Source organism: Berghia stephanieae, chromosome 1, assembly GCF_034508935.2.
Source record: "Berghia stephanieae isolate SIO BIC M18660-M18661 chromosome 1, UCSD_Bste_1.3, whole genome shotgun sequence".
NCBI classification, from domain to species: Eukaryota; Metazoa; Mollusca; class Gastropoda; order Nudibranchia; family Aeolidiidae; genus Berghia; species Berghia stephanieae.
Window position 1 is genome coordinate 124,570,135 of NC_088360.1, and position 72,089 is coordinate 124,642,223.

The 72,089-nt window shown below is 34.8% G+C and overlaps 4 protein-coding genes across 10 annotated transcripts in view; 2 read left to right on the forward strand and 2 right to left on the reverse strand.

The window, feature by feature from the left end:
* LOC144963016 (uncharacterized) overlaps positions 1 to 11,093 on the forward strand; it is a 34,034-nt gene extending 22,941 nt beyond the window's left edge. Inside the window, exons 10-15 of the mRNA XM_078896579.1 lie at positions 311 to 647; positions 2,524 to 2,670; positions 4,308 to 4,469; positions 5,586 to 5,679; positions 8,192 to 8,288; positions 10,229 to 11,093. Of these exons, the coding sequence (XP_078752705.1) occupies positions 311 to 647; positions 2,524 to 2,670; positions 4,308 to 4,469; positions 5,586 to 5,679; positions 8,192 to 8,288; positions 10,229 to 10,660 (1,269 nt within the window). The 3' untranslated portion in view covers positions 10,661 to 11,093. The remainder of the gene's footprint in view (positions 1 to 310; positions 648 to 2,523; positions 2,671 to 4,307; positions 4,470 to 5,585; positions 5,680 to 8,191; positions 8,289 to 10,228) is intronic.
* Positions 11,094 to 24,817: 13,724 nt separating this feature from the next.
* LOC144963018 (methylthioribose-1-phosphate isomerase-like) lies at positions 24,818 to 39,846 on the reverse strand. Its single transcript, XM_078896582.1, has 6 exons — positions 39,712 to 39,846; positions 36,874 to 37,016; positions 32,041 to 32,276; positions 29,881 to 30,050; positions 28,866 to 29,267; positions 24,818 to 28,307 (listed from the first exon to the last, which is right to left on the reverse strand). The coding sequence occupies exons 2-6, from the start codon at positions 37,003 to 37,005 to the stop codon at positions 28,162 to 28,164; spliced, it is 1,086 nt and encodes a 361-aa protein (XP_078752708.1). The 5' UTR covers positions 37,006 to 37,016; positions 39,712 to 39,846; the 3' UTR covers positions 24,818 to 28,161.
* Positions 39,847 to 40,323: 477 nt separating this feature from the next.
* On the forward strand, positions 40,324 to 52,507 carry LOC144963022 (all-trans retinoic acid-induced differentiation factor-like). 2 transcript variants are annotated; one of them, XM_078896591.1, is made up of 7 exons: positions 40,324 to 40,762; positions 44,470 to 44,603; positions 46,511 to 46,588; positions 46,983 to 47,054; positions 48,885 to 49,003; positions 50,102 to 50,199; positions 50,854 to 52,507. In XM_078896591.1, the coding sequence occupies exons 1-7, from the start codon at positions 40,673 to 40,675 to the stop codon at positions 50,968 to 50,970; spliced, it is 708 nt and encodes a 235-aa protein (XP_078752717.1). In that variant the 5' UTR covers positions 40,324 to 40,672; the 3' UTR covers positions 50,971 to 52,507. The 2 variants fall into 2 exon arrangements, with proteins under 2 accessions (XP_078752717.1, XP_078752716.1); XM_078896590.1 differs by lacking the exon at positions 40,324 to 40,762 and adding an exon at positions 42,696 to 42,821.
* A 5,617-nt stretch (positions 52,508 to 58,124) lies between these two features.
* Positions 58,125 to 72,089, reverse strand: part of LOC144963019 (UDP-N-acetylglucosamine transferase subunit ALG14-like) — a 14,789-nt gene continuing 824 nt past the window's right edge. For 5 of the 6 annotated variants that reach the window (XM_078896586.1, XM_078896588.1, XM_078896583.1 and 2 more), the window contains exons 2-6: positions 69,279 to 69,438; positions 67,645 to 67,781; positions 66,814 to 66,936; positions 64,303 to 64,362; positions 58,125 to 58,349 (exon numbers count right to left, since the gene is read on the reverse strand). In XM_078896586.1, coding sequence (XP_078752712.1) covers positions 58,179 to 58,349; positions 64,303 to 64,362; positions 66,814 to 66,936; positions 67,645 to 67,781; positions 69,279 to 69,414 — 627 coding nt within the window. In that variant the 5' untranslated portion in view covers positions 69,415 to 69,438 and the 3' untranslated portion in view covers positions 58,125 to 58,178. Of the gene's footprint in view, positions 58,350 to 64,302; positions 64,363 to 66,813; positions 66,937 to 67,644; positions 67,782 to 69,278; positions 69,439 to 70,835; positions 71,028 to 72,089 lie in introns of those variants that run through there. The other variant, XM_078896587.1, reaches the window with a different exon arrangement.

A 72,089-nucleotide genomic window follows, 5' to 3' on the forward strand; every position in this document is an offset into this window, starting at 1 on the left:
TTTTCAGTCAAATTAAACTGAATATTTGTTTCGATATTTGTTTTGTAGGAAATCACCTCTTTTGGCTGATGGGAAAAATATTTTGTTCGAAAATTTTGTTTTGGTTAAGTAATATACCTCAAAAATATTTGGCATTTCAATAGCTTGTCTATTTGATAAATAGTAAAGAGTTTTTAGTATATAATTATTCTTTTAGAAATATCGTGGCACATAATCTGAAAATGGCCGTATAAAGTTATGATGCCCTTTTATTTGTTATTTAGGATAATTTTTCTTATCTAATTTTCTTTAAACTCATTATAAATTCCAGAAATATCCAGAGAGAATATCCGATGGAAATGATAATCAAAACAGAATTGTGAGCTTAAAGGCGAAAGATTGTGAGATAAAAACTGTATCCGAATCCAGACAGGCTGTATATGGTTTTTATAAAGATTTAAATGACAAGGGATCATCACCCCGTTATCAGAATGTTACTGCCATTCATGTGTTTGCCAAAAAGGATAGTTCATGTCCATCATCCTCTCTCAACAATGATAAAGATGGAGTCTCTATTAAGCAGCAAACCAATGAGTACAAGTTCATGTTTTCAATACAAGGGAGTCACAGATTGTTCCCTTTCAAGTGCTATTATGACAGTAAATTTGGTAAGAATCAAATAGTTGTAATATTTCAGCTGACAAAATTATAAGAGGACATCTGTGTGTTAATGTGTGTGTATGTGTATGATTGTGTGGATGCATTTGTATAACAACTTAGGGACTTTGAGATAATTTTGTATTGAGGTTTTGCATTTATGCTATGTGTGTGGATTGTATACATGTGCATATGTTTATATGCCTGTGTGCAGACACAATGTATTTATGTGTGTGCATTGCATATACAAGTGTTTATGTTTATCCGACTGGGTGGGGTTCCTGACCCCCCATACTGTGTCTTCTATCCCCTTATGTCTGTTTTCCAACATGCTTTCTGTCTTTGTCTTGGAATGAGATTACTTGGTTTTGTCCTGGCTGGGAGGGAGACAGTCAAATGCATAGTTATTGTTTTGGGAGATGATATTTTTTTCCTTGTAAATCATCTCTCCATTATGTATTATTATATTTGTTATTTTTGTATTATGTATAATTTAAGCATTTGAGTGTATTCCTCTTTGTTGGATTTTGTGCTTGTGTCCGGATGAGACTTATAGGTGATCTCAGACTAAGTACATTGGTGGTATGCTCTTGGAATCTACATCTGATCCCTATTTGTTCCCAGTTCCCCTTTGTCTTACTTTCTCTTGTGTGCTTTTATTGTAATTCTAGAACTTTTTACTATCCCATTTTCTTCCTTTTTACTAGTGCTGATATAACCTAAATGTGTTGCAAGCGCTGTAAAACCCTTAAAAACATAAAAATATGTTTATCCGAATGTTTTTTCATGTCACATGTTTGACCAATGTTTATCTCACATGAATGGCCATTTGTTGGATAACAAAGATTATGTAATGTAATAACTAGTTTATACAGCATGTAGAATCCAAAAAGTGCTCTAAGCATTAGATACGCAAAGACAATAAATAACACAAAATGCAAACTATTACTTTTCAAAAGGCTGCCTGAATAGGAATATCTTCAATAGTTTCCTAAAATTTCTGAGCTCGGAGGAGTCTTTGATATCTTTGTCAAATTTTTTCTATACTTTTGGGACCCAGACAAAGAAATATTTTTCAGCTAGGGATAGTTTACATATGCGTTTTTTGATGTTGTTCTGGGTGGGTTCCTAACCTCCCACATTGGGCACATACTGTGTCGTTTATACTCCAATATTTGTTTCCAACAGGCTTTTTGTCATTGTCATGGAATGAGATTACTTGGTTTTGTCTTTTATTTTGTCGGAGTCCTTGGCTGAGAGAGAAACAGTCAAATGTATAGTAAAATTTTGGGAGATGGTATTTTTGTCCTTGGAAATCATCTCTCTGTTATGTATTGATTTATTTGTTGTTTTGAATGTAAAATGTAAGCATTTGAGTCTGCTCCTCTTAGTGGGATTCTGTGCCTGTGGCTGGATGAGACTTTTAGGTGATCTCAAACTATGCACAATGTCAGTATGCTCTTAGAATCTACATCTATTTCCTATTTGTACCATTACCCTTTGTCTTACTTTTTTCGTGTCCTTTTAATTGTAAATCTATCATTTTTTGACTTCCATTTTCATCCTTTTTACTTACACTGAAGTAACCTAAATGTGTCGTAATCACCATGAAACCCTTAAAAACAAAAACAGTATTATTGTTGTTGTTGTTGTTATTATTATTATTATTACTGCTCTACTCTTTCCATCTTGCATTGTAGCATAAGTATTTTTTTTCTCTTCTTGATTTAGGAAAACAGCTTATTTTTATATATGATTTATGTGACGTGATTTGTATTGAAATTGTTAAATTTATGTTTTATCTAATTAATATCTGTAATTCAATGCTGGCAGATTTATTTAAATATGTATGAATGATATTGACATTTTGTTTCCTTTTTTCATCAGATTCTGTCAAATTATACTTCAATCAGTCCAGTCATGGAAATGTTATTAATTTAGCATGGAGGCAAGGTTGCGACTTTAACAGGCCACAGCAGTTCTTAGCAAAAGAATTTCATGTTTACACATCAGAAGACGATACCTGTCCAAATGGTAAGAATTAAAACAAAGGTCAATCTTTCTTTATGCAACGAAATGCTGAATTGTTGATCTTTCTTTTTTTTCAATATTTCAATTGTCACCATTGGATTTAGAAGCACATAAAACAATTGCCCTCACGTAAGAACACACACACAAAAGCATGGTTAAAAAGTTTCAGAGTTCAATATTTTTTCCCATTTTTCTTTTATCAATCCATACATCTGTCCGCATCATTTAACCATTCAATTATTATATAAATGCCATAATTATAATACAACTTCAAATAGGAATCCCAAACATATTCTCATGAAATGAATTGTAAAGTCTATTTCTGAGCCAATTACGAAAATAATAAATTGTATGACGAATTTTTAATTCTCAGTAATACTTAAATAATGATAATGATAATAATAATAATAATAATAATAATAATAATAATATTAATAATAATAATAACTACTTTTTCTTCTTCTTCTACTACTACTACTACTACTACTACTACTACTACTACTACTACTACTACTACTACTACTACTACTACTACCACTGCTACTATTACTATAATAATGCTAATAATAATATATTAATGATGATGATGATGATGATGATGATGATAATATTAATAATAATGGTGATGATAATAATAATAACAATAATAAATCATTTCTACAGCGCATAAGCATGATGATGTTATGTTGAAGAGATCATCAATATCAAATTGTGGTTGTTTGTACACGATTTCAGGAATTACTAATTTCCTTGTCAAATTCCTAAAAATTGACATAAAAATTACTGTTTTCAATTTGGCAGGTCTGATTATGGGAGGAATATATTATATAGCCATATCTTATGGTCCTTATCCTTCTGTTCTCCTGTTTCTTATCTATCTGTTTGTCTATTAATCTATCTATCTATCTAGTTTTCCATCTATTTTCTTTTAGGAGTTTTCCTCATAGACTCATCCGCCATTTTCTTCATTTCTGTAGTCAAGACAATGCTTGTCAAAATCATATAATTGGTATTTTATCCATAGATTGTCTGTATATATTGCATCATTTTTGTTAACCCATATAATACCATGATCCACCACGGTTTGCATGGGTATACATTGATGTGTGTAAAATGGCCATATATATTTCCTTCTTTTTTCCCACTTCCCTACAGTAACAACAATCATTAGTGTACTGAATTACTCTTTAAAGGCAAGACTGAATTTATTTCAAAATTACTACTGCAGACAACCATTTTCACCAAGAAAGCAGTAACAATAATAGGACTCTGGCTGCTATGAAGTCTTGAGTCACATTGCTGTTACTACTTTGCTCATGAAAATGCTAAGATATGACACCAGGTCAGAGTAAATTCAAACCCAGTCTAATTTTTAGTATTCCACATTGAAATGTCTGCATTTTATATTTATGCACATCAAATTTGCTTCATGTGTTCCCCATTTTCTTTCCTTTTTCATTGGTTGAGTTCTTTATTTTTGATAACACCTATATATTCATAGGGCAGTTGGATCTAAGAAATCGGGGACACCTCGCAAATTAGGACAAAGTGCCATAAGATTTTATTTCGTCAAATGTTTAAACACTCGTTTATTAACCTTTGTGTTCTGTGTATGTGTGTGTTTGTATTTTTTCCCCTAGTTGATGGAAACTTCATAAAGGTTGAAAATGGCATAATACACCGTGCAAAATTTAAGGTGAATAAAGCAAGTACATATGTTTGCGTTTCAAGCTTCAAGTCATCCAATGGTACCATTCCTCCATCAAAGGCCAAACTATACAAAATTGAGAGACCAAGGTTTAGTAAGTCTTTTCTTCTGTAAAATAATATTTAAAGCATTTTCATTTGAATCATTACATGATGACAACCAAAGATCATGGCTCAAATTAGTCATGCTCAACTTTACAATGAATATTTATATAACTTTTGCTGTAATTTGTCTTTGAAAGAGTTGGTCAATGAATTGTCACAATTATTAGCAATCAAACTTAGTACTTTCCAAAAATTTCGATCAATTTGATTTGTGTCAATTGATGCAGACTGGTCTCTCTTCTGTAGATATAGGGATAAAAAGATGTCTCAAAATATTGGAACCACTAGTTTATCATTGAACCTTGGCATTGATCTATTCCAAACAAAAGTTAATTTTTTAAAATTCCTGGCATATTTTTTTATTGCCTTTCAACTCTCAAAAAAGATAAAAACAATTTATCTCCCTTGGAGCAATTTAGATGAAGTTAGATGAGTTTCAAACCACTAAATTATGTTTTTAGTAATGTGGAAAATGTTGAAAATAACAATCAGGTGGCCTTTTATAAACCAAGTTTAATAATTTAATAACTCTACTCACCTTTCATTATGACCGTAGAGCATGCACAATTTGTTGATTTGCTTTGTTGTTTTTTTTTTATGGAGTTAGCACAGCTGTCAGCTTTTTGCAATATAATAAATATCAACTGCAGTATATATGACTTGGAATATAATTTAATTTTTTTTAAAGATGTAAAGTCCCGATAGCTCAGTTGGTAGAGTACTCCGGGTGCAGTTGATATATTTTTCTGACCCCCCTGTCCACCCAGCAGTGATTGGGTAGCTGGATCTGTTAGATCTGACAGAAAGTACTTTGCAATAGATTAGCATCCTATCCAAAGGGTAGGAAACAATTGTTAGTGTCCATTTCACTATAGAATCCATGATAAACCCCGGCTCCATGGGCATGTATAATATATGATGCAGTATAAAAACTTACAGGGTCAGACTTCTTGTTTTAACTTTTTGTGTGTCAGGCCTGAGTCTCAGTGACATAGTCTGATAACAATTTTGTCACTTTTGGTTAAATGTCTTGTTTTCCAATTTTTAAAAAACTCGCACTCCCCTCCCCAATTGCCTTACCATTGAATTCTGTGATGAATCAACAGGCAAAACCGATGATGGGTCTCCAATTGGAACTGTTACTAGTACTGTTGTATCAGTATTAGCTGTAATGATACTAATCTCTTGCTGTGTTCTTTTGTAAGTAGTCGTTATCTATTAAAAACTTTTCCTTAAAAATTTATGTCATTTAGCAAAGATTCAATATTCAATACCTGAATGCAAAAATGCCATTATGATTATGGTAGCTTAATTTTGGTTCAGGGAGTGAAAATTATTTTATATATGAAAGCATTTGAATGTCTGACGTGATGCTTAAATTTCATTAGGAGTGTTAGTTACCAATATGTGATGTCGTGCGACGGTTATACCCTGTTTTCACCCATTGAAAGAGAGATCATTTTGACGTTTGTTGACGACTCTTAAGCTTAGCAAAAGGACGCCAATCTGGTAACCTATAACTTTTTCTCCAAGGGGAACTCCATTCCTGCCTTTGCAATGCTATTTTTAGCCCATTGACCCCATCTTGTGTTCAAATTATAACCCCGAAAGAGGGTAGTCAAATCCCAATTATGTAAACAGAAGTAGGCCATTGCATAGTTACCAACGGAAAACCCCTTGAATCCTTCTTTCTCATTGGTCCTCGGGATCACATGGTCATAAGTTATGCAAAATGGCCGCTTACGCTGCACAATTGTTGTTAGAGTTGATGTTGCAAGAAATTCAAAATCTTGCTTCATTATAAACTGATTTTTATGAGATATTTTGTCAAATGAATAATTTAACTTGTTAGATTCGGCCGATAGTTGTATTGAGCTCGTCAGCGGCGAGGAGATTGTGGTGTTGTGGGCGTGAGCGTGCGCTTGCCTCGAATGATTCGCTGAACGAGTGTTGACTGGAGATGGGAGGATGGAATGTGGGGATGAATAAAATAAAGAGCTAGTGGATAGACAGATAGATATAGATGGTTACCAGGACGGGAGAACGAGATAAAATGAAAAGATTGACTATGGAATTAAAGGGATTGTTGGAACAGGGAGGAGGCAGATAGAGAGAGGACGAGCGGTAAAGGAGAAGGAGTGAGAGACAGGGGGGGGGGGGGGAGGAAGACTAACAGAAAATAGTTAATGGACAGACCGATAGAAAGAGATAGCTATAGTGAATAGGACGAGACAAAATGAAGAGAGTGATTATGAAATGAAAAAGAGAATGATGGAACAGGAAGGAGAGAGAGAGAGAGAGAGAGAGAGAGAGAGAGAGAGAGAGAGAGAGAGAGAGAGAGAGAGAGAGAGAGAGAGAGAGAGAGTTATGGGAAAGAAGGGAGGAAGAGGAGAGAGAGGGTGGGGGGGGGGGGGGGCATGCAGGAGGATGTTGAAAATGAAAGAGAAAAAAATCCGAGTGGATGAGGATTTCCTTTCTGAGTGCAAAGAGCTGTTACCACCACCTCCACCCCCCCCCCCCCCCCCCAATCCACGACACCTCCCCCCCGCCAATAGCTCAATCAAATTTGAACACATCGATTGAGTAAGAGAAATTATGGTTGAGTTGACACTATTTTCATTCCTTTGATTCAAGTTTTAAGTGTTCCTTTCGGTTTTCAGTCAATCGACTGTAATGCCTCGGCTACTTTTGCCAGTTAATTTGTGAAGACTTTCCAGAATTGCAGATCTTGTGAAATAGTGCCGATATCATAGCTAACTTTAAATTAGCACTGCACTGTTAAAATGGATAAAAGTATGTGTGCTATTTGTTGGGTTTATTTTTTCACTCGAGGGTCAATTCACAAAAATATCGTCATTACAAAAACGAGTGTTGTGTAAAAGCTGATGGACCAAATGAAATATAATTTTACACACATGTTAGTCACATGCTATATAAAACGCATGCCAAATTTCATTATGATACCTGAAATATAACATGCCGTTGCTATGGTGATGTGTGTAAAATCTTTAAGTGCAAATTTCTCTGAATTTTGGATCTAAGATTAGCAGGAACCTCCCAATATCAATCTTGTATAACTCAGGCAAAAAATATGATACATTAATGAAACAGGTATCAAATTAAAGAGAAAAGAATGATCTATTCAGAAATACCAAAAGGTCAAAATGTCCAAAATGTACCTTCCGGACCAAACCGTCGCGCGACGTCACATATGTATTTGATTTTTCTTTATTTGTTCAAGTTACAAAATATTGTTGTTTTTTAAAAATTGAGTTTTTGACACTAAATGCTGGCTTGCAAATCTCATACATGGATGGCAGAATCAACGCTGTTTAATTTTGTATAATATCAAACTTGTAATGAGTTTGGGCTTTGATTGATAGAAAACTTGACTTTGACATCATGTTTTGAGTAAGTTACTTTACACACGCAACACGCATTACCCTCCTTGATTTGAGTGTGAAAAATATCCACATAGTTAACTTGGACAGTGTGAAATGATAATTTGCCTAAATTTATTGAATTTGAATTGTCTTTGCAGTAATATGTAAATGCTGGTATTTCATACAATTTAAAGTCCAAGTTAAAAGGCAGCTTACAGAATTATATAATTTGTTAAATTAAGGGATTTTAATTTTTTAAATCTTTTTTTTTAAATTGCTAATATTAGAAGGGAGATAGATCTTACATAGGTCTTACATTTTTTTTTCAGGTCGTGTAAAAGAAGGAAGAAGACCAAAGACTATTTTAAAAGATTTCAGCCTGATCAGGATAGAGAGATTGGAAGACAAGAAGAGGATAAAATCACGGTAAATTGAATACAGTTTTTATTCAAACTGAAATTATTATCTTAACAGAACTTAATAAGAGTCTCAAGGGCAATGAATGAGATCAAGATGATACCCTTTTTCTCAGTTTCCCGACCTTGATTACAACTCTTTCTACAAACTTTATTCCATAGTTCAAATGAGACTGGGTACATGGCCAAAAATAACTAGGGGGTTATCAAAGAATTAAACAGAGAAGAAATAAACCCAATAAAAACTCCTTAAATGATCCAATAGTAAATGCTAAATTGTCTGAAGCTGCTGAAAAAGTATGGAATAAAACCTTTTAAAACAGATACCAAAAAAATAATTTTTTTTTTTAAATAAAAGAAAATAAACGATAGTCATGTGCAAAAGTAAGTTCACATTCATTTGAGCCCTCATAATTTTGTCATGTATAAAAACTGTTGCGATTTTATTGTCTCTAATATGTCAGATGACAACCATTTTTTCTTATATGGATGTCTTTTGACCTCTCATGATCCAGCCCAAGCTACCAAAGAGCCACACACCCTGTTTCTAATTTGAATGGTATTGTCTTGCTGAATACAGCCATAATTTTTCCTTTATGTCTATATTAATTTGTAAATAACCTTTCGTAATGTACCAAATCTGCATAAATATTCTGCAATAGACAGCTTGAATTTGCTGGACCATCAAACAGGCACAGTTCTCAACACAGGTCTGATTTTTTTTTCGGGACAGTTTACTTACAGTTTAAGAAAAAAAGACTGATGTTGTTGATATTTTGTTTATCAAATCATGTTGATTTTAATAAGGTTATTGAATATCAAAATTGGTGTAAAAATCCTATAATGTAAATGCCTCTTGTTGCATGCATATTGCTTTCCCTAAAATTCTTACCTTCACACATTTTTGCAAAGTCAAATTCTAAGCATTGTATCTTTTAATTGAATGTATAAAAATAGGAATATAATTACATTCATTGAATAGGTAATTAATCAACCATTAAAATGATATTTAATTCGACATAAAGCTTGGTTTGAGTCAAAAGATATAAAGGAAGAATTAAGAGTGAACTTATTTTGCACATGACAATATATAACAAGAAACAATTCAAACCCTTGTTCTTGTAACAATTATAAAAATGGTAATTCCTTATATGACGTCTGTTGTTGTATGAATGAGAGGTTGATCAGAAGCATTCCTCATGTCATACATTCCATTCTTATATTGTTGATCCATTTTTGTTAAATAAATTTAGGTACTCTGTGCAATGTTCTTTTTTTTAAAGCTGCGTTTACAAAATGAGTTTTCAACAATATCTTTGTTTCTCATAAGTGCCCATTTTATCCCAAGACCCAGAATTTTTCCTATCAAATTCATCAAATTTTGGCTGTATGCCCATTTTTGCAGCACTGATGGGCAGGCATGGTTTTAAAGCGTTAATGACCATTACGATACTACTGTTTTAAATGCATAATTTCTTTTTGACATTTTCACAAGAAATAAAAATGCCAAATGCCAATTGACTCAACTTATACAAAGGTCAGCCTTATGTAAAGTACAGATTATTACCATATATTTTACTGCTTGTATGCCAGTTTTTCATGGTAGGTAACTGATTTCTGGGCACTTTTGTGAAACTACGTTAATTACATCACACAAGGACAAAGTTCACCTATAATGGCCAACTTCTTACTGGGTTTGCAAAACTTCACTTTCCTCTAAGGTAGTAAATTTGTTTCCTCTCATGAAAAGATGCTTTATATATAAGAGGTGCTAATTTGATTTTTTATAGTTATTCCATTTTTCCCCCAACAATATTACAAGCATCTCGTTCATGTGTTGAAATCTATTTGTTAAGATTGTGATATAAATGGACTTGTTACTTACCTTAATCTTCATACTGGCGGAAAATCAATTTAATGATTTAATTCTATGACTTATTTCATCCCTAGAATACATACATCTTTAGTGGGTTGGAAGATGAGGATAGTGGTAAAGGTTCTTCAGATTATACAGAGATAAAATTGAAGAAAACCCAAGTTGAAAGTCCTTTCACACAAGTTGATGGTACATTTAAAATATCTTATCGGCCAAGTGAAGATTTCTCAAAAATTGTGACGGATAGTGGAAATTGCTCAGGTGATACTAAAATTTCCATTGAGAGTGATGATCAGAATAGAGATTTTTCAAATAGTGACAGTGTTTCAACCAATACTTCTCAAAACAATAATTGGACAAATGACTCTAATATTAGTGGTGAGAGTGGAAGTAAAAGCAGTGATGTTGCCGAGGACAATGACGATAATCACAGGCGTGCTCAGCGTTTATTGTCAATAGAAGAAAGATTTCAAGAAATAATGAGGCAACAATTAAACAAAAAATAGTCCTTCAGGGCCATTAGACCCTTGGAGCCGGATTTTTTCCTTGTTTCTATAGCATAAGTGAATAAAAGCAATTACTTGCTTCCCTTTGAGTTGAATGCTAGACTATTTCAAAGTACTTTCCACAAGATCTAAAAGACCCAGCTACACAGTCACTGCTGGATGAACTAAGCGGTCAGAAAAAAATTTCAACATCACCCGGGATCGATCTTGGTTTCTTTGAGTGTGAGATGAGTGTTCTACCAATTGTGCTATCAGTACTTCCGAGGCAAGAATTTTGTTGCAGTTTCTGTTACTCAGTTTCTAATCTTAGTGTCTTTCATAATCTTTTTACTGATTCAAATATTAAATTTTGCCTTAATGAATCGTTAATTTGTAATTACATTGATGAATGAAAAATACAGATTGTGACCCAAAAAAAAAAAAAAAAAAAAAATAGAGAGAGAGAGAGAGAGAGAGAGAGAGAGAGAGAGAGAGTCTTTTCAAAATGCCCTGTTATCTTTGTATATTTTGTATTGAGATATATTGATGTATCAGAATTGGGAAGAAATCATATACTTTTTGAAATGTCACGATGATGTTGTCACCATAGGGACAGACAACTTGCAATGGTTTAGACAATATTAAATATTGCTGGAAAATTTGGTCATGAATCCTAAGTTGTCTAAGAAAATCAATAATAGTCTTTATTTCATTTGGTTTTTAAAAACTTGTGTGTTTTAAATGGTCACTGAGGTTTTCTTTTTGACGTGTGCATAATTCTTTTTTAGGTCGGGTTCACCTAATAAAGGCAATTGTTTCACAATCATTCATATGCAACCTAGAGCCAATGGCACCTATTGGATTTACAGTTAGTGAAGTTAGCCTTATTGTCACTAAATATGCACAATGCCCTTGTAATAAAAGTTGAGATACAACCTCACATTTGCTTTGACTGTTTCGGGTTGTAAATGAAGCAGAAAATGCACTGATTTATATAAAAGCTGCAATGAGAATTGAGCTGTTAATTCACCCACAGCCAACCCCTTTTTGGATGCAAAGCGGTCCGAACCACACATTTTAGGACAATTTCAGGGGCATACCAAAACATATGGGCCATCATTCAGAGAATCAGAAAGAATCAAAATTTGTCAAATATTCCTTTTCAAGATAATAGACCTGTTACATAGCTGCCAACCCGGTAATTCAATTAGAGGGAGATTTGGAACAAAATCAGGGAGTTCTTCAAAAGCCACATGATTACTCCTCGTGATGCACAACAATGAACCAGAATGCAGAGGTATGTCCAATTGTATTTGTTAATTTAACTGCCATGTCTCAATTTAACTCCATTTGATATCCTAACAAATAAAACATTTCCCATCTTTTCAAATAGTCCACACGATAATAGAAATAAAATAATAAAACTCAATCCAGAATAAGAATATATACAGTTGGCAAGACACTATCTACAACTATTTTACAAACACACCAGGGCTTCAGAGATCTACTTTGCGGCTGAGCATCCTTGTCCGCTCAGTGCATTGCATGTGGCCGATTTGCACTTCTTTAGCAAAGCAGAAGACAAAGTCCTGTTGTAGCACTTGCCAAAATGATGTCTCCTAGTGTCTCAGTCTTTAAACTGTTTTTGCGAACAGTGGAAAATAATCTCTCACATGAGGCATTACCATGGGGAATTGACAATATGGTCAACATGACTTTTGGCAAGAATTTAAATCTCAAGTCACCGATTTCATCCTTTAGAGTACTAATCTCTTGCCACTGGTAATCAGCTCTGTCCATCTCAAGAATCTTTGGCAACAAATCATCCACCTGGTACTGCAAGACTTCCCTTTCAAGATCATCCATGCTCGCCCCAGATGGCAAAATTTGAGGAAATCTTTGGAGGAAATACTGAACGCTCTTGAAGGACATAGTTGTGCGCACGCTCACATCTGCAATTTCAGCATTCAAGAGGATGGGGTCTGTCAATTTCAAATTTGCAAGGCAGTACTTGATAGCCACCTTGACAAAGTTTCTTGCACAAACTCTAAATTTCTTTACTTTATCATCAGATAATTTTGATTCTTGTAAGAATGATGTGGCAGCTTCTCCTAGTGAGATGTTCATAGGGTCTTTGAGGTTGTAGTCTTGATCCAGGTCAACATCAGTAACACAGTTGTACAGCATAGCACAAGGCTTCACTATCAAAACCATCAAGTCTTTGATAAACCTGCACAAAATTCTGCACTGCCTGTGGATCAATGGTGTTTCTGCTTGCAACTGACAATTTGTTTTGTCAAAAAGTGGTAACATGAAATTTAAGAAATGCAAAGTCAGTTTTGTAACTCGAGAATCTAGATTTGCAAGAGCATTTCTCTTTCTGTCACTGGTCTTGCTTCCTTCTTTTTTATCAGAGTCACATTCATCTTTGAAAAATTTTCTTAGGGGCTCCCACTGATCCAGCACCCATTTTGTAATTTTCCCCAAAGATAACCACCTGGTTGGAACATGTTTAGGGATAATCGTTTCTGCAGTACCACAGCTATTCTGGCATTCCTGAAACGTTTGGAACCTGTTGGCGCTTTTCTCAACATAGTAATAAATATCTAAAAAGAATGGCTCCGGGTTGAATGAGAGTTCATTTGATGTCCATTCTGCAGCCAGGTGGAGGCGATGACACGGACAACCAGTGGCAAATAATCCTGCATTTTCCTTCAGCAACACACCATACAACCCTTTCCCTTCTCCAATCATGGAACGAGCATTGTCAGTACACAAACTCATGCAGTTGCTAAAAGGGATCCCCACCCTACACAACTCATCCAGAATTAATTTTGCAATATTGGCTCCTGTTGACTTGTCTTTTAGCTCGAGTAAGCTTAACAGCTCATATTTGACTGACTCATCAGCAGAAACAACAATCAAAGGGTAGAGTTTGTCTGTTTTATCATTACTCCCATCAGTGGCAATATTAAAGGGAGAGGTCTTGCACTTCTCAATCAGAAACTGTCTTGCATCCATAGCCAACTCTTTAACAATTGCCGTTGTCTTTGTGCGTGCACAGCTGTATCTTTTAATAATCTCTTCAGGTTGTACACTATCTACCAAAAACATTGCTTTGAAAAGCTTAGAAGCATGGTCAGAGGCTGCTAAAGGAATGTTGTGATCCAATAAAAAAGAAGTAAATAAAGTCTCTGCCCTAATCACAGCTTCATCCACTGGCGTTGATTTGGAATTTGAAGAAAAGAAGGATGTAATTGGTTTGCCACTAGTTGAAGCTTTGGCATTAATCAAATGTTTCTTAGAATTAACATGCCTCTTGACATCGTCACGTCCACCATACATAACACTAAACTCTGAATGACACATTTTGCACATGGCGAATGAGGCGTCTTTTCCTTTAACTATACAGGGAAATTCAACACTATACTCAGCTTTGAATGAAGTTGAATATTTCTTTTTCTTAGCACAACCGTCCTCAGAACTTGAAACAATTTGTCGTTTAGACATTTTAAAAATCAACAAAGTCTTTAGGCAGTATAAAAGGCAAATACAAATTACTCCCAATTAGAAAGAAACCGTCCTCAGCAATTGAAACACGTTGTGGTTAGGAAATTTTGAAAATTGATGAAGACTTAAGGCAGGGCATAAGCAAAAGCAAATTATTCTCAATTGAAAATATCGATACCACAATATATTCTTTTACAATCCTATAGAACAGTATAATTAGGTGCCCCAAACGTAAACAAAGGTCTAGAAGCACATGGCAAACCACATGTTCCTGTCTTGACAGCTCACGTTCCAATGTAAATAATAGAAAAAAATAACCTTTAAAATTTGGCTGTTAGGTGGCAAAAGAAACACATATTCATAAATACTCGATCATGCATCAAATAATGTCTAGATATGGATATTTTATGGAACAAAAGGTAAAATTTATCAAAAGTTACGTCTATCTATTTTTAGACCAGAGCAAATTATTGCGCTGGTGTGAACAAAACGAGAATTGTTCGGAGCCTGATTTTCATAATAATTTAGCCTTATATTATTATTTCTGCAACTGTTAGATTTTATGTAAACATATTTTCAATACTGAAAGTGTATTGCCTACAACTCAAACTACAAAATTGGGAGACCTATATTGTGCGTAAATTATTCCGGTCCCTAACGGAAATCACTAGCAACTTGTTATTGTTTACGTTTGGGGCACCTAATTTTACTGATCTATATAATCTATTGCCACATTACTGGTATCGATTCTGTTGCTTTCATAGCATCGACCAGCCAAAAAAAAAGTTGACAATTGATTGTCTAGAGAACCAGCAACTCATCACACTCAATATTCAAATTGATAAATTTCCGGGAGATTTCTGGAGATACTAAAAAACTGCGGGAGATCGGTGATAAATACGGGAGACGTATTTGCCGGAGGGTTGGCATCTATGCTGTTATGTTCAAGGCTCTTAATAGCCTGATGGCTCTGGATAGCCAACGTGGTGAAATAAAGAATGAAATCTGAAGGCTCTTGTAAGCACTTGTGAACGATGATTTTATTTACATCCTGTTTATATACATGTAGACAAAAAGGGCAAATAACTATAATTGACTAAATAGCGGGATATAAAGATTCAAGGGAAATAATTCTTACTTTACTAATTTACACTAAAATATATACATGGTTACATCCCTTTGTTCATAATTGGCATTCATACATCTTTTATACAGGTTACAATAAATTTCTCATTCAACCCTTAGAATCTCAATCATTACAAGACCGAACACAGTTTGTATTATGAAGATGAAAAAAATATATATATATAAAGAATGATGATATGGCTTAGTTTAACATTTTCGATTACGTTTTTAGGAAAATATTGGACACAATATCCACATTGGAATGACATGTAATTTACGTGACACTTGTAATGTGAAAATTTGTATTTTTAAAGAACGAATAATAATCTTTGAAAACAAAACTAATTTCAAAGTTAGGTCAATATCATGATCGTAATGTATCACAATGAATGAAATCAACAAGTTAATTGACAATAATGTCATAAATGTTGTTTTTTTTTGTACTAGGACCAGTAGCATTTTCTCTTCTTAGGCTCAGAGATGACCTGAAAGTATCAGTTCTTTAAAATCTAACAATCCAGAAGTGTCATGGAAACAGTCAAAAATTTAAGTTTAGATAGATTAGACATAATATATAAATACATATACATATATATATATATATATATATATATATATATATATATATATATATATATATATATATATAGTTTATGTATACACATTTATACACACACATACAGAGAGAGAGAGAGAGAAACAGGTTTATGAATTTTGAGACTCATGTGACTGCTTTGGTTACAAGTTTATATTGAACGCACTATGTTTGTCATTAATTTTAATGACCTCATTCATTGTAAATGCCCATAAATGGATTAATAAAGTTTATGTATACACATTTATACACACACATACAGAGAGAGAGAGAGAGAAACAGGTTTATGAATTTTGAGACTCATGTGACTGCTTTGGTTACAAGTTTATATTGAACGCACTATGTTTGTCATTAATTTTAATGACCTCATTCATTGTAAATGCCCATAAATGGATTAATAAAGTTTATGTATTAATATGCTACTATATTATTTTCAATTCCCTTTTTTTTTTTTGGTGTTCCAGTAGCCCTGTCTAGATGGGGTCTTATACGGGCAGAGAGTCACTGTTGTTGAGTCTTCTATCCCCCTATATCTATATTCACTACCATGTTGCTTTCTGTCTTTGCTGGAATGAGCTTGCTCTGTTTTTAACTAGTCCTGGCGGTTATCCTTAGCTCTGGGTGGGGTTCCCGACCTCCCATAGTGGGCAGGGCGATACTTGCTGTGTCTTCTATCCCCCTGTAACTGTTTTCCAGCATGCTTTCTGTCTTAGTTTTGTCATGACTCTGGACAGGGTCCTTGGCTGGGAGGAAAACAGTCGAATTGATAGTTATAGTTTTCGGAGATGATATTTTTTTTCCTTGTAAATCATCTCTCCGTTATGTACCTACTGTTATTTTTTTTATTTTTAACATATGATTTGTAATTAGTTGAGTATATTCCTCTTAGTGGGCAGGGAGGTACATACTTGTTCCCAGTTCCCCTATGTCTTACTTTTTCTTGGATGCTTTAATTGTAATTCTAGAACTTTTTACTATCCCATTTTTTTCCTTTTTACTGGCGCTGATATGACCTTAATGTGTTGCAAGCGCCGTAAAACCCTTAAAAACAAAAACAAACATACTGTGTCTTCTATCCCCTTATATCTGTTTTCCAACATGCTTTCTGTCTTTGTCTCGGAATGAGATTACTTGGTTTTGTCCTGGCACTGGCCGGAGTCCTAGCAGGGAGGGAAACAGTCAAATGCATAATTATTGTTTTGGGAGATGATATTTTTTTCCTTGTAAATCATCTCTCTGTTATGTATTATTTTTATTTTGAATGTATAATGTAAGCATTTGAGTGTGTTCCTCTTTGTTGAGATTAGTGCTAGTGTCTGGATGAGACTTGAAGGTGATTTCAAAGTACATTGGTGGTATGCTCTTGGAATCTACATCTGATCCCTATTTGTTCTCAGTTCCCCTTTGTCTTACTTTTTCTTGGGTGCTTTAATTGTAATTCTAGAACTTTTCACTATCCCATTTTCTTCCTTTTTACTGGCGCTGATATAACCTAAAAGCGCCGTAAAACCCTTAAAAACAACAAACAAAAAAAACCTCTTAGTGGGATCCTGTGCTGGTGTATGGGTGAGACTTTTGGGTGATCTCCTTTCTTGGGTACTTGTAATTCTAGAACTTTTTACTATTCCATTTTCTTCCTTTTTACTGGCGCTGATATGACCTTAATGTGTTGCAAACGCCATAAAACCCTTAAAAAAAAACAAACACAACAACATTATCCTTAGCTGAGAGGGAAACATTTTTTCCTGTAAATTATCTCTCTGCTATGTATTATTGTTTTTTATTTTTGTTTTTTATTTCGAATAAGTTTCACTTTCTAAGTTCTATATTTAAAAAGTGAGTATGTCTCTTATATTCTTTCAAGATATTTCAATGACTGGTGACGTGGTGAGTGAAAATTCCTTCAAGGCTGGGGAACGTTGGCTACCCCTAGACCAGTAAGACCATTTGGAACAAAAGGGGGACTGACATCAAAATGAGACTTTGATTTTGTTATGCATTTGTCAAATAATTTTAAAGGCACTGGTAGGACTTAAAATTAAAATCTAGTTAAATGTACTGCATGTACTTTCCCCACCCTCATATTTAATAGACCCCTAAAATTATAGTTACAATAATGAAAATAAGAATAAAATTGATATTAATAACAATATGTGGTGAAAATTTTCTCCCAAGATAATTTTTATCAGATTTTCTTCTTTTTTTTTTTTTTTTTTTTTTCTGGATTTTTTTTCTTTTTTTGGATTGGCCAAATTGTACTAAGTACGATTTTATCGTACTGGTTGGCAGCTATGTGTTTGCAATCGATTTTAAATGAGAGACTAAAACCCACAATAATGTTCATTTATCATTGAAATAGTTGATCCCGACTAGCTCCATTATAATATGATCTTTTTGGTGTTTGAAAATAAAAAATTATTTCAAAGCATCTATTTCTACCACATTTCACATTATCTTATTTTTGAACATGATCAATTACAGAGAAAAATTTCATTGCGACATTTAGACCACGCAATGTAATGAAGTGCTTGCATCAATTATATAATAACATGGGAGAAGAAACAAAAATTACCTGCGTGTAATGAATATTTTGGGATATTGAGATAACTCAAATCTTTTGATGGACCCATCTTATTCTTGGAGCTAATCTTCACAGAGACAGGTGTGTCAGGAATGTTCCGTAAAATGAGAAATGTCTTATTGGTGTAATATTTCAAAGCAATCCTCTTCCCTTTGTACTCATAAGTTACATTAACTTCATAAGTAATGTTTCCTCCTCTCAAGTCGTGGGGAATTGGCTGTAAAGAAGAAGTGAAACTGATGACTTGGATAATGATATAATTGGTTTTGGTTTTAAGGGTTTTACGGCACTTGCAACACATTAAGGTCATATCAGCGCCAGTAAAAAGGAAGAAAATTGGATAGTAAAAAGTTCTAGAATTACAATTAAAGCACCCAAGAAAGGGTAAATCAAAGGGGATTAGGTTCAAATAGGAAACATGTAGATTCCAAGAGCACACCATCAAAGTCCTTTGTTTGAGATCACCTAAAGTCTCATCCAGACATAAGCACAAATCACCACTAAGAGGAACACACTCAAATGTTTACAAACCATATGGAATATGTTAACCAAACGTAATACAGTGGATAACAGAAATGATTTACAAGAAAAAATTATATCATCTCCCAAATATCCTATATATATATTATCAATAGTTTGGATACTGTCGCACCGTAAGATTATGTAGCATATATTGCGTGTCTTTATCAGCTTAATACAAAAAAAAACAAAACAAATGATTATCTTATCTTCCAACAACTCACTTGAAGTCAACTCTCACTGGAGGCAATCCCATTTTTTCCCCTTTATTATTGTTACAAAATTTCTGATGATGTCAGTGGCATCAGGGTGAATTTTGCTCTGCATAATTGACTCGTATCGAGAAAGAAGAAAAAATTGGTTACAGTATGAGAGAAAAAGGGAGAGGGTTTTGTGTTGCGCTTGTGAGGGCACTCAGTCTATGGGTGTTGAATAAATATCACATAGTCACTGCTAGACCTGTAAATTCTCAGTCAATTAACTGAAATCAGTCGATTCGTCAAATTCAAATATTTTAGAAAAGGAAAGAAAGAAATGAAGAAAGAAAGAATTCATGAATCATAGTCGAATGACCGTGAAGTAATTAGGAATGTTCCACAGCGCTACGCATAGCTCATGGGCCATTTATATTAACGATGGATATATTGCCAAGGCTAAGCGACGCTTTTTATGTGTCTGAACACATCCCAGTGTATTTTCACACAGCCTTCGTGAAATTATATTTTCACTTTCCAAACCTGTCGTGATCCCAATGGTAGCCAATTTTAATTGAGCCACCGAGTATAAATTTCACTGTTTCGTCTAAGCCAAAATTGACATTTACTTGATGGAACCTAAAAGTATGAAAATTTTAATGCGAACGCCAGAAGTGCGTTATGAAGACACCTTCAAATAGAAAGTTATATGATTGCTACAAGCTAGCACATTTCGATTGCCTCACGTTGTAAACAAACTGGTTGACCGTTTTTTCACTGATTGGGTAGCTAATTATAAGAAACAATGGTAAGTGGCTTAATTAATTCCCACGTAAATTAGTTTTCTGCCATTGTTTTGCTCAAGGGAGCTTGCTGTTTACTATTCATTTCAATTCTTTGGATTTTTCTGATACGAAGATTTCAGTGAGGTTCAGTTTCAGTCAATTTTTATAGAGCTCATTTACAGGTCTAATAGTACAACCAAACAGTAGATAATTTTTTAACCATCTGATCCCTTATTGACACAGAGTATAATCACAAAAAGTCAGTCCAAGAAATACACCTGACTAACGGACTTAGGGCCTTTTGCCTCCTAATAATTCAATTAGGACACCTCAGCTGCTCCTCTAATTGCATGTGTAATTTCATTCCACAGCTCTAGGTCTTTTGCTTTAGATGCTATGGCACAACATTCTACAATACTTTGATTTGAGTTCTTTTTTAATTTAGCAGTATTAGGTCTCTATTTAAGGCAGTGTGAGTCAGCCTTTATATGGCTTATGTCCAAATGGAGTGAAAAAATGTATTTATAGCTCTATAAAATTGTGTGTTGAAATCTGTTCTGAGCATACGTCCAAAAAGTTGCCATCTTGCCTCTAAATTTAAATAGATAGAGGTCATTCATTGCACTTTTCATAGGTTTTGTTGATTATTTTTTTCACTGCATCTCACATTCAAGATGTCTTTCGTGAAATCTAGTCTAATTTTTGTTCTTCTGTTTGGTTAGTGACAATATTCAGCAGTGATAAATAAGTAATATGAGTATTTTTTTGGAGAGTTATGTACAATTTCATTTTAGTGTTTCATTTATACTTTATCATTTCTAATCCATACTTATAATAATTTGTTTGGTGATATCTGGTTGATATCTTTTTTTCTTCTTTATGCATCTTCCTTGTGGTCCCAAATCAGAGATCCTACTTTTTTCCTGGCTCTCCATTCATCTTCTTTTTTTGACAGTAATGTCACATCAGCTCTTATGCACTGTTGGTGTTCCTATATAATGTTTCTTGGACTATTCCATTGACTTTGTCCAAGGCAAATAAAGTCACTGTAGTCAACGTATGCAAGCTCCATGGAAAGTTCGTTTTCAAAGTGTGATTGGGTTGAGAGTACAGATTTTAAAAGTGACAGGATCTTTGCCAAAAGGGTTTATTCAGATGATTACAGAATACAATGTACTACATTTAAATCCTACAATTATATAATATATAATAGAAATTTAAAAGAATCAAATTTACTATCTCCCCTCCCCTCCCAACAAAACATCAATACATCTCCCTCTCAGATCTCAGCTAAAGATCTCCGGATGCGACTTGAAAAGACAAAGAAAGGACAAAAGGCATTTAGCATTTTTAAGCACTTATTTTATTATTTCTGTTTATTAGTTACTAGAAAACCCGTAATATCTTCGATGTAAAACTGATCATTGACAGTATTGATATGTATGTTACCTCCGCGTACATCCACGAATCTGTATAAACCCCTTCAAGAAACACATGTAAATAAATCAAGGAGTCACGGAACAACAAAATGGTTAGCAGAGAAATCTTTTTAAAGTACAGTAAAACAAATACATGAATTTATAAAGCTTCTTTGCATACAATATTCTGACTAATTTGTGAATAAAATAGGTAGTCTCGAAAAAGAAAAGATGTTAGTGGAAAGGCTTCGAATGGGAACAGTATGGACAATGTACCTTTTGGGTACAAACCCTTCGTCAGCACAACAGTAAATGAATGAATAAATGTTGAAAACAGATTAAATGAAATGGGAGTATAAATTGTATCGTCTGTACTCAATGATCGTTGGGTGTGATTTTGTTTTTGGTTAGTTTTACGGCACTTGCGATACATTTAGGTCACATCAGCACCAGTAAAAGGGAAGAAAATCGGATAGTAAAAACATTCTAGATTTACAATTAAAAGGACTTGAGAAAAAAGTAGGACAAGGGGTAATGATTCAAGTAGGGAACAGATGTAGATTCCAAGAGCACACTATCAGTGTACTTAGTTTGAGATCACCTCAACGTCTAACCTTGACACCAGTACAAGTCCCCAGTTAGAGGAAAACACTTAAATGTTTACAAATCATTATGTTAAGAATTTTTTTTTTTTTTTTTTTTTTTTTTTTGGTTGCTTTAGGTCTCTTCCAACACAATTGAGGTTATATGAGAGACCGCTGAAACAAAAAAAACAAGCAATCTAACAAAAATAGTACAAATGTAAATCAAAATCATAACCTAAAGATATAAGCTAAATTATAAATAACCAAGAACAAACAGGCAGAAGATTTACAGAAAAAAAAATATCCCCTGTTAAAAATACAATCACAAACCAAAGAAGCAGGATAGGCTAGTAAAGAGAAGAAGAAACGACATCACTATCGGATCGTACACCCATGCGAACATCATAGGTATATGATTCAAGGGTGATGCTCCCATCCAACCACCCGCTGTTAAGAATTTAAAAAAAAAAAAAAAAAATTATAACAGTACATAACAGAGAAATGATTTACAAGGAAAAAAAAATATCATATCCCAAAACTATAACTGTTTCCTTCCCAGCCAAGGACTCCGGCCAGGACAGACAAAACTAAGTAATCTCATTCCAAGACAAAGACAGAAGGCAATTGGAAAACAGATGCAGGGGGATAGAAGTAGAAGACTTAGCAAGTACCTCCCTGCCCACTATGGGAGGTCAGGAACCCCACCCAGGTTGGAGTGTGAATGAAGCGTTAGCGTGGCGTGGGTTTGTGAGTAGAGTCCCTGGGGTGTGATAGAAATGATAAGGGCAGGGAGAGATTTTGTTTTTGTTTGTTTTTAAGGGTTTTGCGGTGTTTGCAACACATAATTTAGGTCATATCAGCACCAGTAAAAAGAAGAAAATGGAATAGTCAAAATCTAGATTTACAATCAAAGCACCCAAGAAAAAGTAAGACAAAGGGGAATTGGTTCAAATAAGGAACAGATGTAGATTCAAAGAGCATACCATCAATGTAATTAGTTTGAGATCACCTTAAATTCTCATCCAGACACCAGCACAGAATCCCACTAAGAGGAAAGCACTCAAATGTTTACAGAATACATAACTAACAATACATAACAGAGAGATGATTTACAAGGAAAAAAATATAATATCTCCCATCCAGCCAGGGTAACTGGCCAGGGCCAGGACAAAACCAAGTTATCTCATTCCAAGACAAAGACAGAAAGCATGTTTGAAAACAGACATAGGGGGATAGAGGACACAGTAGGTGACCTTCCTGCCCATTATGTGAGGTCGGGAACCCCGCCCAGGTAGGGAGAGACGGGAACTTTTTAGAAAATAATGGAAGATAAATATAGATAATAGAAATGGAATGTAGTAGAAGTAGTAATAAAAGTGGTAGTAGTAGTAGTTGTAGTAATAGTTGGAAGTTGCTATGAAACAAAGGTTGAAGGAGTCCCTGGGGTGTGGTTGGAATGGACAAGATGAGCAGTGTGTCTGCGGCAGTCGAATCTTCGATAAGAAAAAAAAACAAACAAAAAAAAGGTCGGGTAGCAATGTGAGTGGATAGATAGAGGGGGGAGGGTTGGACAGGCTTGCTTAAGTGTTTGCAACACTCATTTAGGTTATATCAGCGCCAGTAAAAAGGAAGAAAATGGAATAGTAAAAAGTTCTAGAATGACAATTAAAGCACCAAGATAAAGTCACACAAATTGTTTGTTTGTTTGTTTTTAAGGGTTTTACGGCGCTTGCAACACATTTAGGTTATATCAGCGCCAGTAAAAAAGAAGAAAATGGGATAGGAAAAAGTTCTAGAATTACAATTAAAGCACCCAAGAAAAGGTAAGACATAGGGGAACTGGGAACAAATAGGGATCAGATGTAGATTCCAAGAGCATACCACCAATGTACTTAGTTTGAGATCACCCATAAGTCTCATCCGGACACGAGCACAAAATCCAACAGAGAGGAATACACTCAAATGCTTACATTATATACTAAAAATAACAAATATAATAATACATAAGAGAGATGATTTACAAGGAAAAAATATCATCTCCCAAAACGATAACTATGCATTTGACTGTTTCCCTCCCAGCCAAGACTCCAACCACGGCCAGGACAAAAGCAAGTAACCTCATTCCAAGACAAAGACATAAAGCATGTTGGAAAACAGATATAAGGGGATAGAAGACACAGTATGGACCTCCCTGCCCGCTATGGGAGGTCAGGATCCCCACCCAGAGGTCAGACAAAGGTGAACTGGGAACAAATAGGGATCAGATGTAGATTCCAAGAGCATACCACCAATGAACTTAGTTTGAGATCACCTATAAGTCTTATCCGGACACAAGCACAAAATCCAACAAAGATGAATACACTCAAACTCAAATGCTTACATTATACAATCAAAATAACAAATATAATAATACATAACAGAGAGATGATTTACAAGGAAAAAATATCATCTCCCAAAACTATAACTAGACATTTGACTGTTTCCCTCCCAGCCAGGGTAACTGGCCTGGGCCAGGACAAAACCAAGTAATCTCATTTCAAGACAAAGACAGAAAGCATGTTTGAAAACAGATAGATGGGGATAGAAGACAGTAAGTGACTTTCCTGCCCGCTATGGGAGGTCGGGAACCCCACCCAGGTAGGAAGAGACGGGAACGTTCTAGAAAATAATGGAAGATAAAGACAAAATAGAAATGTAATGTAGAAGAAGTAGTAGTAATAAATGTAGTAGTAGTAGTAGTAGTAGGATTAGTACCGGTCGGGTAGCGATGTGAGTGGATAGATAGATAGAGAATAGAAGGGGGAGGGGAGGAGTTGGACAGGCTTGCTCTTTTGTTAATTAGTATAGATAACACAACATTATTTATATTTCTTAAATTTTACTGTGAGAAAATGTGTATTAAGAACTTTCTCCAAAAACTCGACTTTGCACCACCTAGAGCAAGGCTTGAAGCAAGGACCTACAAATCATAAGCTGAGTCCATAAAGCCACACAATATTACAGATAAATGATCTAAACAAAAAGACATATATATATAGCTGCCTCATAATAAAAATATCAATTGATATCAACAAAATCGTTGAGGAAATAAAGAACAAAGTGAATGAACTCTGAAATAAAGAAGTCCAAGGCTAATCACCCATTAACTCAGATCTACAAATGTAATACAAGTGAAAATATGAATAATACCTGTTGTATATTATATGGTAAATCTAAAATATGAATAATCAAATAAGAAAGTGGAACATTGTGGAGCAGCAGTGGCGTGCAAAATAGAGAAGGTTGTATATTTGACCGGGTCAGACAAAGCAGAGAGGAGAAAAAATCATCCCAAAACACTGGTAGGTATTCACTGCTTATGGATATCATGTCATAAAAATTATCAGGTAACCTCTGCTATACTACATATATGGTAGCATGTCCTACTCAAAATCAGAAGGTCTGAGATTTGATCCCAAGTTGAGGGTTCTGATTTCATTTTCTTATACTTTTTAAAAAATATAGCACAATATCCATGAAATATGTTCTATGTGCTTTTTGTTTTTAAGAGTGGCTGTGAGGTCTCGTGGTATGACACTCGCTTTCGGATTGGAAAATCCTGGGTTCCAGCCTCACTTGGTGCATAGTTGAGTCTTTGGAAAAGACTCTTTACTCACATTCTCTCACCGTACTCAGGTGTAAAATGAGTACCTGGTCGTTAACAGCATTGTCTCAGTAAAAAAAAATTGTATTATTGCCTAACAGGTGTCATGTCTCATTCTACATGTTAAGAGTTGCTGTTAGTCAGGAACCATTTGTAAAGTGCTTTGAACATGTTTAGTGAATATTGCGCAATTATTAAAAAAAAGCTCAAAAGCTCAAGTTTGACGGTGCTGGCGACGTATTTGGGTCATTTCAGTGCCAGTATAAAGGAACAAAATGGGATAGTAAAAAAGTTATAGATTTACAATTAAAAGCACACAAGAAAAGTAAGACAAAGGGAAATGTTACAAATAGGGAGCAGATATAGATTCCGAGAGCGTTCTAACATTGTGCATAGTTTGAGATCACCTAAAAGTCCCATCCTGAAACAAGCACAGGTCCCCACTAAGAGAAATACGCTCAAATTTTTACAAATCATATGTTTTAAAAAAAAGAAAGTACATAACAGAGAGATTGTTTACAAGGGAAAAAAATATAATCTCCCAAAACTATAACTATACATTCGACTGTTTCCCTCCAAGACAAGGACTCCAGCCAGGGTCTGGACAACACTAAGTGACCTCATTCCAAGACAAAGACAGAAAGCAATTGGAGAACTGATGTTGGGAGATAGAAGACACAGTAAGTACCTCCCTGCCACCCCACCCAGTCAATGTGCTTTGCAAGAGGTCCCAAGCCAAGAGAGCAGGATTTAACATATAAAATAAGACATGATGTCTGTGAGATGCAATTACTTTTTTTTTTCGACAGAGACAACAATGTTACTGGCCATGCACTTATTTTACTGGGATAAAATGTGTGTAAAAAGCCTTCTTCAAGGACTCAACTTTGCACTCCCTAGAGCAGAACTTGAACCAAGGACCTACAGATCAGAAGCTAAGTTTCATACTACAAGATTTGTGAAGCTTAGTGGTCTAGTGGTATGACTCTCACCTTCGGCTCAGAAGGTCCAGGGTTCGAGACCCTGGAGATGCCCTGAGAGGCGCATAATAGAGTCGGAAAAGGTGCTTTACTCGCATTCTCTCACTACACTCGGGTATAAAATGATTATCTGGTCCTTAACAGCATTGTCTCTGTCGGAAAAAAATTTTTATTAACTAACAGGCATCATGTTTTGCCTTACATGTTGAGTGTTGCTGTTAGCTGGGACCCCTTGTAAACTGCTTTGAGCACGTTCAGTGGATTTTGCAACATGCTATTAGTAATAATAACCGCAAAATTGCGACATACATTTTAGTTTAAAAAAACAACCTGTTTAGCGATATTGTTATAACAATAATCGGCAGTTGGTACCAATGCTTGACACCTGACCATTGTCATCTCGTACTCTTAACCAATAAAAAACACCTTTTTTCCTCCCAATGAGATCGCTTTGTTACCGACCAGTTAGAATTTTATGACAGAAAATTGCAGAAACACAGGCAAGACATTGTGATAGGAGATAGGCTGCTAAAGATTTCATCGCTTCTCAGAAGTCTGCAAGAACTTTGTCTCGTGATCAGGAAACTTTGTTCTTCTCAAATATTCATCCTTTTTTTTGCTCAGTCGTGCAAGTATGTTGTGAGCAAATTGCCAGTAGACTGTGACTTGCTTGCCCATGCAGGGATTATGGCCCCAGATAACTGTGCTGCCTTTGAATTTTTCTCATTGAATGCTCTTAAAAAAGCTTTTCCTTTTGTTTTGAGACAAGGGGTCTTTTCAGATGACATTGGTAATCAGTGTGACAGAGTTGATAGAGCTTGGACATTAATAGGTCAGTTGAAAAACGTGGAAGGAGCTCACAAATACAAAGACCTGAGTGAAATTATGCTCGGACTGTTAGTTGTTCCCCACAGCAATGCTGACTGTGAATGTATTTTCAGTCTAGTTAGAAAATGCATGACTGAGTTCAGATCCTAAATGTCAAACACCATTCTGTCAAATTTGATTATTCAAAAAGTGCTGTTCAGCAATCAGAAAAAGAAGTGTTAGGAATAGAACTGACTGCTGGCCAGTTGAAAATGGCCAAAGGTGCTACATCAAAACATCTGTCTGTGACATTTCCATGTTAATGATTCAGAAGTGTGAACTGTACTGTAAATAGAGTGTATTTATACATTAAAAGTTTGTATTAAATTCTTCTTTAGCCAATATTATATCCATGTACGACCTTGTTGACATCAGAATTTTCAAACTCCAATGTTCTTGCAAACTGGATTAAATGAAATAATCAACATATTCGATCATCTTATCCTGACACATTCACTAATCTTCAACCATCCACGGCTCATAAGTTACATCTACAGTCTACAGCAGCAGTCCCCTACCCTTTTCATGTAACTACAGTCTTTTAAATAAAATTTAGGTTTATCCCTAATTTTTCCCTCAGACTCTTCTTTTTTTTTTAGTTTGACTCCTATTTTTTTTTCAGCATATATTGGCAGGTAAGAAATAGTAAATGAATATCAATTCATCAAAATGTAACCACAAAGTCAGATTAAAGTGATTTCTACAAACAAAATACAATGAGCTAAAAAATATCAACTAATTCATCATCAAACTCTTCCATTTTGTCCCTCATTTCTGATGGCTTGAAGACTCCAAATTCTGTAATGATTCCACCAGTAATCAGATCTGCAGGTGTCACATCAAAAGCTGGATTCCAACACCCAACACCTACAGAGATGGAACATATTTTTTTAAAAACATCCTGGAGAAATTCAAATTTAAACGCATCTTAACAAGAAAATCATCCACTTTCGAAAATACAAAATTCAGCAAAAATAATAATATATGGAGTTTTATGTCTCTTGGGACAATTTAGAATCATTTCAATATCAGTAAAATGGAAGATGATGGGATAGTCAAATGTATCAGTGATTGATTGGTCAATATTTTTTCAAAATAATGTCACAACTCGTAAGAAAATGGTCTTACTGCCCTAAGTATCATTCATTGCAAAAGGAAGATGATCCATTTCAAGAAATTAAAATATGAAATATATTGACATAAAATTGAGATAGGATTAAAAAAAATGTTGTTGCCATATATCTTTAAAAAAAATTTTTGCATTCAGAATTCAGAAGGGGAAATAAATAGAGAGAGAGAGAGAGAGAGAGAGAGAGAGAGAGAGAGAGAGAGAGAGAGAGAGAGAGAGAGAGAGAGAGAGAGAGAGAGAGAGAGAGAGAGAGAGAGAGAGAGAATTACGATATATTTTGAGTAAACTTCAATTACCCTTAGCAGCGATGGGCACCCCTTTGACAGAGGTCATTTCATGATGAGGCCGCTCTTCTATTTCAATATCCTTGCCCGTATCAATATTTGGATCAAATGTAGTTTTTGGACATGCCACATAAAAAGGAACTTCATGAAATTTGGCCAGTATTGCTAACTGGTAAGTTCCAATCTTATTTGCTGTATCTCCATTGGCTACAACTCTGTCAGCTCCAACAATTATGGCACTGATTTGATGGTTCTTCATACATGCAGCTGCCATGCTATCACATATGAGTGACGAAGGAATCTTTTCATGAACAAGCTCATAAGCAGTTAAACGAGCTCCTTGATTGTAAGGACGAGTTTCAGTGCAGAACACATGCTCTAATTTCTTTTTCTCGCTCAGGCATCTAATGACTCCTGGAAAATGAAATAATTGCACAACACATCAACAAAGATTATAAAATTATACACAAAAAACGTCATAAATACAATCCCAAAAAGAAAGGATGAGGAATACTACAAGCAACTAAAAAAAAAGAAATTTCATTAAAAGTCCATTTACAACATATTTTGCTCATACCAAAAAAACAAAAAACATAGACATTTCAAATCACAATAAAAAAAATAGTCTTTAAAAAGGGAATGGTGGGCAGAAAAAATATATATAAGCACAAAGTCCAAATGCACACACCCCCCCCCCCCCCCTTCCCTCCAAACCATTTTCAAGCTTACTCAATGTACTCAAAGCTGCTGCATTCAATTCACAGCAGGCCATGTGAAAACAAATTTATTCTACAAGCGAGGCCCTTTTTTTCACTTAAAATACCCAAGGTTTGAGTATAATGTTTAGTACTGCTATAAATAAATTGGTTGAAAGAAACTAAGAAACTGGTTTTGGAAAAATAAAATTGAATTGAAACGAAAAAGAAAAAAAAAAAGTCAGATATTAAAACAAGACTCAGATATTGGTTGTAATATAAAATCTGATGATTAAATGTCAGATATTAAAACAAAATCCAGAAGATAGTACCTAGAGCAGTTCCATATCCTGCTGTTGCTAACGATCCAGTATTACAGTGGGTCAATACATTCACAGCCTTGTCACCAGACTGACTGAGAATATTTTCTGCTCCGAAACGACCTATGTTTTTATTAACATCAACATCATTTTTTAGCATGGCCTCAAAACTTTCAATAACTCTGAAAAAAAAAGATAACAAAACATTTTAACTTAATCAAAAGAACAAACTTCAACTAAACTTCATTTTTACTATATGTGTTCGTAACGTAATTCATTATATACTAGTGATCAAAAGAAAGTATACACTTGTTTCACCTACAAAATTGGTATGAAGTATTGTTATGGTTTATTTAAAAGCTATGTGTAATCATTGTACTATCATTTATCTTTCATTTTGTTAGAATTTGTAACGTTTACAGTTGATCTTGTATCCAAAATAGACTTTTTAAAACATGACCTTCAAAAAGGGAAGTAACACTCTAAACATACACTATAATTTTGACAAACAAAAAAATGACAACTTAATAAATTTACTTGTGTTCATTTCATTTGAAGTGAAGGTGAATCTAATTCAATCAGTAATGAGTATGTCCCCCATTCGCTCCAATCACAGCACTGCATTTCCTACGCATGGAATTAGTTAATGTGGCCAGCTGGTGTTGAGGAATGTTATCCCAAGCCGTCCTTATGGCATGGAACAGTTGTTGTACATTTTGTGAGGCCAGGTCTAATGAACGAACTTGGCAGCCGATTATGTCCCACATATGTTCTATCAGATTTAGATCGGGGGATATTGCAGGCCACGGGTTGATAACGTTCATGTTATTTGCTGCTATAAAACCCAGTGTTACAATAGCTCAGTGGGATGGTGCATTGCTGTGTTGGAATGATAAATTAGGATGTTCATGAAAAAATGGAATAACAAGGGGTTGTAAAATGTGCTGGATGTGCCTTGCACCGGTTAGGGATACATTTACATAGACCTGAGGTGTCCTATAGTCTCTGCTTATTTCACCCCACACCATGACTTGTCCATATCCTCTGTTTGGGGATTCCAAGACACAAGAATCGTGAAATCGCTTGTGTGATCTTCGGTAACAATGTAATCTACTGTCATTTCTTCCAATCACAAAGGGTGATTCATCTGTGAAGAGAACAAATGACCACTCATGCATTGTCCAGCACAGATGAGCATGGGCACACTGAAGACGGGCTAACCAGCGATGTGCTCTAAGAAGCGGTCACATCAATGGACTCTTGCGAAAATGTCATGCTCTCTAAGTCTGCGACGAAAAGTGTGTTGACTAATTCGTGTACCTGGAAACGCTAGCGCAGGTTCACTCGCTGTCCTAAAACGATTTCGTAGATGTAGGGTGCACATAAAGCGGTCCACACCTTGTGTTGTTACTCGTGGTCTGCCAGTTTGATCTCGGCCCCTTACCGTTTGTGTCATTTCAAATCGATCCACTAAAGAATATACAGTTCTCCTTGTGATAGTAAACATTCTTGCGACCTTGGTCACAGACTGTCCAGCTTGAAGATGACTAATGGCATGTGCACGTTGTTCTAAACTAAGTCGTGGCATCGCTTAGATTAATGGATTGTATTCTTTCATTTTGTTTTCCTGCCTTGAAAATGATTCAAGAAGACACGGATTGCAAAAAAAAAAAATCTACACACGTCCTGCCCACAGTAAAGGGCTAAAAGGTCATTTTAGCATGTGTGCGTGACGCGCCTCAACAAATGTCATTTACTATTATTATTATCATTATTATTATTATTATTATTATTATTATTATTATTATTATTATTATTATTATTATAAATGTAGTCGAGTTAGCACTTGTGCTTTCATCAGAACATGACACTTATCACAACACAACTTATCCAAACACATGCCTGTCAATATCTTGTAAACAGTATTACAAAAAACTGAATACTTTCAAATAAAATTTCAACAATAGAGCCATGAAAAACAAAAAAAGTCTCTCTTAAATGAACAGTGATACAGTGGTGATAATTGCTAATCTTATTGCTTCTGGTGCTTATTTCACTAATTTCATGTTTTTCTGTGAAATAAATGAGCTTTTTTGTCACAGCTTCCTTTCTATAATATTATGTACTGACCATTATTACAGAGTTGCAAAGTCATATTAACTTGATACTCACTTTATCTTTCCTTCTGTGGCTTGTAGATCTCCGAGTTTTGCTATGTTACGCACAAGAGCTTTTCCTTTTGCTGCTGCTTCAGCCATATTTACAGCTGTGGGACGTGCAGTGACCAGATGATCAAGTTTATCCACAACAAAGCGTTCTAATTCATTAAGGGTGGTAAACTCTTGGTTATCAAGCTCAACAGCAAGACTTAAACATCCAACTATTGCTATCGCAGGAGCTCCTCTCACCTGGAAGTTAAAAGAAAGTGAAACATAAAATGTTCAAATTCATATATGTTGGCCTACATATTTTACAGACTAATTCTAATTGCATCATTACCTGCTCTACTTTTCCCCTCCTCATTTGTTATTAGTTACACTACAAGACATAAACTCTCAAGTGGTGGTTTGTGTGCTTAATCAATAAAGTTATCCATGAGACGATTCCATTTTATTCATTTAACGGCAATCAATAATCATAGTAATCATATAAACAATTTATGTCATAGACATGTCACTCCAATTAACAGGATGATCTGATTAAGAAAAGAAAAAAAAAAAAAAAAAGAGAGAGAGAGAGAGAGAGAGAGAGAGAGAGAGAGAGAGAGAGAGAGAGAGAGAGAGAGAGAGAGAGTGAGAAAAGAGAGATGAGGAGAAGAGAGAGAGAGAGAGAGAGAGAGAGAGAGAGAGAGAAAGAGAAGAGAGAGAGAGGATGGAAGAGAGAGAGAGAGAGAGAGAGGAGAGAAGAGAGAGTAGAGAGATGGGATGGTAAAAGGAAAAAAGAGAAGAGGAGAAGAATGAGAGAGAGAAGAGAGAGGTATGATAGAGGATGAGATGAGAGTATGAGAGAGAGGAGAGAGATGAGAGAGAAATGAAAAGAGTGAGCTGAGCTTTATGAATTTGTATGTACGTTTCTGTCTGTTATGTTGATAATATTAATAGTGTTTGGCACCAAATAATAATCTAAAATGTAAATTTGATGTGGAAATCCCATTATATGCAACTTTACTGTAAATTTTGCATTATATAATATATTAGATATATATATATTTATATATATATATAATATATATATATATATATATATATATTATATTATTGAATCGTGTTTGATACAAATATGGTACGAAAAACCGGAACCACTTCAACAAACAACAACAGTCAACAAACCAACTCAGTCCTGACGATGGCCAATTAGGCCTGAAACATTAATGTAGACTGTCTCAAACATTGTGGTAAATATTAAAATAATATATATATATATATATATATATATATATATATATATATATATATATATATATATATATATATTTTATATATATATATAATATATATATATATATATATATATATACATATATATATATATATATATCCTTTCTTTAAAAAATATAGCCTTGTGGAGAACATTGTTCTTATTTGAGTCAATAAATAATTTATATGGCGCAAACTCTATGAAAGATTTGAAAAATAGAAATGTATTTTTTACAGATAGATAAACAGATAACTTGATTTCCTTTTATAATTTAAAGTCAGTTTGAAAGTTCGTTGAGTCACACAGATATTATAAAATACGTACCAATGACACTAACACACTCAAAAACAACCAATTTCATCATTGTAAAAAGTTGTCAGTTTGGCGTTTTTACGACAGGAAGAACAACCAAAAGTTGACAGATGGATTTTGACCATTGTTTTGATTTTCAGCCGCCATTTTGATTTGTGAAGTATTGAAAGGTAGTGCAAAGCAGTCCGAGGGTCTTTTTTTCTATTAGGGTTAGCTCGAGATCGAAGGATTTTTTTTCTATTAGGGTTAGTCATAAGTCTTAGTAACAGTGCTAGGGTGTTTGTTTTTCCATAAGTTAAGTAAAGGGGAGACATTCCGAAAGCTCCTACATCCCCAGTATTCTTTCAATTTGTATTTTCACCGTTGATCTTTTGTCAGGCGTGTATTTATTCAATTTGTCATCATATACAGTGGAACCTCCCGATTACGACACCTCCGAATAACGACAACCTCCTGATAACGACATTGACCCGTGGTCCCGATTTTTTTTCTACATAAGATCAGTAAAAATAACCTCCAAATAACGACGCACTTTTTGATAAAACCTCCGAATAACGACATCATTTTGGCGATTTTCGGCAGTTTTCGTAGATATCTGATACTAAAAATACAGAGTATGAGTACTCAAAAGTTTATAAAAACGATTCCTGCTTGAACCAATACCAATGAGAACGCAGCTTTTTTTTTTTTTTTTTTGACGAATCTTGGCTGATATGCATTAACAAGGTATAAATGTAAGTGTAAGCAAGTAAACATAAAATCTTGGAAAATGTGATATTATGTGATGATAGAAGTAGTAGTAGTAGTAGTAGTAGTAGTAGTAGTAGTAGTAGTAGTAGTAGTAGTAGTAGTAGTAGTAGTAGTAGTAGTAGTAGTAGTGTAGTAGTGTTTTTGTGGGAGGAGGGGGAGGAATTTTGTTTGTTTTAAAGGGTTTTACAGCGCCTGTGACACATCTATGTCATATCAGCGCCAGTAAAAAGGAAGAAAATTGGATAGTAAAAAACATGCTAGATTTACAATTGAAATGACATAAGAAAAAGTAAGACAAAGGGGAATGGTTTAAATAGGGAACAGATGTAGATTCCAGGAGCACACTATCAGTGTATTCAGTTCAGATCACCTAAAAGTCTCATCCAGACACACGCACAAGAACCCTCTAAGAGGAATACACTACAATGTTTTGTTTGTTTTTTCAATGTTAATAATAAAAACTGGTCCTGCGGGCCTTACCACGCCCACTTTGTCCGCCATCTTGGAAACCTCTAAATAACGACATAAAAACTCGGTCCTGTGGGATGTCGTTATCGGGAGGTTCCACTTTAGAAGCATTTTAAAAACTCTAGAGCAAACCCTGATAGATTTGTAAAAGTTTAAAATTTCCTAATTTAACCATTGTTTTGATTTTCGGTCGCCATTTTGATTTGTGAAGTATTGAAAGGTAGTGCAAAGCAGTCCGAGGGTTGTTTTTTTTCTATTAGGGTTAGCTCGAGATTGGAGGCTTTTTTTCTATTAGAGTTAGTCATAAGTCTTAGTAAAGGTGCTTGGGTGTTTGTTTTTCCATAAGTTAAGTAAAGGGGAGACATTTCGAAAGCTCCCACATCCCCAGTATTTTTTCAATTTGTATTTTTACCGTTGATCTTTTGTCAGGCGTTTATTTATTCAATTTGTCATCATATAGAAGCATTTTAAAAAACCCTTCAATTTAATTACAAAAACAGATCAAATGAATGTTTCGGGTTTCCCCTTTATCAACAAAACAGGATGAATGAAACACCACAGATGAATGAGATTATGTGGTAATGGCGTAGTTAAGATGAATAAACAAAACATTGGTTGGCAGGAAATTTGTATGCTCCTTTGTAAGGAAGCACTAATTAAAATAGAATACTAGAAATTTCTAAAAGGTGCGCAATTAATTAAGTGAAAAGAGGGGAGGCGGGGATGAACTGTGTAATGCAGTTTAGAAAGTGAAATATAAAAACAAAAACAAAATTGAAGTAACTCAGCTCCTTGTAGTTGTTTATGGCCGTCCGCTTTTTATGAATGGTTCTCACTGAATTCTTGAGGTCGGACTTTGGGCATTCGGGATTGCATGTGGTTTTGTGTATTGGTGCGTTGTGTCCTGCTGGCGGGTGATTTGAGCATTTTGGATAAACTCACAGCATCGATAGTTATTCCTCACATACAGAGAAGATAGATAAGAAGGAAGGGCGATAGGGAGAGAGAGAGAGAGAGAGAGAAGAGAGAGAGAGAGAGAGAGAGAGAGAGAGAGAGAGTGGGGGGTGTGGGGGGGGGGGGCGGGAGAAAGGACAAGATTCTTACCCTTAGAAAGGAAAGAGGGAGGAAATTTGATTATTTTTATGTAACTTTACTATAACAAAATTGCATGTTATGTATATAATATGGAGATATTACTATTTCTGACATAAGCGCGAAAGAACAGAGAGATAGAGATAGATAGATAGATAGATTTTGGATAAACTCGCAGCATTGATAGTTATTCCTCACATAAAGAGAAGATAGATAAGAAGGAAGGGCGATAGGGAGAGAGAGAGAGAGAGAGAGAGAGAGAGAGAGAGAGAGAGAGAGAGGAGAGGGAGAGAGAGAGAGAGAGAAAGAGAGAGAGAGAGAGAGAGAGAGAGAGAGAGAGAGAGAGAGAGAGAGAGAGAGAGAAAGAGAGAGAGAGTGAGTGAGGAGGACCACAGACTTTCCGTCTCATAGCTTGTTACAGGAAATAATAAGGAGTATGATGAAGATGGTGAATGGTGTTATAGGGGAATGGTGAAAGTGAAAGATTGTGTAATGAAAATATTAGGAAGGTTGTTATGATGATGATGATGATGAAGATTATGATGATGATGATGATGATGATGATGATGATGATGATGATGATGATGTAGTTGTTGATGCCGGGCTTTTTTTTTTTTTCCGATGACTACTATGTTACTAGTGTGCATCTGAGTGAGTGCGTCTATGTCAATATTGTATTGTTATAAATGTGTAACCAAATGACAAATTGCCACTTTTTTTTTAGGACAATAAAGATTTATTATTATTATTATTAAATTACACTCCCAGTACTTGCTTGTTTTGCCATTGCACCCCCCCCCCCCCTCCCCACCTTTTTTTTTAAGTAACAAAAAAAAAAAGAAAACTGATAACAGTTTGCATATGCATCCATTAAACTAATTGAGAAACTTTGTCAATATTTTACTCACGACAGGCCCGCAAAATCTAAAATATCCACTGCAAATTTTTTGGGGGATTAGATATTACCTGCATTTTCTTTATAGCATCCCATCCCCCTTGTGTATCTTTGATGTGGAAATAATGTGTAGTGTCTGGAAGCTGAAGTTGATCTAAAATTTCAAGGCTGCCTCTATGATAACGAATGGCTTGAAGGGTCATCTTGATTTGCTCTGTAAATTAGATGAAAAAAATAAGATAGGATTGACAATAATTTCATGTGCAGCCCATATTAAAATTCATATGAAGTTCATATATAATTGACAAGTTGGGCTGCTTTACGCTAACTAAATCCAAGAGAAAATGTTCGACATCTGATTTTGTCATTCCCCATGTTGCACAGTTGTAGAGCAGAATTGATTTGACCAGTGTGTTATATTTTTTGTTTTATTTTGTCGTTTCTTATCCAGATATGTATAACTTTGTGGAGTGCTAATTTTGACAGTTGTTTCTTGTTTTCTTTATCCTCTTTGTCCCAGAGCAATGCTGCCGTCTTAAGGGAAAAGACGGTATGTTTACTTGTAATAAGAGGCCACACTCATCATGATCATCATCACCATCATCATATTCACCAGCAGCAGCATTATTACCACCGCCATCATCATCCTTCTCCTCCTCCTCCTCCTCTTCCTCTGGCTCCCATGTTCTTGATCTTTGTTCTACTCCTCCTTTATCCTACCATCGCCCTACTAATCATCATTATTATCCTTCCACCCCATTCTCTTAATCACTTCTGCTCCTCTTTTTCCTCATACTTCTCCTCCTCTTTTTCCTCCTATTCCTACCCTCTATTGATTTTCCTCTTTCTTTTGCTATTTTTCTTTAACCTCTTGACCCTTCTTCTGCTCCTCCTTTATCCTAGTTTTCGCTCTACTAATCATCATCATCATCGTCGTCATCACCATCATCATTATCACCACCATCATCATCATCACCATGGATACCATTGGGAATTGAAGCCGGACTATAGAAAAAGAGAAGAACCCTTCTGAGTTCACTCTTGTATGTCCCAGGTTCAATCCCCATTGGTGCCCATCTCCTCTGGCACCCAACTCCCATAGTCCTGCTTCAACTCCCAATGTTATCCATCTCCCACAGTCCCAGGTTAACTCCCCACTGGTGTGAACTTCCTTGAGTCCCAAGTTCAATCCCCATTGATTCCCACCTCCTATGGTGTCAGGTTCATTCACCTCTGGTACCCAACTCCCATAGTCTGGCTTCAACTCCCAATAGTATCCCTCTCCCACAGTCCCAGGCTAACTCCCCATTGGTGTGCACTTCCCTGAGTCCCAGGTTCATTCCCCATTGGTGACCACCTTGTAATGTGTCAGGTTCATTCTCCTCTGGTACACAACTCCCATAGTCCAGCTTCAACTACCACTGGTACCCATCTCCCATAGTCCCAGGTTCATTTTCCACTGATATCCTCTTCCCATAGTCCCAGGTTCACTCCCCACTGGTGTACATCTCCCTGAGTCCCAGGTTCACTCCCCAATGTTGCCTACTTCCCATAACTTTGTCGGATATTGTCAGGTTTCTGCGGGTTTGGTAAAAAAGTAATTGGAAACCTGTCGATAACCATAGTCTCAGGTTCACTCCCCACAGGTGTACAATTCCCTAAGTCTCAGGTTCACTCCCCACTGTTGCCTACTTCCCATAAGTTTGTCGGATATTGTCAGGTTTTGGTTGGGTTTCGTAAAAAAGTAATTATTGCTTTTTTACGAAACCTGCAGAAACCCAGTCCCAGGTTCACTCCCCAATGGTGTACACTTTCCTGAGTCCCAGGTTCACTCCCCACTGCTACCTACTTCCCATAACTTTGTCGGGTTTCATAAAAAAGAAACACCCGTCATATTTGACATCCCTCATTTGCTTAGGCATCAAGGGTCGTCTGTTTCATTGCTGAGGCTAGATGTTTATAAACGTTAATAGTTTCCAAAAATTAAAGCAAATCGGTTAAAGAGTCTTATTGAATGAGGCAATAGAAATTTACGAGGTCACATAGGACCGCACAAACCCATACTGCAAAGCCCGCCCTCTTTTGTCTCTAAAAGAGTGGTGACACGCTACTATAGCATTAAACCCCACCCACTCTCGATTCTTCATCTTGTCATGATGTCACCCATGATGAAATTTTGCTTGATTGATTTCTTGAATTTACCATTCTTCGAGGTATAAAACTTGTTGCAATTAACCAGTGAGTTTTATATAGAATTAGTTCCGTTTCTTTGGAAATGTTGCGATTAACCTGAAGTTGCGATTATCCGGAGTGGACTGTATCATTATTTAAGTATTACTGAGAATTTAAAAATCGTAATTTTCAATAAAATTTCGTAATTGGCCAAGAAATTTGTCACGATTAGTCATTTTGTTCAGCTTGACACACGAGTATGTTTACACATTTCATAAAGAAAACAGCGTGTTTACATTTGTCAAGAAATACCCAATCGTTGGACAGCAACAAATAATGTGATTGATGACTTGGTTGGACGAAAACATGACAGATCAGATCGTCCCCATTGATAACAATTTGGGTTATCAGCATCAATATCAATATTAGATAAGAGTATTAGACCTGATCGATTACGATGGATAAAAATGGCATTTAAAAAACTTCTTTACACACTTTTCTTTGTGATTTTTAAAAATGCTTCGAAATAAGAGGAAGACAACATTTTTTTCGGGTTTTTTTTTTTCCGATTCTGATATATCTATATGGTTCACAGTTCACAAACGTGAGTGTGAGTTGAGTATGGCATTGTGGATGCAAAAAGTAAAGAGAAGTCATATGTTGGCAGCGCATCACGTGCCAGTGTTTCTGACATAGCCACGAAACACTGAATGAATGTGACAGAGAGTGTAACTTACCACGGAGGGGCGACTGATGAGAGCCCAAAATAGGAAATATGGCAGAAAATCCAAAATAAAAACACACAAATTTGGAGAGATGATCACAAAAATTCAATGACCTTTCAGCTTTTAGCCCTTGAACCCGTTGACCCTTGACTCAAAAGATGTCAACTTCCGTAAGAGTGAAGAATTGCCAATTTGGCTTCTTAAAAGCCAAATTTCAAAAATCTGTCATTCTAAAGATGGATGGCCAACTTTTTCGTTCGCATTTTTCGCCATCGGTTTGGATTTTAAAAAGAAATTTTAACTGGCCCATTCTTAAAAATAATAATAGTTTGAAGTCAGTGAAGTCGGTAAGTCAAATTTCAGAATATTTTTAGTCCAGTAATTTGACGTCCAAACTAAACTGGCGATAAAATAAATACCTGGCCTAAATTCCGTTATCATTTTTTTAAAATCGGGGGTGGGGAGGGTAGCGACATTCCATGGTTAAAGTGAGAGTGGTAGGGGTGCAGGCATGACGTAACTATAGTACTCTAGTGGGTCATGCACCATTCGGGATTTGGCTTTTTATTTATTTATTTTTGGCTTTTTTACGAGCAAATTTGGCTTTTTACATTTTTTTCTTCTGGCAACCCCGTTAGAGTATTATTATGATGGCTGGTAAAGCAAGTTCAGTTTTTATTCGCTCTTTAGCCTGGTACATTAGAAGAATGTGATAAGAAGTGTGTTTGACTACTATATTCTAGATACACTGAACTGCCAACCCATTTATCTGTCGGTTAGCTTTCAACCATTGCTAAGGAGTAAGATAACACGTTGGAGTAGAAAAGACATCCTTCACTGCCACTCAGTCGACTGCTGTGTTATCGTTAGATTAGTGTGTTGCTAGTGTGAGGCTGTGAACTTTGCTGGTGGAAAGTCGTCTTGTGACACCATTTAATAATATTCATTCTGAGACTGTCTTTCTGTGACCGAAATGGCAAAGCTGAAGCCCCAAAAACTGTGTTTATCACTCTTCTTATGTATTGTTTTTAGTATTACTGGGAGATCAGCTGCTCAGAATCAGGTATCTATATCAATATCTTCAGAAATAGTAAACATTAATATAAATAGGTACTTTGGCAGACTTTGGTAAAAAATTCAAATTGGATTAAGCTCAATGGGAAACCTATATTATATCATTAAAAAAGTGCTTTTCAACGCGATTCTAATTATAAATTGTGAAAATCAAATAAGCAGAAGAAAATTTATCTTAGTTTAATGGCTGAAAAATGGTCTACTTCTTAGACTTCTACTATTTGCCTTTGTTATTTACTGACGGACTTTGTGACCTGAAACAGTAGCATTTCGGTAGTAACCACCATTTGGATTTTAAAACTGGCCTAAAATGGCCGCTAAGATTTGAGTAAGGATTTTGCTGGAACGAACTTCGTGGTTGCGATATACAACTTTGCCCTGAATTTAATGTTATTAAAAAGTTAAGATTAAGATGTTAGGAAGTGTCTAAGTCTAGGGAGACCAAGATTTTGGTCTCCCTCGCCATAATAATAATAATAATAATAATAATAATAATAATACACATTTATATAGCGCTCATTCTCGTGTAAAACACAAGCTCTGGGCACTTTACAATATAAATATCAATTTTAAGTGAAAAAATAATAACAACAATAATAATTCATAGCCAAATCAAGGATTCATATAGAGTCAAGAAAAACAAATACAGTAAAAATGTGTCTTGAGATTCTTTTTAAAAGTAGGTAAAGACTTGCACTCCCTCAGACCACGCGGTAGTTCATTCCAAATCTTGGGGCCGAAACAAGCAAACGATCTATCACCAAATTTTGTTCTTGATCTTTTTTCCGAAATTTTCGTTTGGTCATTACATGATCTTAAAGTGTAATTTTCAAATTTACACATGACCACGTGATCTGTGAGATATGCCGGTGCTATACCAGCCAAACACTTATAAACAAGACACGCTGCTTTGTAATATGTGCGCTTTTCAATGGGCAACCAGTGGAGAGAGGCCAACAAAGGGGTTGCATGATCAAATTTTTTTTGGCCAAAAACTAATCTTGCTGCACTGTTTTGCAGTAGTTGTAATTGTTTAATAGAAGCCTGAGGCAAGTTGACAAGCAGCGAGTTACAATAATCTAGTTTCGAAAAAATGAGGGAAACAACCAATGTTTTACATGTTCCAATTGCAATATACTGACGGATCGAACTGATTTTCTTCAATTGAAAGTATAAAGATTTACAGAGAGCAGAAATGTGAGCTGACATTCTCATTTCTGAATCAAAATAGACACCCAAATTTTTCACAGTCTTTGAAACTTTGATCTTTTCACCCCCAATCAACACCTCAAGACCATCATTCACCTTCAACTGTCCTCTATTTCCCACAATCATCACTTCTGTTTTTGACTCATTCATTTTCAACTTGTTTGCATCCATCCACTCTTTCACATCCGTCACACATTCTTCCACACGTTTCACAATATTTTCGAGATTTTTAGTTTTATCAGTAGCATAAAGTTGCGTATCATCTGCATAGAGATGATAGCGCAGCCCATGACCAGTTATGACATTAGATAATGGAGAAGTATACAAAACAAAAAGAATTGGACCCAAAACAGAGCCTTGAGGAACACCAAAAGACAATGTATGTTGACGAGAAAGTTTATCTAAAATCATAACCTGTTGCTTTCTGCCATCTAAATAAGATTCAAACCACTGCAAGACAGTCCCAGACAAGCCAAAGGTTATATTAAGTCGTTTAATGAGAATACCGTGATCAATAGTATCAAACGCCGCCGAAAGGTCTAATAATGTCAGAAGAGAAACAGAACCTTTATCTAAAACATCAAGCAAATCACTCGCAACACAGCACAGAGCAGTTTCTGTGCTGTGGTAAGAACGATAAGCTGACTGAAATTTTTCCCATAGATTGTTTTCATGGAGATGTTGTGAAAGACGTCTGAGTACAACTTTTTCAAGGATTTTAGAAAGAAATGGCAGATTTGAGACCATATTGGTTGATTTTGGCTTGGGAGACCAAGATTTTGGCCTCCCGAAGTAAAACTGTATTTTCGTTTATGGAACTGTTTATTTATGTTGAAGAGGCGAGTTTTTTCTTCTATTTATTTATTGCTTGCCTGTTTGTTTTTATTGCTGATCTTGCTTTTTTTTGGGGGGGGGGGGGAGGAGGTGGTGGTTCTTTTTAAGGTAATAATCGCGCCTCCCCCGCCCCACACCAAAAAATGTCAGAGAAGACATTGCAAGTTATCGGCCGGTCGCCCACACAAAATTTAATTCTCTCCTGTCATCGACTTCAGTCTCATCCATTACCTACCGTTCCCACATCACAGGCTCAGTTTGTTAGTGAATTGTTTCTATCAAGTTTAATTGAAAACAAAGTCGGGTTGTGGGTGTCATATGCAAAGCGATACCGACATTGAACAGAGTCAAAAAGTGTGTGTGTGTGCTGCTTGTAAAATCAAATTGAATCAACAAGTGGGTGTGTACTGCAAAGCAACACAACGGCACATGGTATCGTTGAGCGCATGGCGCATGTGTTATAAGGTTGGTTAGTGCAATAGCAAGGGTATATTAGGTACCAAAACGAAGTGTCAATTCAGTCTGAATAGTCTCCCGCGAAAAATGAGATGCACAATACGTGTCCACATCGCCGGAAGTTCTTATTAATCAACTACAAACCAGAACCACTTCAACAAACAACAACAGACAACAAACCAAACTCATGTAACACACAGTCCTGACGATGACTGATTAGGCCTGAAACATCGATGTAGACTGACTCAAACATTGTGGTAAATCTGTCATCTGCATTTTTTGCGGCCGCAAATTTTGGCAAATTTCCCAAAATTGGCAAATCGTGGCAAATTTTGGGAAAATTGGCAAATCGCGTGGCAAATTTTGGGGGAAAAAAGAAGCGAAAACAAAATAACGAAAAAAAAAGTAAAGTGCGAAACTTGAGAAATGTTGCAGCTTTTCCTTGGCCCAAACCAAGGGAAGCTACTCTCTACGGATAATGATCCTTTAAAATCTTTGTAGCAACGCTATTGTGTAAATTAATAAATGTAGCCTCCTTAAATGTAATAAATTGTCTTTTATATATTTTTTTTCTGTATCGCGTGTTATTTTTACTCAAACGCTTAGTTCTCCTCTGCAAAGTTTTGGGCAAATTTTGGTCTTTTTGGCAAATTTTGGGGGGTTTTTTGGCAAATTTTAGGTCCCAATTTGGCAAAAAATGCAGATGACAGGTAAATATTAAAAGAATAATTCGCTCCATTGCTACATGTCGAGCACTTTCCGTACCATATTTGTATTAAACACGATTCAATGTATATATATATATATATATGTATAATTGTTGGACCAAAATCAGCGTGTGAGTGTTCTATATAGAGGATTTCTTACATGATGAGGAGAATTATACTATTAAAATAATGCTTATGGTGACATAATTAACGTTTGCTAAAAATGGCAACGTTTGCTAAAAATGGCAACAAATGTTTCAGCTGTCACTCAGAATGATAAAACCAATTTGGAATCAATCACTCTTTACATTTTTTTTACAGGAGGAAATCAGCGGCAGTTTTCTAAAGTTATTGAAGTTATTTTGATCTGAATCCAGAAGACTTTATTGCATTGCATGATTAAAACCCCTTCTGTTGATTATTTTATGTTCTAAGACTGCTATAACAAGACTTTATATATGGTAAATCATTCTTAATGTTTTATTTTCAGTTCCCATCAATATGTGAAAGTACTTGCAAGAAAAATATAAATTCCACAGAAACAGAAAAATACTGTTCTCAATATCCAGGTCTTGAAATAAAACAGAGATGCTGCATGAATTCATCCACATCTGAAATTCTTGGGTATGTACCTACTGTGACTTTGGCTTGAGACAATGTCTATTACTATAAGTATTGTGCATATATAACGTTTTTGAATGTCTTATCAACAAGTAGATTTAAATGATAAGTAACACAGGGGGCATCCAACCTTCCAAAACTGGTGCTATAGCGAGTGTGGCTCACTTTTTTTTTTACTCACAGGGCAACAAATTAGCTGTGTCAAATAATGTTTATGGGTAAAAATTTTAAGTTCAGGCAAAAGACTCTAAATAATAACTGTGCTCATGGAATTACTGATTTTATCATAGACCCTGCATCAATAAACAGAGCAAATACAAAAGATATACCTATCTAAAACCACTGATATATATTTGTGATAAAAACAGGTATGAGAGAGATGGGGGCAAATAAGTGCTATGTTGATTGACATATTAATCATCCTCACTATCTCCCTATTCTCTGCCTAATTCTTCTTTCTTTCCAAAAATTACCATCACTGACCATGGTTAATTCACTGTTCACCTTCACTTTTTTAAATTTTCTTTCTAACTAATTCTTTCCTTTTAAAAGAAATAATAGATTACTCCAGAGAGCTCAAATTTCTCGCATTACAAATTTTTTTTCATAGTGTTGCCGTATTAACACTCCTTCCTCAGAACATGTCCATTATTAGGACTTCTTAAAAGATCATTTTGGTAATTTCGTGAAGAATAAAGATTTAGCTACAAATAGTAAAGTTAAACCCGTTTTACTGTTTGACTGGGCAAAAATATTTTGTTTAAATAGGCAGATGGAAAGATAGCTAGATTGGATAGATTATTTGACCTTAGCTATAGATATTAGGACAGAGGGACAGATAAATGTTCATTGGAAAAAGAGAGACCAAAGAAATCTTATTTTTGCCGTGCATTTCGGAATACACCAAATTTTGCATTTGCAATACTGCTGCAAGAATACGAAAAAAACAACAGTGACAGAATTTAATATCTTGGCTTAATATTTTCTTTAAAACCTGTCAAGTACAAATATGTTTAGCAAATCTATTTCTTACATTTATACATAATTCTTTTTTAAACCAGCTTTTCTCTGCTCCTATTTTCCTTACCACTCTTAACAAAAAAAGTGATATCTTGGAAATATATAAAAATTAAAATAAAAGATATTATTTTCAGAAAGTATTATAGTATGAAGCACCGTGATGTACTATTTACACAAAACCAAATTACAGACTATTAAGAGGATACGACAACAAATTATCAGTTCAACAATCAAGAACTGTACCCGCCTAAACTCATTCTTTCCCGCAGCCTTTTGTTTATGGAATTAACTCCCTCAGGATTAAATAGAAATTTACAACATTACAGAATTTACAAGAGTATATTGGAGGCATGGAAAGAATACCAATTAATGAAATGATCACATATAATTTGAAATGTGTGTGTTTGTCTTAAAATTCATAAATGTAAACTGTAGTCTGGATCCTCTATTCATTAAGAAGCTACTACAATGACCACGAAGAAGAGTATTTTATATCGGAGAAAATACTTTCTGCATTTTTAAATAAAACAACAAGAAGTAATCTTTCATTTAGTTTCCATATGCTTGGTTCTCCCAGATTATTGATATCTGGTATGTACAATGATGGCCATTAAATGAACATAATTTAATGAACTAAGCAGATTGCACTGGTTCACTATACTCTATGGGTATAATGGTCACGATTCTTATCTGAATTGGATGAATCCCAATATTTATCCGGTGTTCAGGTTTTGGGATTGGAGAAATTAAAAAACAAAACGAAAATGAGCAGTCTGTCTGAGAAAGACTGTTTTAAAGTCGATGAAAGAAAGATCCTCAGATAATTACTCTTGTATTGTAGACATTATTTTCATCTTTGATTCAAATATTCTAATTTTTTTCCTCAACAGAATTGATCTGCAACAGTGTGATCTAACAAGAGAAAAATTTATCAGTGGAATTGCAAATCTTTCACATCTTGTTATCATGTGAGTATTTTTCAATACAATTGACACTACATGAATTAACGCTGATTAGGCTGATTTTTAAGCTCAACCCCCATTCCAAAGATATAGAAATCAGTGAAAATAAGTAAAGATCGAGCCAAAAAAATTCACCTTTCACTTTTTTATTTTCTTTGCCCAACTAACCCTATCCTTTTTTTTTTTTAATTTGAAGTTGTAAAAAATAGATCACTCCAGAGAATATATATATATATATATATATATATATATATATATATATTATATATATATATATATATATATATATATATATATATATATATATATATATATATATATATATATATATATATATATTATTATTATTATATATATGCGGTTTTTGTTATTTGTCTTTTCCATTATTCCTTTGAAACAGATCACTTGAAGGCAACAAAATTGGAAATGTAATGGGAACTGATTTTGGTAAAAATATACAGATACAATACCTGTAAGTAAACGAACATGAAAAATCACAGGAGGGATAGGAGATTTTACAGCAAATATTAATATTTTAATGCAAGGTCTCTAGGAAGAGGCTAATTTTCAATTGAATGACGCATCAATCTATTTAGAAAATAAATCTATGGATCTGACAGCACACAGAATCCACAAAGTGCTCTACTCATGTACTATTATTACTCAAAAGCCTGCCTGAAAAGGAATGTTTTCAAAAGGAAAAGAGAATAGTCCTTCAGAGCCATTGCACTCAAAAAGTCGGAGTTCATCCAAGTTTCCAAAAATGGTCAATAGCAATTGCTTGCTACCATTTTGATAGGACACTATCTATCGCAAAGTACCCAGCTACACAGTCAATGCAGTCTTTGATTTCTTTGTCTAATTTGTTCCATATGTTTGGGGCCAAAAGATTTTTCAGCAAGAAATATTTAACTTATTGGAATATTAATTAGTCATTCATTTTGGATCGGACTGGTTTAGCAGGTGTAAATAATTCAAGAAGCCCTGAGAGAAATGATGGCACTTTATCATTTAGGCATTTGAAAACCATTGTGGCAATTTTGAGTTACACTCTTTTATTTGACAATAAGCCAATGGAGAGACTTAAGGATGGGCATGCTTTGCTCTGTAGGCTTTAGAGAGCCACTTATCTAGCCGCTATATAATTATAAGTAAAGATAGGCTCATCTTAAAAACACTCCAAATAATGTTTCTACTGATGAAGCAATTAAAGGCAGTGGCTTTCTCAACAAGAAACTGATTATCACAATTAAGCTGGCCAACCTCAACGTTCAACATTCCAGAATTGCGAAACACAAACACCTCAGAAAAAGAATTATATCAAAGTTAAATCTCAATCATTTAACGATGGAAAATGATAAAGTAGAATATATGAATTCAAGACATTTCATGGTGATGTGAATTATATGATTGAGAAAGTGATGCAAAATCCAAAGTTAAGAAAGTAATGGCGGAATTGAAATGATTAATGAACAGCATAAATCCAAGAGTAAAAAATGGCAGAAAATTAATTTGCACTGGTAATTTATAATTTACCACTATTTTTCCTTCTAATTAGTGCTTAAATTACAAGTGAAGAAATACAGTCAACCAGTTAATTTACAATGTGAAGCAATAGAGAAGTAATGGATAAACAGCCATATAAGTTTTGATTTAGGCCTTCCTCTGACACATAATTGCGGAGGTCTGTGTTTTACTTTTCCGCTATTGTAAAGTAGCCAAAATTTGCTTAGATGAAACAGTGAAATTTGTCATTCAGGCAGTCAGTAAGATTGCCTACCTCTGTGAATATGGCAGATTTGGAAGACAAATAGGTGATTTCATGAAGCTGTGTGAAAATAAACAAGGATTTAATTAAATACCAAATGTTTTAAAAAGCATCACTTGATTTTATTCACAAAAGTTTCTATCTACAATATAAACGACCTGTGTGCTATATGTATCATTGTGGAACATGCACGATTATTGTTCTAAGTCAGCTATGTAATATTCATCCGATTATGTTAATCGTTTCTTTTTTCTTTCTTTATTATTATTTTTTTTCAATTTGATGAATTGGTTGATTTTAGCCAATGGACTGAGAATTTACAGGTCCAAATTAATATTGCCTTTGTTGACTGACAAAGGATTTCAGCACGAAACATTCAATGATGATATTGCTTGTACTTTTTGATGCTGTTATTTTCAGTTTTGCTCAAGACTTCCAAAGCAGACATTGCCATATATTGTTATTATATTATATATATAATATCAGTAATTAGTGAAAATGAAGGAATCAGATTCATACCTGATTGTTTTACAGCTCCCTACCTCCAAGTTTAGATTGCCCAGGGGGTAATTATTCATGGGGTCATGAGGATTATTCTTCAACCAAGACAGTGTGTAAGGATGAACTTAATCCATGCTTTTCACCACGAAATTGTAAGTTTAGTGCATTGTTTTTGTAAATTTCATAGTTTCTCATCTTCTCCTTCTTACTCTAATTCAAGTAAAGATTTACATTTTTATATATTTGATATGACATCTATTAGCTTGATACAAGTTGCAAAGCAACAACATTTCGAATGGCAAGATTTATATATATATATATATATATATATATATATATATATATATATATATATATATATATATATATATATATATATATATATATATATATATATATATATATATATATATAAATCTTGCCATTCGAAATGTTGTTGCTTTGCAATTCTTCTCAAGTTAGCCATAGTATTTGTATATATGCATTAACACTATTTTGAATTATCTATCAAGTTAACAATTTTTGCTCATTTGGTTACACTCTGGTGAAGTTGATTTTTGGTAAGTCTATTTTATTTTCTGTTCCCCTAGGCATTGTCTTATCCGGAGTCTACTTTATATATATAAAGTAGACTCCGGATAAGACAATGCCTAGGGGAACAGAAAATAAAATCGACTTACCAAAAATCAACTTCACCAGAGTGTAACCAAATGAGCAAAAATTGTTAACTTGATAGATAATTCAAAATAGTGTTAATGCATATATACAAATACTATGGCTAACTTGAGAAGAATTGCAAAGCAACAACATTTCGAATGGCAAGATTTATATATATATAAAGTAGACTCCGGATAAGACAATGCCTAGGGGAACAGAAAATAAAATCGACTTACCAAAAATCAACTTCACCAGAGTGTAACCAAATGAGCAAAAATTGTTAACTTGATAGATAATTCAAAATAGTGTTAATGCATATATACAAATACTATGGCTAACTTGAGAAGAATTGCTCCTTATTTACCGTTCACATAACTAATTTTTCTATTTTCAAAAGAGTGATTTGCATGCTCTTGGAAATTCAGCGGTTTTGGGGGGTTCGATTTTTAAAAAAAAGTTTTTCTATATTTGAGTGAATTAAATAGCAAGAGCTCAGTTAATTACCTGACAGGAAAGGAAAAAGTACACAAGTGAAAAAAAAATCACATTAGACCCTATGTCTTATTTTATTTTTCTTTCTGCACTCATCCCAGATACATGTCCTGATTATTCATACTGTGTGCATGTTGGAGTAAACATGACCAATTGTTTGTGTGAAAAGGGCTATCATGGATATAAATGTTTAAAAGAGGTATGGGCAATCACTTCCGTCTATTTATGTTCTGTTGACATTTAATTTAACATTTTTTTCTTTAATAAGTATTGTTGCTCAGACATTACTTCACCAGCCCCTTTCTTCTACATGGAAGAGTAGCTGAATTTCGTGTCTGTTGGTTTTTCGAAAGAACTGAAAAGATCTCATCCACTTGTTAAGTCTTGAAGTCTAAATTCACTGCAGTCTATATATATCACCGTATACTCCAGCCCTCCCCACACGGTATATAGTTTGTAAATAAAGATCCAATATTTTGATGAGGGATTCACCATTTTTGGTTTTTAAAGATATTACAAATGAGTTGATTAAAGTCATGATCAATTAGTAAAGATGTCTGTCAAAGGCCTGTGAAAATGTAAGTTTATCGACCAATGATATATCACACCAGGGTCTAATTTACGAAAGGCAATGAAAAAGCAAATTTATTAACTTATCACGAAAGTGACATTCCCCAGGGAGATCACATTTCTCCGTCACTGCACAGGAGGAGTCTGGTTACATGCAAACAAAAAGTCTTTCTTTTATTTAATGATTCTCTTCTGTTTCTCATTTTACTTTTTTTTACTTCACAAAATTTTTGGTTTCTCTTTCCAGATTTTCAATTTAGCATCTTAATTTTTTCATCTACAGGGCAAGTTCCCATTCTTTGAATTTGGCCTTGGAATCGGCATTCCAACAGTAATTCTATGCATCTTTTTGTGGTTTACCCAAAGGCGGTATGTCAAAACTAGACCCAAGAGCACGTGAATGAAAGCATGAGTGGATTTTGTACATTTTGTTAAGCTTTACTTGTCTATTTTCCATTTTTATTGTAATTGTTTTTCAAATATACATTTACAATACATCATCCATTCCACAAACACTATTTTACCTGGGGAAATATTGAAATAATGATTTTTGTGTTCTTGTGAGCAGAAATGTAATCCTGTGCCTTTCATGAGTTGATTATACAAGGAAAAATAATGTTTAAAGGACCCTCCCTCTATTCTAATCAGAAAACACAATGATTGATTTATCTTTTATTTTTTCAATTTAAAAATGTTAAAAATAAATCTGTGACTTTGATGAAGTCTTAGCATTTCTTGTTAAGATATTTCATTATAAATAAAATTCAAAAAAAGATAACTGGAATGTTTCATGTTGTCTAAATCAGCAATTTGTGGCTTAAGCATTTGACAAGATATAAACGAAAATGTCTGAAGTCACCCAGGAGCAATTCCTTACTCAGGCACCGTAACTTGCCTCCCTCCCCCCGCCCACATTTCCTAATTAACAGGTGATTCATCAATGTGTGGATGCTTTAACTGTCATGATGTCAAATAAAAAATTATTCAATTATTTTGTCGCTTCTTATTGATAAATGTTTGTGATGTTTAGTAGTCAACTGGTCTGAATTAAGATCTTTATTTATCCATTTCTGAAAATTTACATTGGGTATCATAGACTATCTAATGAATTTCTGAAATTAATTAAGCAAATAATAAATGATAAAAAGGAATTACAATGACATCGAAGTAAACCAACAAAAAGCTCAGCAAAACTAAACACATAAAAGAATCCCTTATACTTCCCAAATTCTCTCTCTTTATTTCTCTCACTCACTCCTTCACACACACATAAACAAATGTTCTTGTCTTTTATCACCCTAATCTCGTACCTTTTTATTCTCTATAATATAATTGCATACAATGTGTTCACACCCACAGTTCACCCATCCACTTTCCTCAATTCCATCATAATGCCGCTTCGAGGTAGTGGTTACAAAGGAATTTTTTTAACGTTCTGTTCTGAATTTTAAACTTATCACCCTGCCTGATATACCAGACGTTTTATATTTTAAAACTAGAAGATGTTGCTTATCTTTCAAGATGTTCAAAACTTTTTTTTTAGAAAAATTCTCCATTGAAGTTATCTACTGGGCAGATTTTACAGTTTTGGCTAAGCATATTTCTAATGCTCAAAAAATAATTAAAAACAACCAGAACTGTTCTCAGAAACTTCTTTCACGTTGAAGAAACAGAACAAGTTTGAATGCTTGAAATTCCATGATAGATATATTATATTCATCGAGTTTTTCATTTAAAAATATTTCTTTTGCTTTAAGATTGAGTGTATGCGTGTGTGTTGGAGGAGGGGTGTGGTTGGTATTATGTAAATTCTAGAAACATTGTGGTAAGTCGATCAATCATTTGTGATGTAAATATAATACATATTTATTCAGAATGTTCTTGTTGGGTGAATGCGTAAATTTGTAGAATTCCAATAAATATTGAATACATCCTTAGCACAACTTTTTCTTGTTATTTAAAAATTTACCGTATATCTTCAATGTGTTGATAAAGAGACATTTAAAACTTCTTGGTTGGCCAGTTCATGAGTTTCAGAAGCTGCAAGTTTCCAAGCTAATTGAAACTCAAAGGACAGTTCAGCCCACTAATAATGACATACAGTGCAAACTCTCTATAATAGCAAATGTCGACATAGAGAGTTGTCGTTAGAGCTGAACAACCAAAAATGGTGGGGGGGAGGGGGAGGGTTAAAGTACTTCGACTATTCATGTCTTTCCCCAGCTGTTTATGTGGCAATTTCAACCAAAGTAGGTTATCTTGAAAAGACAGAGCCAGCCATTGTTTGCTTAAACACTCCACAGTTATCTTTGCTTGGTCTAAATGATATGCCACGACATTAGTGTGTTGATCGCTCGACTCTGCTTAAATTACATCAACATAAAAATTCGCCACTGTTTATTTTTTTCAAACCCATGCCTGGGTGGGGATCCTGACCTCCCATAGCGGGCAGGGAGGTACATACTGTGTCTTCTATCCCTTTATATCTGTTTTTCAACATACTGTCTGTCTTTGTCTTGGAATGAGATTACTTGGTTTTTTTCCGGGTCCTGGCTGGGAGGGAAACAGTCAAATGTATAGTCATTGTTTTGGGAGATGATATTTTTTTCCCTTGTAAATCATCTCTGTTATGTATTATTATATTTATTTTTAATGTATAATATAAGCATTTGAGTGTATTCCTCTTTGTTGGATTATGTGCTTGTGTCTGGATGAGACTTGTAGGTGATCTCAAACTAAGTACATTGGTGGTATGCTCTTGGAATCTACATCTGATCCCTATTTGTTCCCAGTTCCCCTTTGTCTTACTTTCTCTTACCATTACCATCCCATTTTCTTCCTTTATACTGGCGCTGATATAACCTGATGCAAGCGCCGTAAAACCCTTAAAAACAAAAACAAAACATCAAACCCATGCCATTCACTTTTCTCTCATGTCTTGATGATTGTACTCAAATTCAGGGCTGCCAGATGGCCTTAGTTCCCCATGTCCAATTTCGATTTCAAAAATGGCCAAATAGAGCCACACATGGCCAAACACTATTACCATTCTGAGTCCCTTGAAAAACTTGTTGGTTTGCATATACACAACATTGACTAGATGAGGCAAAAAATTGTTCTTGAAAAAAAAATAATAAAAATTAAAATGTATAATAGAAACAATTCTGTGTGTGGCATGGCCACCCTGATCAAGTATGGGAAATCCCTGATACCAAGCAAGCTTAGGTGGCACTGCCAGTTGCACAAGCATTCCCAGCTTGCGAGGTAAAGGTATTGTAGTCAGCAAATTTCTTTTCAACTTGGTTAGGGTGGGAGCGGACACCATGATTTGCTTTTGTATTATTGTGTGTGATTAGCAATCAGAGATATCAGTTTGATAGTGCAGAATCTATATATGACTTAGACATGTTCCATTGATGTGAAGGGTTCACTACTAGTCGGTCACATGGCACTTTCTCGGACACGGCGATCAAGTTACTGAACATTTGTGCATTGTGAAGCACCAGGTAAGTAGGTTTTTGTCTCACATACTTACGGAAAATGTTCATTGGCATATTGGGGACTTGATATCATTATCATCGGTCGCCTGATAGTGTTCACTGGCTATGATTACTCCTGTAATTTAAAGGATTTCATTGGTTGAAAAGCAAGCATATACATTAGACTAGAAATTTTGCATTGACTGTCGAGTTGAAATTGGCTATTATTGCCATATCAATGTTGCTATATGGGGCAGTCAAAGAAAAACCAAGATTATTATTGTCCAATAACATCCTATGAATCATCATTGATCAGATTCGTAATGTCAGCGGTCAAGCCTAGTCTCGGCCCATGCCATCATCATATCTTGGTAATGGGAATTCCCGGTATCAATATTCTTGGCTTTCAACAAATATCATAATGAGAAATGCTCCCCAAATCACCCACTACGTGCGAGACTGTCTTTGCAAGCTGCCCGGCCAATCCTGGTCTGGAACTGAGACTTAGCATCAGTAAAAGAGACAGACAAACAATAGTACACCATAAAGAGCCTAAGTGTTTCAATAGCTGCTTTTGCTTCAATGCTGGAAACCAATGGAGTCGACAGTGTCATCAGTCATCCTCATCAGACTGAAGTGAGGTCATCTCTTACTATTAATAAGAGCCGATTGCATCAATTGGAAAGCTTTTTTTCATTGGGTGCCTACATTTCAAATGTGTTGACACTGCCATAACAGAAACCTCTATAAGAAGGAAAGCTCCAATACCCCCAAAATAAATTCCTCTAATTTGACTCTGTATAACAAAACGCATCTAACACAAAAACGAATCCTAAGATTCCACTCCTGTTTGACAAATCTCCTTGTGTAAGATAGAAAATTTTCCAGATTTAACGGAGTTTCCCAGTTAAATGGGAGAAAGTCTACTTTCTGAGTTTGGATACAAAATTTCACACCTTTAAGCCATGCCCATTTAAATCTCAATAAGTAAATAAAGTTTATGACCCTGGCTCAGTGAGTGTTGCATCAATGATTCTCAGATACTCAGAAACTGTTTGAGTGCAGTTGTCAGTCATACCTTTACTTGTCATACCGCTACGTAGCTGTTTTCAGCTTTGATAATATGTCAATATACAGTCCACTCCGGATAATCACAACTTTCGGTAAATCGCAACATTTCCCAAGAAACAGAATTAATTCTATATAACAGTCACTGGTTAATTGCAACAAACTTTGGTTAATCGCGACAAATTTTCGACCTCAAAAGGAGGCAAATTCAACTAATCAATCAAAACAAAATTTCGTGATTATATTTCATCATGGGTGAAATCATGACACGTTGAAGAATCGAGCGTGGGCGGGGTTTAATGCTACAGTAGTGTGTCACCACTCTATTAGATACAAAAGGGGGCAGGGCTTTGCAGTTCGGGTTTGTGTGGTCTGAGATATGAGGCAAGTGGGCTGGGCATGGTTTAGACAACAGGTAGATGATGACAGTTGTGAGGAGAGACTGAGCGATGGTATCCTTTGTTTTGTGATTGACAACTGCATTGTAATCAACGGGTTTGGTGAGAGCTTATTGACTCTCATCACGGCTAATATCTTGGACTCTTACAAATGTTGAGAACAAAAATTGAAAGTGAATCCAATCTTAAGATGTCGGCTTTCCTCAAAGCTGCTTTTGCTTGTCAAAATCTATACAGGGCTGCCATATATTTTTTATTCCGATCAAATTGCTCAGTCTGTGGTGGGCTCAGAACATTGTTTACAACAACTCGTTTGAGTTTATCATATTTGTGTATGTTGCAATAGTGGACAGGAAACTCAACTTCGGTTAATTGCAACTTCAGTTAATCGCAACATTTTCGCTGATCCCAAGGTGTTGCGATTATCTGGAGTGGACTGTACCAACAAAAAGTTAAAATTTAGAAATTATGATTTGGGTCTTTTTTTCTTAATTTGCAGGTGGAAACCATTGACATTGCACTAATTCCATAAAAAATCAGGCAAAAAATATGATTCGGTGATGAAAAATGACTTTGATGACAATTTTTTAAACCAAAAAATATGAATAATTTGTATTTCCGTTATTTTTTGGGTCGATTCTATTATTCTTAGTCTTAGTATCAATTTTTATTGTAGTGATGAGATAGTAAATTAAGGCTTATTTTTCTGACCCAAAATTATTACTTCATATTGTACAGCAGTGATATTATTTTGAGTTGGAGAATAAAAATATCACCTTCTTTGTTCCACTGCTACGATTTAACTTGCAGACTCATGGCGTGAGTCAAGCTTTCTGCTGTCTTCGTGGATATTAATTGCCAGGTTTAGCAGACTTTAAAAACGAGCTGGGGGCATGGCAAGGGTTCATGACAGACCTGTATGCTATGATTGAGATGGAACTGTGTGACTCAGTCTTGTCACAAATGTCAAGTGTGGTGAGTGACATTGATTGGGGGAAAATTTGAGTCCTGATGTTGTGAACTTGGGTAAAGCACTTTACACTCATTACCCCACTTAACTCAAGTGTGAATGAGTACTTGGCTATAGGCAGTGACGGATATTGTAAGACCGATAGTACATAAGGGACACCTAATAGGTGATTGGTACTGTATGAAATGGAAGTATACTCCCATAATATGCCGTGCTGGGGAAATAATTGAGCATAGTAATCTGTGGAATGTGCTACAGTGCAACCTCTGAATAACGACACCCCTGGATTGTGACATTGACCACTTGTCCCGATTTTTTTGCTATATGTTATTAGTAATAAAAACTCCCGAATGGCGACAGACATTTTAGTGAAACCCCTGTTTAGCGACAGACATCGTTATAACAATAATCAGCTGTTGATACCGATGCTTGATACCCGACTCATACTCTTAACCAATAAAAAAAAATTTTTTTCCTCCCAATGAGATCACTTTGTTACATACCAATCAGAACACATAAAAAAAAATTCCCGTTATTCATCCCATAGGGACATTTGTCTCTAGGGTCTATTCCAAAGGAAGGCTGGAATAACCCAGGTGTCAGCTATAGTGCAGCTCAAGGCAACACAGTGCAAGGTGGGTGATCGAACTCGATACCTTTTGGGTACGAAGCAAAGACTGTACTGCTGAGCCACGCTGCCCCATGTTTACCAAACTGCATGGAATCAGCACTTGTTAATATGGAACCACAGCAAAAGAAGTTTATCAGTATCAATGGGTGGTACTCTCAAGAGTTCATTAACCTTCCATGTTAGCTACCTGTCTGAGGTCAGTGAAACATAACTGATAACAGGTAAAGTCGTGTCCAATGAGCGCAATTATGGATGTTAATGGTCTTATGGTGTGTTGGAATAGCGGGGAAAACAATAACAGCCTCTTTCACTTTATTATTTTCATTTGAAAAATCAGTTGAATCTCTAAACATCAGTCCAAATTTGATCTTATTCTGGTTAATACCTAGTTTGTTTAGTTTTGTTTTTTTTCTGTTGTTTGTAGATCTACTCATTTTTAAGTGCTTCTAAATTTTGGTGCACTTAAATACAAATTTCGGTATTTAAAACTCATCAGCAGTAACACATGGATTTGGTGCTATCATATTGGCACTTGATTTTTAAAATCTATTTTTAGTTTTGTTAAAAGGCGTTTGAATCCTGTTTACTATCTAAACAATGACAATACACATTGGAGAGTGAAAGCATATCTGGTAACCCTTTGCAAACAGTAGAAGAAATACACAGTCTAACGTCTTCTCTCAGGCACTGGTCTGTGCATCGCACTGTAATGTATTCCCTGTGCATCGCACTGTTATGTATTCCCTGGTCTCAACATGCCCCATTTTTCCGCCATCTTGAAAACCCCGGAATAACGTCACCTCTGGAAAATGACATAATTTTCCGGTCCCAGGCGATGTCATTATCCAGGGGTTGCACTGTAACTGCATATAAATGTTCATATTATATAACAAAATGTGATGTTGATGCAATGCAGCAGACAGAGGTAAGCATGTCCTGCATTGTAATACATTTTAAAACAAAAACAAAAATGACTTTATCACTTCTAAAATTAAACTCAAACAAGAATTTTAGTAAATTTCATTATTTATTTACAAAATTGTCAATATTTTAAATGCATTGCTATACAAGCCGTCCAAAATACTTTGCTTTTGGGTATACCTTGGTCAGCTCTGGCCACTGCACAATAAAACTGTCAGCAAAGTGGTAAAGAAGCTTCCCAGACAATGAGAGGGATTTTACACGACATATGCTCTCCACATACACAGTCATAGTTTTGTGGATATGAAGCCACTGAAAAAAATGGAAATTGAAAGACTTTTCTTTTACATCATGAAACCTCTTTGAAAAAAATGATGAGGAATTCTCAAATTTTTATTTTTATTATCTACATATGATTGAAAGAGACAGATTTACACTTCGTCTTAGTGTATAAACCAGTCAAAAATAATGCATATATTGACTGCTAACCTTCACCTCGCACCGAACTGAAGTTGTATTAAGTTAGGTTACCATTAGGGCTGTGATGAATAAATGAATGAATCCTGGGTCTACCGATTGCAAGCAGTGAATAGTAGGAGTCAGCAACCTGCATCCCAGATCAAAAGTATTTATGAATACTTTTCAATCCAGCCTGAATTATTTTAGTAAATAAACCAAGATCTAATATTTTTACATTTGAACGGAGCAATAATCTAAAAAATGTTATCATATTCATAATTATTTATCAAAAAACATCATAAAAGAGTCTTGGCTACAATAATCATTTCATAGAAATCATTAAACATGAAGAAAACACTATGTACAACATTTTGATATCCTCGATGGGATATTCTTCTTCTTCTTCTTCGTTCCCGTCACGTCACATGGTCAGTCCGGTCTGGTGAATGAAGCCCACAGTGGTCCTGAGGTCGTCCTCACTGCCGTACAGCTTCTTTGAGTATGGGGTTGGGTCAGGCCAGAAGTTCCTTCTCAACTGGTTGTACCTTGGACATTCCATTAGGACATGATGTCCATTTTCATTTTCAAGTCTGCAGTCACATTGTCCAGAGGCACCTGCTCTGGACATCCTCCACATATGTTCCTTTAACTGGTTGAAGATGATGACCTGTTCCTTTCTGTCGAGCACCTTGATTGGGTCATTCATGTTGTATTCTGGGTGCTTCTCTCTCCATCTCTGAGACTGGATAAATTTGGCCATTTTGTTAATTTCTCCTGTTGAGTACGTTGGGGAGGGTTGCTGCATGCGACTGCCTGCCTTTGCCAGTTGGTCAGCGATCTGATTTCCAAGTATCCCACAGTGTCCTGGAATCCACTGCAGTACAATGTTGGTAAACTTGCTTAGCTTCATGAGGTCTTCCACCAAGGCGTCTATATCATCTGCAAAGGACATCATTATATCCTCCAGAATTTTCTTAGCATCTGTTAAAATCACTATGTGTCTTGGTTTTTCATTTTCTGAGAGGATTTGCTTAACAGCTTCATGGATTGCATCTGCCTCTGACTTGTAGATTGAAGTGCGAGTACCAGTCGGTTTGCTGATCTCCTTTTGTTGACCATTTGTGTACTCGATGTGCACTCCCAGGCCCCCGCACGTGTGTTCTTTATTGCATGAACCATCGGTATAGATTCTTGTCCATTTTTTTTCAGGGTAGTTTTGATCTATGCACTTCTGTACAGACTTCTTGATTTCTTCGCCGTGTTTTTGTTTTGTTGAAATGTCACCAACGGATGTCTTGATTTTCAAGTGATTTTGCCTTTTCCAAATTGGTACTCTGATATTTGATTTGCATTTTTGGGTCATTATTTCGTCAAGTTCGTGATCTTTTTCAATTTGCTGGGCTCTTTCAATAAAGTGTGATCTTTTCAGCCGCCTAGTTTTCTTTTGTTGCGCTCTAGCGTGAAGAGGCTGATCTGTCATTGTTTTCACGTCTATGTATTGTTTCAAAATTTTTGATTCCCTTCTTTCTGATAGAGATGTAAGTCCTGTTATGGTTTCCATTGCATGTATCGGTGTCGATTTCATTCCTCCAGTTATTATCCTCATGTTGCTGTTTTGCACTTTGTCCAGTTTTTCCATTTGGGTTTTGGAGCAGTTTCCCCATGCAGATATCCCGTATTCTAGCGCTGGTCTCACATATCCTGTGTAAGTTTGTTTCAGTATATCGGAGCTAGCTCCCCAAGTTGTTCCAGCTAGTTTTTTCAAGAGTTGTGTTCGCTTTACCCCAACTTTCTGACTGTTGCTGATTTGATTTTTCCATGTTAGTCTTGGGTCAAAATGGACTCCTAGGTATTTTGGTGCGTCGTCTTTTTCCAATTCATGGTCTTCAATACGTAGCTTTGCTTTTTCATCTTTTGGGGAGAGGCTAAATATTGTGAACTTTGTCTTCACTGCATTTATTTTCATCGCCCAGTTGTCAGTCCATTCTTTGATATTATCCAGTGTGATTTGCATCCTGTGTTGTGCCTTGATTAAGTTTTGGTCTGAACTAATCAGAGCTAGGTCATCTGCGTACATCGACATTTTCACTCCTCGACATAGTGTTTCTCTTATATCATTTACATAGAGAAGAAATAGTGTAGGTGATAGTACTCCACCTTGTGGGACTCCATGTTTTAGTTTTGCTTCTCTACTTTTGTGACCTTGTGTTGTTACTCTTGCCTTTCTTGTTTTTAGGTAGTTTTGTATCCAGTTGAGCATGTTATGGGATACTTTTGATTTTTGTAGTTTATATACCAGACCTTTTTTCCACACTTTGTCGAATGCTTTTTCAAAGTCCACCCATACCACAATTTTTTTCTTTCCATCCTGAAACGAGTCTTCTGTTTCTTGGGATATGTAGGTTACTTGATTTTCAGTACTCCTGTGTCTTCTGAAACCAGCTTGTTCATTTATAAGCACATTATAGTTTTCAAGATACCACATCAGTCTGGAGTTGATAATTCTTTCTACCAGCTTGCACATGCAGCTTGTAAGACTTATAGGTCGGTAATTTGCGGCTTTATTTGCTTGTTTTCCTTCTTTCTTAATTGGGACAATAAAAGCCTTTTTCCATATATCTGGTATTTTACCATTTTTCCAAGTGCTGTTGTAGAGTTGTAATAGCTTCTTTTTCGCTGTCTTTCCAAGATGGATAAGCATCTCATTTGTTACTTCGTCTGGGCCTGGCGATTTCTTTGTTTTTAACACTTTGAGAGAGCTTTCTAGTTCTTCCATAGTTAGCTTCTTTGTCATTACTTCATCTATGGCTTCCTTGAGTTCCTTTTTTTGTTTTCTGCATTCTTTTTTAACTCTTTTCTTCAGTTCTTTTTCTATTGTGTTGTCACTAATTTTTTTGAACTGCTCCATGAATAGGTCTGCAGCTTGTTGTGGACCGACAAGTTCTCCTTCTTTTTCCAAAGCGGGAGGGGCGTAGTGATTCGGTTCTCTATTTAGGACTTTTGTAAGTTTCCAAAGTTTATTTCCATCTTTTTCGAAGTTAAGGCTATGCGTTTTTTCTTTCCATGCCATTTTGGATGTCGTTGCCATTTCTTTTTTAAAGGCAGCTTCTGCCTCTTTATACGCTGCAATATTGTCATCACAGGGGTCTGCTTCAGCCTTTTCTCTTGTTTCCGATACTTCATTACTTAACTGATTTAGATCGTCTGTCCAGAGTGGTATATAATTTTTTCTTGCTCCCCTTGGGATACTTTCTTTTGCTGCTTTTAGGATGGCCTTTGTCAGTTCTTTTGCACTTTTGTTGACATTCTTGGTTTTACAGTTTATGTTTTTGCAGTGGCTGTCTGTAAGTTGTTCAAAGCTTTCCCATTTTGCTCTTTTGTAGTTCCATCTTGGGATAGTTTGTGTTTTGTTTTCATTTTGATGATAGAGGTTTGTGATGATTGGCCTATGGTCGCTACCACCCAGTTGGGGCTGTACTGTTCTATTTATCGTCTTTGCTATATCATCTGTGGCAAACGTAAGATCTGGGGTAGATGTGGTTTTCCACGCTCTTGAGAAATATGTGTCCTCATCTTCATCGTCATACAATAGTTGAAGTTTTGTTTCAATTTGCCAGTTTTCTACTGTTTCACCACGTTTGTCCATATCTCCATATCCCCAGCTTTGAGAGTGACTGTTAAAGTCCCCTAGTACCAGACATCTTTCTTCCTGGATTTTCATCTTGCCTCGATGGGATATTAAATGCCAATCTGACATTAATCGAGGTGAAAAAAGATTTGACCTTTCTTATCTCATGACCTCCGGCTCTGGTTGCCAGCTACTTTGGTAGCCAGCAACCTGATCCAATGTGTGAATACTAATTTTAATATTTTTGATCCGGTGTTGTGCTTGAATTTTACAGACCCTTTACTTGTCGATTGTCAAATTTATGGTAAAAGTTACGTCTGATTGCAAAATTATTCTGTCTCTCAGTCTTGCTCAAGAAAATAAGTTGTCCACTGATTCATGTAGTACCAATTTTCAAAATGCTTGCTCTGAAAAATCAGAGGAAAAATCTGATTTTGAGAATTTTTTTCCCCATTTTCTCTTTTGTTCAGAAGTATTCATGAATACGAATAGTAGTCAGCAACTAACGGAAGTATTCATCCATGTATCCGGCAGCTAAATTTTCGTAGGAAATCGTGGCTCTAGTCACCATAACTTATGGTACATTACTTAAATAATAAAAACAAAGGGGAGTAATACGTAACAGTGTTTTTTTTTTGTTGTTGTTGTTGACACTTGAAATTACTACTACTAATCTGGACTAACTTGAAAATTATCTATTTTCAAATTTAATGACTTTAACGATGATTTTATAGGAAATTGTACAGCTGGGGTGTTATAATACAGTTTTTGACCAATATTATTGAATACTTTGTAACTTCAGAGATAGCCCTCCCAAGGTCGGGCTCATCCCTCGGTCTAAAAATCTCATAAAAGGTCAAAATCTGTATATTTAACTATAGAATACCCAACCAGAGAATGTTATTAATGTTACCAATTTAAGTCATTTCAAGAGCAATTTAATATTTGTGATTCCTTCTTTGCGACTATACATCACAGAAGATTCGTAGATTTCACGGAAAATAAGAAGAAAGCATGGAACCGATCAACTGGTTACAGATAAAATGAAACCATTCTATGATTCATTAAAATATAAGTTTATATGAACCACATTTAATGGCAATGAGCTTTTAAACTCCCCACACCAAAAACCTCAGCTCAATTCTCCTGATTTTAGTGCATCTAATAAGCCATATTTGCATGCATATCTTGAGAACATTATTACACCACTACGCACTGCTAAAAAGAAAAAGTATGTGATTAATAATTTACAACCATGAAGCCCATAGGTCGCTGTTCATCCTGATTCCTGTGACATTAAACAAACACTGCAAATTGCTTGCTACCACTTTGGTATAATGCCTGTCTATATAAAAGTATTTTCTGACAGCATACTCAGCAATTCAATAAATGCTAGATGAACAAATAGGTCAGAAAAGGACTTCAATTGAACCTGTTCCCTTTCTCTTTACTTGTTAGTAAATTGCTCTACGTCCTGGCTTGTTTGTTTGTTTTGATTGCGGCACTTATAACTTATAGGTCATTTCAGCGCTAGTAAAAAGTTAGAAGATATGGTATAAAAAATTATAGATTTACAATTAAAAGCACATGAGAAAAATTAAGACAAAGGAGACTGGTTGCAATAGGGAACAGAGATCGATTCCAAGAACAAACTATCAATATGCTTAATTTGAGATCACCTTAAAGTCAACCAAGCCTAAAGTACAGGATACCACAACAGGAATACGCTCAGGTGCTTTACAAAACATTTTCAAAACAAACAAAAAAACAATGTTAGAGTACATAACAGAGAGATGATTTACAAGTTTAAAAAATTATCATCTCACAAAACTCATACCCTTTACACTTGCCTGTTTCCCTCTCAGCTAGGGACTCTGGCCAGCACCAGGGCAAAACCAAGTAATCCCAATTCAAAGCAAAGATAGACAACAATCCGGAAAACAAGTATAGGGGGCAAGAAGACACAGAAAATGACCTCTTGCCCACTATGGGAGCTCTACCTAATGGGCTATCATGACCGAGCCCACACTGTTAAAGATTTAACTAAAAATGGGATGCGTATGAAAGGGTACAGTAAAGGTAATAAGAAGTAAAGCGTTAAAGTCAACAATTATAAGATTGGAAAATTTAAATCAAAGTCTATGAAAGAAATCAAGATTTTTTTATCAAAAGGCTTACCTTTAAAAAGAGTCCACCACCACAAACAGGAATACAAGTTCCTGGGCCATTACAAAGGATCTGTTACAAAACGTATATATAAATAAATAATTCAAACCTCTTGATCATTCAATATTTAAAGTAAAAATAAATAGATAAGTGAGAGAAGTCAAGCCTTTAATTAAAGATATGTCAAGAATGACACTCTCTTGCGGTGTAAACACGTTATTTTAATTGACTTTTGAAACATTTATGCACAACAAAGGGAAAACCAAAAAAAAAAAAAAAATTTTGATTAAAATGACACTTTCAAACAAGATATTTACCATATAGAATTGTCAAGACTATATTTAGTCATCTTCAAGATTGTGTAATTTTTACAATGAATAAGAGAATTTATGTCCCTTTTGAGTAAATCTCTGTCAAGATATAGCGAGTCTGTTTAAAGTTAAAGTTGACACTTCAGGACTGTAAAAATGTGTTGACTTTATTCAAAATCAAAGAAAGGGTGTGACATGTATCAGATATTGTGAGGATACAATAGCTTATAACTCTCACTGTTAAAGACAATTCATATGGCTGTTGTATCTGTTTTGCTGGTTGTTTTTGTTATTTTTTATCAACAAATTTTGTTATGAGCTTGTAATAAAACGTTACATATGAAAAGTGGTTTTCCAAAACTCCCTAACTCCGTTTTTTCCCATTTTGAGATAATGAGGATTATTTCCCCTAAAATGTCTAATTCGGTTTGTTATTTATCATATCTAAACTTCAAATTCATGCAAATCTAGGGAAATTCATGTGTCAATTGATGCTTAAAAGAAAGTTTACATTTCAATTTATATCATGGATGGAAGATCTCAAACAGTAGAAAAATCGACTTAACAAGTTTTGGAAAACCAGCCTTCATATAGTATAGGCAAATAGAATTTTCAGACTCCAATTTTTTCAGATTTAGGAACATCATTAGATCTTTGAGCTAATGTGTCTGATTAAAAGATTTATTGTGAGCGTAGGTGTGCATTTGATTGATTCTATTTTTATTTAATTTTATCTTTTAGCTGTGATTTTTGTTTTTGTTTTGCCGTTAACTTTAGTTTGTTTTTTTAATTGTTTTTTTTTTTGGTTTTTTTTTTAAAGTTGTGTGACAGTCCCTATGAATGTAGCAATTTTCTTCAAGAACACAAGAGACCATAGTGCGTCATACACAGTTTGTAACCTCTTGTGAGAAACTAAGTTCAAAAGCAAAAAAAGAGACATAAAACTACAGACATATCTGTTTAACTCATTAAATATTCACCATAAACAAATAATAAATCAAGAGTTAATTTCAGATGAGTTTATCGTATTTGCTGTCAAAAATCGACAACAGCTAACTGAAATCCTTGACCATTCTGCAATGGTAGCCTATGATTTTTGTGCTAGCAAAAGAATATGAAATGATATATGAAGATGAACATGAGTGATATGGAAAAAAAATTGATTGAATATCCATCTCTGGAATTTTTCAAGGCTCAAGCCACACCTAAATTTAAAAACTTGAGCACTTTTATATAGCGTGATATCCACTAAACACATTATAACATTTGGAATCAGTTGCTGGGATTGGGCCATCACTGCCGGAGATAGAGAAAGAATAGATAAAACTGTAAGAAGAGCCGAATGCATTGTGAAGTCCACCCTGTCTACACAAAATACCCTCTATGAAAAATATTCCTATAAAAAAGTCTTGAAAGATAAGCAACATCCTCTATTTTTAGAATATAAAACATCAGGTAGATCAGGCAGGGTGAAAAGTTTAAAATCCAGAACAGAACATTTTAAATATTCCTTTGTACCCTTTCTCGAAATGGCATTAAGATGGAGATCGAGGACAGTGTGGGTGTGATTAATTATATGTAATTATAGAGAATAAAAAGGCATGAGATTAGGGTGATAAAAGAGAAGAAGAATGTTTGTTTGTGTGTGTGTGTGTGTGTGTGTGTGTGTGTGTATGTATGTGTGTGTGTGAAGGAGTGAGTGAGAGATTCAGAGAGAGAAAGAGAGAGAGAAAGGTATGAGAGATTTTTTTTTATGTGTTTAGTTTTGTTTAGCTTTTTGTTGGTTTACTTCTACGTCATTGTATTTCCTTTTTATTATTTATTTGCTTAATTATTTTTCAGAAATTCATTAGTCTATGGCAATACCCAATGTAAATTTCCAGAAGTGATTAAATAAAGTTCATCTATCTTATCTTAAACATGCTTAAATCGCTTTACAAGGGCTCCTTAGTCAACAGTAACATGTAATATGTAGGAGGAGACATGAAGCCTATTGGGCGATATCACAATATTAAGTTTCTTTGCATTTTAACATTAAAAAAATATTCAATACTTTCCAAGTTACAAACATTTTCACCTTAATTTTTGGAACAATATTTGAATTGCTTAAAATCCATTAAGACAGGTAATGGAAAAACATGACCTTTCAAGATTGAAGCAATGAGTAATGTTGAACTTACACTGTGTTTAAATATGTTATTAAGATACTCACAACATCAGGCTTTAACTTGAAAACCAGAGGAAGACAATAAATGACAGCTCTCAAAGTCGTTACAATACTTGTTATGTAAGACTGTTTAACCTCCCTGCTTCTTGGTATGGTGAATATTTCAGACTGAGTGAAATAAAAATTGTAGACTTTTTAAATTACTATTTTTTGTCATACCAATCCAAAGTATTTCTGGTTACTCTTGATAGCTACAAGTCGATAACACAGACTAAGCTACAGGTCTTTCTGCAATTGAAAAAATGATTCTGGCATTTCAATATCTTTTATATAACCAATAACATGGCTCACATGTTCAATTATCTTTAAAGTTTTGACCAAATAAAATTGTTCTCACAAATGAATTGGCGTGATAATGAACAATTTCTCAAAAATAAAAATGAATTGTTGAATAATGTTGATCTCATAAAGTGTTCAACAAAGTCTTCAGATCAGATACAGATTTCATCACAACGAGATACACATACACACACATGCCATAAGAGAGAGAGAGAGAGAGAGAGAGAGAGAGAGAGAGAGAGAGAGAGAGAGAGAGAGAGAGAGAGAGAGTGAGAGAGAGAGAGAGATACAAACAAAGAGACAGATTTGAGAAAAAGAAGATGGAGGGGAGGGGGTGTAACAGAGAGAAGGGGGCAAGGGAGTAACACTTGGAGCTTGGATGCTCAACATGATTTTTTCCTCAGATGCCATTGATATTGAGTCACTTGTCATCCACTATTCTCACATTATCAAAGCAATTTTAATTTCTTGTGTAGAATTTGTCTTTATCTAAACTTTCTTTTTTTGCATTGAACTTGCATTTAAACCATATCTCACCTTCAGATTACTTTCTTTCTCACAATCAAGCAATTTGTTTTTGCTCATTGCATCAGTTTCCGCAACAACATAATATCGTGGCTGGTATCTCTCACCCAGGGCTTTGACAAAGCATAACATCTCTCTCGTGTGTCCACCTGACGTGATAATAATAATAATAATAATATAATAATAATAATAATAAAATAATAATAATAATAATAATAATAATAATAATAATAATAATAATAATAATAATAATAATAATAATAATAATAATAATGGCAATAATAGTAATAATAATTGTCTCTATTGACAAATACAAAACTAGCATAAGGGGAATTTATTTTGTAAACAGAACTGTAAAACTTTGGAACAGTATCAAGTATGAAATTAAAAATGCTTCTTCTGTAGACAGATTCAAAATAATGTTTGATTAAAAAATAATCAATTCCCGGTACATTTATGATTAAATTCAAATACACAGGGTATTCAAAGGTCTGTGGGCCTAAAGCACCCTTTACATGATATGATGATAATAATTAATAATAATAATAATAATGATGATAATAATAATAATAATAATAATAATAATAATAATAATAATAATAATAATAATAATAATAATAATAATAATAATAATAATAATAACAATAATAATATTAATAATAATGATAATGCTGATGATGATGATAATAATAATAATAATAATAATAATAATAATAATAATAATAATAATAATAATAATAATAATAATAATAATAATAATAATAATAATAATAATAATAATAATAATAATAATAGTAATAATCATAATAATAACAATGATGATAACAATAATAATTTCATGAAATTTGTTTATTCAATCAAATTAAAGTGAAACCCTAATGCAATAGAACCGATAAAAAGAAAATACTAATATCTAATCTACACTAATCTACCTAATTAACATTAACATATTAAAAGATAGCTTTAGACTCTAATAATTTGGGGAACATTTGAAGTATAGTGCTGTGGTTTCTGTCCGTAACAGGCAAGCAAAAAAAAAATGGGAATACAGGTGACCCAGACATACAGGTGAAATCCTCCATGCCTTCGAATACCACACTTTTTTGTATTCATTACACGGATTATCCAGACATACAGGTGAAATCTGTGCTTAATTCCCTTTTGTTCCCTTTTTGTGAATAATCAATTAGATTTACATTTTTAAAAACGTTTAGAGTTTACTTTAAAGTGATGAAGTACAATGTAAATGTCAAGTATTATTCATTCCATGCTATTCAAAGATTGTTTCACCAGGGATATACCTGTGTAGACAAAGCTGGTGACTACATGAAAAAAATAAAGATATAGTCAATGATTAAATTGGAGATGATTGCTGAAGAGGCAGAACTTTTCAGTGACAACTTGTCAGATAGGCTCAAACCCAAAAGTTTGGAAACTTTCTTTTCTAAAAATTGGATCAAACTCTTAAACCAAAATACTTATGTAGTTGACCAAAAGTAAGTCGCAAGAATATTGAATTCTTTGATAAAACAATTTTGAGAAATTAGCCAATTTAGTAAAAAATTTACTTATCCAACATCTGAGTTGTTTTTACCAACACACTTTAAAAAGATTGTTTCTAAATGTGGCTTGAAACACAAGCTTACCTGAGCCAATAACAATAAGAATTGATTTTTGACCATCCAGGGTCTGATTAGCACTGTTCCTTTCTCTGGCTTTCCAGATAACATAACTAACAGTTATAAGAGCTATTAGAACAGCCACAAGTAGTAAATTCCACATCTGTAGATCAGATCTCTTTTGTCTCTGTGGCAATATAAAAAATAAAAAGATATATATTATATACATAAGTAATTTTTGAAAATATTATATATGTATAGTTCACAACTAAAAAAGTGAGACTTATTTTCCTTTGACTTTAAATGCCAATAGTGCCTTAACTTTTGGACAGCCTGCTTAGCGGTTTGGCAAAACATTTGTCAAGCGCGAATTACCTCCAACTTTTTAACTGTCAACAAAAACATTGATTGATGTCACTATAAAGTGAATTGAGAAAGAGATTAGCAATTCAATCTCTATACACCAAAAGAATTGTAAAAACCATCACTTTTTGAAAGGTCATATACCCCTTTTAACTGCATATAAGGTTATTTAAAATATTGATGAGGAACTCTGACTAGCATGGAGTTATTAGAGTATCAATTTTTTTTTTTATGCGGACCGATTGGATATAGCTTTTATGTCTTGCCAACGGAAAACTAAAAACAAAATTTTAAGGGGGAAATTTTGAGGTACATGAATGGGAACATTTTTCAGGGATGTCTGTTAAATGAAAGAATATTAACCAGGTATCTTGGGTGAAAGTTCAATGTCTTATCAACTTGGCCATATATCTATATTTTGTAATATCCGCAACACACCGTTTTAAAAAAATGAAAAGGCTCAAAACTTAATACAAGAAGAAAAGCCATATTTTTTTGTGCAATGTCCGCAAATGATCTAAGCTTTGTTCATGTGCATTTCACTTAAAGTTAAAGAAAATTCATAAAACTCTAATGCAGACATAGTAATACTGTTCAATTACAGGACCTGCTGAAATAGGGGTATGAAATAGGTGCACTCCAGCATGGTTTCCTCGAACTGCTCGGGACATGCAAAAAAGTTTGAGGAAACCGTGCCTTGCCATAATGACGATTGAGGAGGTGGTGGTGGGAGTGGGGCAGTGTGGCTTTGCAGTATGGACTCTGCTACGCAACCCAAAAAAAGATACCTAGTTCGAACATCCACTGCATTATGTGGTCTTCAGCAAACCACCTCTCCCCAGCTCAAACGCTGCGTCTGACACATGGATTGTTCCAGTCTTCCCTTGGAAGTGAATAGACCCTGAGACAAATTTCCGCTCAAAGATTAACAAAGGCACTTCAATATGTATTTACTTTGTTGATATGTTGAGAGAGGTATGTGTACATGGCATGTTTACAAGGTGTTGGTGTCTGGGGGGTGGGGGGGGGGGAGGTTGCTGTATCACAATCACAACAGTTTGTAGTTTGTTTTTAGGAGTTTAACGACACTTTCAACACCCGTTTCCAGTAGCTTTTATCAATTTTTATTGGCCTTGAGAGGCCATAGCTGTTGACGAACTGACACAGACCTTGGCAATTGGCGATTTGTCAATTGTCAAGGTCCTGGGCAATTGACGCTACCTTTTGGGCTTTCCACAAGTAATAGGCAGTTTAGTGAGCAGCAGCAGTGGCAGTCAAATTCTGACCCAACTCGCCCATAGGAAAGTTGTGACTGGAAATTGACGTTCGCGTTTTGGGGGGTTCATCAATTAAAGATGCATAACTTCGTTATAAAGAGGAATATCGCAGATATTTTGGTATCATTATTTTCGTCTTTCAATTTCCTTTTAAATGGTGCCAATTAAAGAAAAATCCATTAATAATTCCAGAAGTTATATGAAGTTAAAAGTTGGCAATTTCAAATGCATTTATTTTTTAATTTACCGCGTGTATTTTAAAAATAAAAACGCTTGTTTTTAGAATAACATTTAAACTTTATTCATGCCAAATTTCAGGGCTCTATATCTATGCGCAGACACTTTTTAACTCTGCGCTGAAATGCCATGTTTACATTATCTTCTCATCATGGCTGCCTGACGATATCGATATTCATATCGACATTTTAAATTTAGTTATGTATTATTTTTAATTTAGTACATAATATTTTCAGTACTATTATTTACTATGTTTTTATTTTGAATACATACTTTTCAACTTTATTTATGGCATTTTATAGTTTTTGTTTTAAAAGTTCGTATATTTCTTCTCTTTGTGAAATCCGATATAAATAATATAGATATTTTAAAAATACCAATTGCTTAAATTTTATTTCATTTTGCCATCAAGTCATCAAGTTTCTTTCCCATATGTTTAGAAATGTTTGTTATCATTTGTATCCATATTCTAAAGTCCTTAGCCTTAATAATTATTATGGTAAGAAGTTCTATTAGTTATACATTTTTACATCCCCACACATTGAGAGAGAAGGGGGGGGGGGGAATAAAATATTTAATAATAATAATAATAATATCTTTATTGTCCCCAAAAAAGTGGCAATTTGTCATTTGGTTACACATTTATAACAATACAATATTGACATAGACACACTCACACAAGATGCACACTCTAGTAACATAGAAGTTATTGTTAAAAACAAAAAATAAATTAATTAATTAATAAATTTTAAAAAAAAACGGCATCAACAATTGTCAGTTCAAATGATGTAATAGTAATAAACCCAAAGAGGTTCAGCAGAATTTGTTAAAGTATTAAAAGCCAGAATTTCTATTAAATTAAACTCCCTAGAGATAGTTAAACTGGTTTCGCTTTGACTTTTTTGTTGTTAAATTTATATTTTTGTCAATGATTATATTCTCAAGTAATTATTTATTTCAT

What these genes read in the sequence shown, in the direction of transcription:
- LOC144963018 (XM_078896582.1), bottom strand. Translation starts at nt 37,005, where the DNA reads ATGACCCTTCAAGCCATTCGTTATCATAGAGGCAGCCTTGAAATTTTA. An exon ending in GCCACAGAAGGAAAGATAAA is followed by an intron (nt 30,051 to 32,040) that starts GTGAGTATCAAG and finishes TTTTTTTTTCAG; the next exon opens with AGTTATTGAAAGTTTTGAGG. An exon ending in AGGATATGGAACTGCTCTAG is followed by an intron (nt 29,268 to 29,880) that starts GTACTATCTTCT and finishes TTCATTTTCCAG; the next exon opens with GAGTCATTAGATGCCTGAGC.
- LOC144963022 (XM_078896590.1), top strand. Translation starts at nt 42,711, where the DNA reads ATGGCAGATTTGAGACCATATTGGTTGATTTTGGCTTGGGAGACCAAG. An exon ending in CTTTCACATCTTGTTATCAT is followed by an intron (nt 46,589 to 46,982) that starts GTGAGTATTTTT and finishes CCTTTGAAACAG; the next exon opens with ATCACTTGAAGGCAACAAAA. An exon ending in ATGCTTTTCACCACGAAATT is followed by an intron (nt 49,004 to 50,101) that starts GTAAGTTTAGTG and finishes CACTCATCCCAG; the next exon opens with ATACATGTCCTGATTATTCA.